Source organism: Canis lupus, chromosome 1 (genome assembly GCF_048164855.1).
Source record: "Canis lupus baileyi chromosome 1, mCanLup2.hap1, whole genome shotgun sequence".
In the NCBI taxonomy this organism is placed as follows: Eukaryota; Metazoa; Chordata; class Mammalia; order Carnivora; family Canidae; genus Canis; species Canis lupus.
Genome location: NC_132838.1, coordinates 24,236,425 through 24,308,188, shown reverse-complemented (window position 1 = coordinate 24,308,188; position 71,764 = coordinate 24,236,425). Strand labels below are relative to the sequence as shown.

At 46.3% G+C, this 71,764-nt stretch overlaps 1 long non-coding RNA gene and 2 pseudogenes across 1 annotated transcript; all 3 read left to right on the top strand.

Moving 5' to 3' along the window:
- Window positions 1-41,870: 41,870 nt before the first annotated feature.
- Window positions 41,871-44,863, top strand: LOC140631730 (uncharacterized). Its single transcript, XR_012029255.1, has 3 exons — window positions 41,871-42,159; window positions 43,070-43,155; window positions 44,123-44,863. It is a non-coding gene; the product is annotated as an uncharacterized lncRNA (long non-coding RNA).
- A 5,198-nt stretch (window positions 44,864-50,061) lies between these two features.
- LOC140613686 (protein NipSnap homolog 3A pseudogene) lies at window positions 50,062-52,855 on the top strand (annotated as a pseudogene).
- Window positions 52,856-55,556: 2,701 nt separating this feature from the next.
- On the top strand, window positions 55,557-55,890 carry LOC140613574 (large ribosomal subunit protein eL30 pseudogene; annotated as a pseudogene).
- Window positions 55,891-71,764: the final 15,874 nt, after the last annotated feature.

Here is a 71,764-nt window from a genome sequence, read left to right as displayed (position 1 = left end):
CACCAACCCAATGTAAGTGGCTCAAAAACCTGGGATGGCCACGATTGTCTCCACGGAAATGACCACATTCTGTTCACCGAATAACAGTTTTCTTATGAGATGTTTCCCACTGGGGGCAGGACTGGTAGCCTCCATTCCACAGGGTAGAGGAAGAGCCTTTCTTCTCTGGCTTGGCCAATTTACTCCTGTCTGTTGGGATAAGCAAAATGGATACCACAGCTTTATTGAACTGCTAACACTCAAAAGGCTCAGGTGAGAACCATCTCTTATCGTCATTACTTGGCACCGCCAGTATTCGTCATCAGAGGCTCCCGGGCTTGATGTATAACAAATGCAAAGGAGATTATTGGGATTATAAGACCTTAAATTCATTTATTGAGTCTTAGATTTAAACAATGTGTCATAGGATAAAAGCTCATGAAAATACCAATCATTTTACCTCAATTTCCGTGTATACCAGTCTGCACTTTACAGAAGCAGACACAACGGCAAAAGGCAGCATGCTGACTTGCCAAGGCCTGGATAGCCCAGAGGATGCCAGTACTCCTGACCTGAAGTTGGAGGAGGACCACTATGAATCGTCAACCTAATAAAATAATCTCGGAAGGAAACTCAGAACACTGTTTTATTTTTGCAGGAAGATTTTTTTCAGCGTCAAAAGGAAATCAGTACTCAGAAATTTTGCAAGTCATGCAGGAAAGATGCTCCTTTTGCTTTCACAGAAATTTTAAAAAGATACTATTGTTGTTTCTGAGCTTCAAATCGGACCTGTTGCTTGATTAAAGAGTAGGGCTGTCTTGTGTCTTTGTTCATGCTTTTCTCCATGTGTTACCACCCTTCCTCTCACTTTTTCAAAGTATTTCTATGCTTGCAGGGCCCCTGTTCCTTGCTCTATGGTTTATGACTCATGCCACCTGGGGCCAGCTAATCAGGAGAATATGAAATTGTGGCTAGGTATTTCCGGAGCAGAGGCACAGACCCAAGTAGGTAGTTAGCTGCCAGTGTGACCGGCAGTCCAAAACTTAATGGCTCAAAGCCTGATCTACCTGTCATTTCAGGTCCTGATCTGCTTGGCCATACCCAGCAGTCTCTGAACCATGGTGATCCTTCTAGAGAGGTGGGCTACCCTTGTCTTGGTTTGAGGATCCATCCAAATTGAATGCAAGGGAGCTTACAAAAACTGGCAGGTTTGTCACACTCCCAGGTACGATGGGTTGAATGATAACCTCAAAAGATTTGTCTACTTTTTTAATCCACAGACCCTAGGAAAGTGACCTTATTTGGAAAAAGGCTTTTTATTTTTTTATTATTTTATTATTATTTTATTTTATTTTATTTTATTTTATTTTATTTTATTTTATTTTATTTTATTTTTTGGCAAAAGGCTTTTTAATAGATATAACTAAGTTAAGGATCCTGAGACAGGATCATTCTAGATTATCCAGGTGGGCCCCAAACCTAATGCCAAGTGTCCTTTCGAGAGGGGACACACAGGGGAAAAGTGCAGAGAGGAGAAGTCCCTGTAAAGACACAGGCAGGGTTTGCAGCGATAGAACCACAGGCCTCGGATGCCTGCAGCTACTAAAAGCTGGAAGACACAAAGGACAGAAACTTTCCTAGAGCCTCAGAGACCTTGATTTTCAGAGTTCTAGAACTGTGAGACAATGCATTTATGTTGTTTTAAGCTGCTCAGTTTGCAGGATGTGTTACAGCGGTGGTCAGAAAATGATACGCCAGGCCCAGGGCCTTAGACTCAGGCTACGTTACAGGCCAACTGGGGACCAGGTGAAAGCAGGAATCAGGACTGAAGGAAGCCCACTTATAGGGGTGAGATCTTCAAAAGGGGACCAGGTGTAGAGGAGACACCTGAGCCAGGAGCTCATCTAGCCTGAAGACTGGTTCCAAACATTCCACTCATGGGAATGTAGTCAGGACGTGTGAGAACAGCAGGCTAAGTTATTTTTGATGAAAAGAATGTTTCCCAAACGATGGCTCGCTACCCATTGATTGTGAAATCAGTTAAGTGAGAGACAATTGTTGTTTGGATTTTTTTAAAGGATGGAATAATAAAGAACATTGGATGGCGTCCCATGTGGTCGGGGTAGGGGTTCGTGTCAACGAGGTGCTGTCGGGAAGCAGAGGAGGCTCCACTTCAATGACTTATTTATCGGCAAAGGCAAGGCAAAGGCAAAGCAGCAAACGAGGGTGCAGCGTCTGGGCCTGACAGCAGCCCAGACACTTTCTAGGACATTCCTGGGCTGCAGACAGAGGCAGGAAGCGGCTCCCGTACCATCGGGGGGAGCCAGGAGCCTCGGAGGCGGCCCGTGGCCGTGTCCCCAGGCCGTGGGAGGGGGCCAGACTGCAGATGCCACCCCCCCCACCTGCCACCCGTGGGCCCCGCCGGCTGGAGACGAGAGGGCCTCGGGGAGGGCCCGCATCTGCTGGAGAAGGACCAGCAGGTCTGGGAGGGCAGGAGCCGCTCCGAAGCCTCCTGCCCCTTGCTGCCCGCCTGTGCCGCCCAGTCCCGCCAGAAAGTATCTGCTGTGCCGCGTGTCGTGGGCAAAAGGGGAGGGAAACCGGGTCACGGGATCCTCGGGAAGCTGCGAGCTGGGGCTTTCCCGACGCTGGGCCCAGGGAGGCTGAGCAGGCCCGAGGCTGGCGGGGGGCTGCCCTGGGGGCCTGTGGAGGCCGGGCGCCCTGACCCCCATGGGTCTCACCTAGCGCTGCCTTCTGCCACCGCCAAGACCCTTCGTTGGGATACTTGGCTCGGCCTCCCCGTGATGTCCTAGACGGCTGAGGGCAGGTCCCCGTGATGTCCTACACGGCTGAGGGCAGGTCCCCGTGATGTCCTACACGGCTGAGGGCAGGTCCCCGTGATGTCCTAGATGGCTGAGGCAGGTCCCCGTGATGTCCTACACGGCTGAGGGCAGGTCCCCGTGATGTCCTACACGGCTGAGGGCAGGTCCCCGTGATGTCCTAGACGGCTGAGGGCAGGTCCCCGTGATGTCCTAGATGGCTGAGGGCAGGTCCCCGTGATGTCCTACACGGCTGAGGGCAGGTCCCCGTGATGTCCTAGATGGCTGAGGGCAGGTCCCCGTGATGTCCTACACGGCTGAGGGCAGGTCCCCGTGATGTCCTAGATGGCTGAGGGCAGGTCCCCGTGATGTCCTACACGGCTGAGGGCAGGTCCCCGTGATGTCCTACACGGCTGAGGGCAGGTCCCCGTGATGTCCTAGACGGCTGAGGGCAGGTCCCCGTGATGTCCTACACGGCTGAGGGCAGGTCCCCATGATGTCCTAGATGGCTGAGGGCAGGTCCCCGTGATGTCCTACACGGCTGAGGGCAGGTCCCCGTGATGTCCTACACGGCTGAGGGCGGGTCCCCGTGATGTCCTAGATGGCTGAGGGCAGGTCCCCGTGATGTCCTACACGGCTGAGGGCAGGTCCCCGTGATGTCCTACACGGCTGAGGGCAGGTCCCTGTGATGTCCTACACGGCTGAGGGCAGGTCCCCATGAGGGTCCCCATGATGTCCTAGACCACTGAGGGCAGGTCATGGTCTCCTGCAACCTCGGCAGTGCTCAGGGGAGCCCCAGGGCGCTCACCCCAGGTGGCTGGTGGGGTGGGGGCGGGCGTGTCTGGGGGAGACTGAATGGCCTCCTGCCCTTTGGGTCGCACCTGGTGCCCCCACCGTGTTTCACTCTGAGGAAACTGTCGCGAGTGGACTGTGGAAATCTGCTGCCTCCCAAGAAAAGTTCTGTCCGAGTGGGCAGGGAGGGGTAAGCGGGGGCCAGGCCTCCTCTAGAATGGCTGGGGGTCACCGGCAGTCACGGAGTCTGTCTGCGCCCCCCCCAGACTTCGGGGTGCCTCCCTGACCTCCACATCCTGACCCTCCCCTCCCCGGGCTCTGGCTTGACAATTACATCTCTGAAAATCTCAGTTCCCTGTGGACCCGCACGGCCGGGGACCGGAGCCTGACTCTGCCCCACGCACCGGCCTGGGTCAGGCTGGCCAGGCTGAGCAGGTGTGCGGCCTGCACCTGGAGCGTCCCCGGAGGCCACCGGGAGCCACGGGGCTGAGGGCAGGTCCCCGTGAAGGTCCCCCGTCCAGGGAGGCCGCGCCGGCCCTCAGCTTCCCCCTTCTCTCCGGCCCTTCCCAGCGCCTTCCCCTTGGCCTCACCGGCGGAGGCAGGTGGCAGCCCACACGCTGGCCTCCAGCACGAGTCGGGGGGCTGGCCTGCGCCCTACCCTCGGGCGGGGCTTCTGCAGGGCCACCCGGGGCACAGCTCCTCTAGCCTGCCTCCTGGGGACACTCCACGTGGAAGGGTCTCGCAGACCCAGCGGATCATGTGCAAACGTGTCCCCAGCTGCACGGTTTCCAAGGTCCTTTAGCATCTGTCCCTTCAAGTGCAAGTCGTCAGGAAAGGTGCTGCTGCGAGTCTGGGCCCTGAGGGTCCCCAGGGTCCCCACACGGGCGCTGGAGTCCCATCCCCTGGCCCCTGCGGCTTTCACCAAGTAGGCCCCCTCCTACTGGGCCAGGGTGGCCCCTGAGCAACCTAAGGGGATTTGGGTCCTTCTAGGAAGAGGGGACCAAAGGGCCACAGGGGCGGCGACAGCAGGAGGCTCGGGGACAGCCCGGGCACGCGGGGCGCAGGTCAGGGTCATCAGCCCCGGGCCCAGGGACCCAGAGGATGGCCGCTGTGCTGGGCGTGGTCGCAGAGGCCACCCTGCTGTCCCGCTCCAGGGCCCGGGGCGCGGCAGGGAGGCCTCGGGGTGGGCCCCGGCAGGTTGGGGGACGGGCTTCAGGTGCCCACCCCCACCCCCGGGGGGCCCAGCTGCACCCCAGTGCGGCCGCATTGGCCCTGCCCCTGCCCCCGGGCTCCTGGGACCAGGCCCCTAAAGCCAAGCCGGACACCAGACCCTCCCGGGGACCTTGTTCAGGCCTCCCTGCAACCGGGTGTCGTTCCCCGCGAGGGGCCGGGGCACCTGGGGCCGGGGGAGGCTGCTGGGCTGGGGGCTGGGGGCAAGGGGGGCAGGGTGTTGGGCTGGGCGGGGGACCGGGGGCTGGGTGGGGAGCTGGGGGGTGCAGGGGGCAGGGGTCTGGGCTGGAGGGTAGGGGGCGGGGGGGTGCTGAGGGCAGGGGGCAGGGGGCTGGAGGAGCCCGGGGAACCCCTGCCTCCTCTGTGCCCCCTGCGCCTCCTCCAAGGGCCCTCAGGGGCGAAGGTCACACGTTTCGAGGAGCAGGTGACAGATTCCACCTTCCAGGTCGAGGTGCACCTCTGGGCCTGGGCCTGCTGCCCGTGGAGGGGTGGCTGCGGGCACAGCGCACAGACCGCAGAGCCCAGGGAGCACAGTGCACTGGCCGGGGCTGGGTGAGAGAATGGGGGGCCTGCTTCCAAGGGACACTGCAGGGACAGCGGCTGACACCTGGGGACCAGGGTGACTGCAGCAGGACCCCAGGTCCAGTAACAATACCGGGGCGCGGGGAGGGGCAGGGGAGTGACATGAGGACTTTCTCCCAAGGAGCCTTGCTGGACAAGGCTTGACTTGAGGAGAGGAGGCTGTGGCCGCCCAGGGAGAGCCTGGCTGCGAGCGGAGGGCTGCGGGGGCAGCTGCAGTGCATGGAACCCTGTCGCCCCAAAACAGCTGTTGAGGATTAACCCCTGGTCTCTGTGAATGAGACCTGGTTTGCAAATAGCATCTTCTTAGATGGACCCTACAAGGTGAGGTGTGGTCCCACTTGATAAGAATAGGCCTTCAATTCAATACAACCGATGTCCTTAAAACAAGAGAGAAATTTGGACACAGACTCAGGGAAGAGGTAGCTACGGGCGTCACGTGCCCAGCAGCCAAGGAGCGCCAAGGGGTGTCAGAGATCTCCAGGACCTGGGGGGAGCCACAGAACATAATGTCTCTCCTGGTCTTCGGAGAGAATCAACTCACTTTAATGTCAGATTTCCAGCCTGGAAAAAAAAAAAAAAAAAAAAAAAAAAGATTTCCAGCCTGTAGGACTGTGAGAGAATGAATTTGTGTTGTTCGAAGCTACCCAGTTCGTGGTGACTTGTCACGATGTCCCTGGGAAACAAACGTAGTGACCAAGGCGGTCCCACATAGAACCACTGAAACTCTGGTCTGCTCCTTCTTATGTGCTTCTGCATGAGGCTTGTTTCAAAGATCGGTAAAGGGGTGAACTAAAAAGTGTGATAATAATCTTTGGATGTCAGGGCAGCATTTCTCAGCTGATGCGTGGGGCTGGGTGCAGTTTGTGTGTTGGTACCTATTGTAATCGCCAAGACGTGCTCACCAAGTGTGTATACGGCTGCAGGAATCACCAAGGTGGGAAGAGCTTGTGAGTGGGCTGCAGAGATCGGACACACCCTCTCTCTATCCTCTTTCTTTATCCTTTAGGGCATGGAATGGCAACCCCTCAAGCGCCCTCCCCAATTCCCTGACCTCTCTTCAACGCACAGCTTGAGAAACATTATGTGGCCGGGATACACTAGGGGCAAGGACGTAGATCGCTGCGTAGCTTATCTGGTACCATGTCTTATTAGGGAAATGCTACGTGATGTAAGAAACAAACCCTAAAATGTCAGTGTCTCACATAGTAAAAGTGCATTCCTCACTAATGTAATAATTTAATTTAGATGTTTCTGGGCAGCTGACTGATCTTTGTCACACATTGATTCAGGGACTCACGCTAGTTCCATCTTGTGGCGCATTCTCCATGGCTTTGGAGTGCTCTGCTCTAGTGTGTTGGGTAAGTAAAGGGTGTTTGTGAGAGTCCCATGTATTTCTCCAGAATGATGGTCTGTAAGTGAAAAATACCACTTTCTTCATCTTCTGGTGGAAAGGCAGCCACGTGACCCCACCTGAAAGCAGCTGGGGTTGTGCCTGGCTACGTGTCTATCTTCTTACTCCTATAGATGGTCACAAATTTTTGGTGCTCAGCTACCCATCCCTGTTGTGGTCCCTCACATAGTTCTCAGAAATTTCACACCGTGGATCTCAGCTCTCCTACTTTTTGCTTGACTTTTTGTAGAGTAAATCATACAATTGGTGGTTAGCTACAGTCAGAAAAAGGCACAAGTCTTTGAAGAAGGTCTGTGTTTAGTCCTGATTCCAACTTTTAATAATTATGTAAATCTTGGGCAATTTACCAAAATTCTCTGAGCCTTAATTTCTAGACTTGTAAAATAGGGATAAAAATATATCTTTATAAGTTTAATGACTGGAAATGACGTATATAAAGGACTTGGTATAAGCGCAAGTGCTTACTAAATGGTGGCTTTTATTTTAATTTCAATAAAATCATTGCCAATGGATTTTTGCAGTCGATAGGTTAATGTGAAACTCACAATGTTTCTAAGTTTGAGATTTTTTTCCTGTAACCTAAATTAGTTTCCACTTAGTCATAGAAGGTTGGAGTTCAAAGGCCCTGTAAGATCCTCAGATTTGATTTCTGGGGACTTTGGCTTAGTCAAGGCCACAGAGGTAATTAGTGGCAGAGATAAGATGAAACCTTCTTTTCATTTCTAGTTCCGTGTGTTCTCTAAGACTTCCTACTAAATTCACTGAAAATTGAACATACCAGACCTATAGTCTCCAAGTGGGAGCTTTTGAATGACCCATGGGTCTGTTTGGTTGGGCATAAGTCTGGGCTAACTGCCACTTACCTGAATTGCCATTTTTAGTATTGCCATGCAAGAATTACCTTCAAATACCGAATATGTCTGTTTCCAGAGAGGTTCCTTCTATCCAGTCTTTCGTTTGTGACTCCCAGTTCATTTTCTCTTGAAAAAGAGGACACAAAATATAGACTCTCTAAAATACCATATTTTAAACCTATATTTTTCTTCTTATTCCTCCCCTTCTAAGCCATTGGGCCTCCTTTCTTTCAATGGTTTTCTGGTGATTAACAACATACCACTCCCTGTATATTTCTGTATAGGGGGTGTTTTCCCATTCAGTAAATAGAACATTGTATGGTGAAGATACCAACCGACCCAGCGACACTGTTTTCAGAGAACCGAAGCTCTAATGAACGTCGCTAATACAGATACATGCCTCCAGCCCTGAGCGTCTGGCCATGGGTTAAATATTAACAGGGAGAACGAGGAGCTCTTGCTGGGCAGTGCAACACGGGAGCCCGCTGCAGCAGGACCCTTTCTGTTTTGTCTGAGGGGTAGTCTTGGGCAGCCCTGATAAAAAGATGCCTACATGATGAGGGTCCTTTCCCACCTCGCCAGACTTCATCAGATCAAAATCTCTAGGCTATGGGGAGGCACAAAGGACTCCTAGCAGTGAAGGTCTACGGTCCGGAATATCAGAGACTGACCCTGTCTCCAGCAGGATGAAGTCCTCTATACCACACTTCCAAAGGCTAGGTCAGGCCTAGGCCTTTGAATGAAGGATACACCATGAATGTTCCCTCTCCTACCTTTGTCTCGTCTCTGTTTTCGTGCATTCTCCCCTTTTAAATTCATTAATCGGGGTCTCTCCACCCTCAGCTTCACGAAGGGCCTTTTTCCTCCTGTTTTACCCTCAGAAGCAAAGGTGGGATCCTTGCTTCTTGTAAATTAAAATGCTTTATTCGTTGGCCAGATATTAATAGTGTGCTCCTTAGCTTAGCCGTAATAGTTTGGGAAGAGTGAGTTCTGGTCCCACTAAGTATTGTTCACCTACAGAACAAGCACCCTGGACCAAGAGGAGTCGTCTGAAAGACAACACAGTGTAATATCTTGTGAGGGAATAAGAGTCCTAGAACAACCATTATGGAGACTTTGACTTCCTCCCGTGCCCAGCTGGCTTTACAAGGGCCTCCCCATGTGTGTGACATACTTCAAATGTCTGGCGTATTCTTGTTGCTCTCCAGAAAACAAAGTGCTATTTCTAACTCTTCTCTTCTATTCAAATCCACTTAGGTCCTCAAATAGGGGGAATCACTATCCGGGCTGTTTCCACTTCATTCTCCTGCAGAAGGATAAAAAAGAAGTATAAGAATAATAACATGAATTTGTAATTTGATTGGAAAGGTGTGTTAGTTATGACTCTTACTGTTGCAAGTGACAGAAAGTCAACTGAGGCTGAGAAGAAACAAAGGACTAATTTGTATAAACATTGAGTTCAGGGGGAATACATTTAGCTCCAGGTATGGCTGGATCCAGAGGTATCAACCAATATTCTCTCTCTTCCCATAACTCAGCTCTGCTCACCTCATTTTGGCATTTTTCGCATGTTAGCATCATGGCTGCTGGCAGTCCCAGGGTGACACTGGTGTTACAACTCCCCAAATCTCTTGGACGGTAGTCCCAGAAATGATCCCATCTTAGGCTACCTTTAATTCCAGAACCACTCGCTGAGAAGGGGGATAATTTCACAGACTAGTCAAATCTGGGTCCAATGTCCACACTTGGGTGGTGGTGGCTATAGGGTTAGCCCCACCCCAACCACAGGGATGGAATTGAATCACCTTAGAATGGAAGAGAAGATGCTTCTCACAGGAAGGAGGAATGCCTTGCAGATGACAAATCTCACACTTCCCCTCTAGGAAGTACGGCATTCTAATGCATTCTAATGGGAAATAATTAAACAATACCAAACAGTTTGTAATTCAATACTCATCTGCCGAATCCATTAGGGCAGGGTGAAGGGACCTCCTAAAAAGAGGGAAATCAGAGAGTGTTTCACACAGAGATGTTCTTTGACCTGGATTTCAGTGAAAACTTTTAGACTCATAGTGGTTAATAAAGAAAGTAGAGATACAGGCAGGAAAACAGAATGGGGAAGTCTGGGACAGCAAGAATTCAGGTCAAGATGACAGCATGGCTCACCTAAACAAAGGATCGTCTAACACCTGGGCTCCTCACCTTTATAGTTTCTTTTTCAGCCAATTTACCTATGATACTTTACTTCCCTGTGTTCCTTTGGCTTTCCCTAGAGCCGAGTCAAAGCATTGACTCATTGCGTCTGGGGAATCGGAGATCCAACGCACCGGGGAGGTTTTCATGCCTAGAGATGAAGGCAGAGACAGGGCGAGTCTTCTCTGTCAGCGAAGCAGGGACATCCTGGGAGGAATGAAGGTCCCTTTCCCCCCAGACCTCTTCTTTACCTGATGGTGGGTGCCGGAAATTGCATCCGGGAGATAATTCAATGACTTGTATGACCATTCCTGGAGAGTGAGGCTTGTGACAAGTTCTCTCTGTGTTGCTTTGAATGAGATCAGAACCTTGGGAGGTCATATTGATAATAAGGTGAGTAAAGGACTGGAATTAAATAAATGCTAGAAACGAAGGGTAGGGTCCCAGGGGGTGGGAGAGTGAGTTCAGGAAGAGGAGGAAGGCTTAGTCAGAAACAAGCTACCCACTTTACAGACCTGTGGGCTGGTCCTGGTGGTGTGGGGAGGAGTGTTGGGTGCCTGATAAAGCCATAGCCTTCAGCTTGGTAATATGATAGAAACTCCTCCTCTGGCAACTCTTATTCTGGAAAGCAACGTAAACATGTGTTTGGAGGCACATCACATCCTGTAGGCTGTGAGCGAGTGGGTGAGGATGGGGGTGGGGGGGTGTGTTGTGATATCTCAAGAACCGTGCGACCTTTTGCTCTCAGTCATGTCGCGCTTGGAGAGGAGTGTCACAGTCTCACGGGTGTGCTCTCACTCTTGTCCACAGCACATGGCTCGTCAAGTGAATGGAGTAAGCAGACGTGCTGCGGTAGAAGGACAGTGTTGACTCTCTGGCCTACTTTGGGTAGATCATGAGAAGGGCTCCGCTCCTGGGGGGTTGCGGCTTACTCTGGGCTGCACCCCCATGTGTATTTTGGGAGCAACGGAGACTCGGAACCCAGCATGACACTTGCATGACAATTTATTTTTAAAGGAGTTATAAATATGTAATTCCTTCAGCGAGAAATCAAAGCTCTTCGAGTGTATTTTATAATCAGTTACTAGCATCCTCCTCCTTTCTGGAATAAGCTGGATTACATTTTAATGCAATTTGCATTGATGATTTAATTTTCATTTAATTATCGGCATTTTCTTTGCTGGCATGTAAAACACGCTCCTAGCAGTCGTCTGTTTCAAAGCCTTGCTGCGAGGTCTGTCACTGGTACCCAAGAGGGAGTGCTTTCCATTGAGGCTGACTCAGAGTTAATATCCCCATTCTCACCTCCTAAGACATTTATTTCCACTTGTCCCTGTTATTAGCCTTCCTTTCTAACATCATAGACAGAAACCCTGGTAGAGTAGGAGGGGAAAAAGGAGAAGGATGGGAGTAAGTCTATTCTGAACAGGTTTCTGCGGTCAAGAGTGTGGGTTTGAGAAACAGATTTGGGTGGTGGGTTCTATTCCAAGGTCAGTCACTTACTGCTCAAATCGGGCACATTTCCTTAAATTTTCTAAGTCAAAGTCTCCTTATTTGTAAAATGAAGATAACACTTCTTTCTTCCTGGGCCTGTTAGAAAGCTGAAAAGACACTGTAGAAAGTACCAGGCAGGTAGCAGTTCCTTAAGAAGTATGAGTTCCCGTCTTTACTTAAAGCAAGGGCAGAAATCTTCCAGCTTAGGAAAGAGGTAAAACATTTCTTTTATTTCGGGGAGCAGTGTACCAGTCAAGTCAGGCTAGATTATGCTTCGGTAACAAACAATCTCCAAATCTCAGCGACTTACAAAAGCAAAAGCTTACTTTTTGTTTATGCTGCAGTTTCATTGAAGGTGAGTTGCCTCTTTATTCTTTGCCGTGGGCTCCAGGAGGATGGAGCAGCCTCTCTCCGGGATGCTACCCATGGCAGCAGAGGGAAGAGGCTAATGATCTATGAGCTACCTCTTTGACTCAGAGATCACACAACATTTTGCCCGCATTTCATTGGCCAAACCAAGTAAAATGGCTAAGCTTGATGTTGATGCTAAAGTAGAATTCTTTATCCCTGTGTGGTTGGTGGACCTGACTCGTTGAAAACATACGCTAAAATTAATGTCTGAACCAGGATGTTGTATGAGAATCACCCAAACACACAACAGAGCGCTAGTGAATCAAAACCTTTTGGTAAGCCCCAAGAATATACATTTTTGCTACTTTCCATTGGTAATGCTGCTGTGCACTGTCTGATTAATAGCCATTGTGCTAAAAGGTTAAGTTTGACCTAAAAATCAAGAAAAGTCATACGCTAAATAGCTTTGGAGGGAAGTGTTAAAAAGAGATAATTCTTCCCCCCCTTTTTTTTACTAAGTCTTAGAAGTCTCTCTTTCTTCGTTGTTTTTCCTGTTATTCTTTTGTTGAATTGTTCCATGGCCTCTTTATTTATAATTTAAGAAGCAGGTGAATTCAATACTTTATATTTCTCCAAGGGAAATAAGGAACTAGGTTGCTTTTTATTTGTTTGCGGCCCTCCATTGATTTTTTCACTGGGTCAGTGGTTCACAATGGAAAATAGCATCACAACCTTTGGCTTAAATCTTTCAGGGATGCACAAATATGGATATTGAGGAAAAGTCAGACCTTGAAATTAGCCATCTGCTTGGGCACTATCTACCGTCTGCTGTACAGATAGTCTTCAGTTAACTTTTCTTTGTTTCCGTTGGTCAATCAAGAATATTGGATTTATGTTCCCAGCATACTCATTTTTCCTTTGGTGCAAAACAAGGCTGTGAAAGAAAACCGTTGGGAATAGGCGTATGGGGGAGGAGGGCACAGGAAAGCTAAAGGGCAGGGGGGCATGTCTAGACTGAGCACTCTCACTCCAAAGTGACTTTTAGATGGTGATGCGTCTTCAGTCTTTATTGATCACATCCTCTAGTTCCAGATGTTCTTTGAACTAAAAAGCGGGGCCTGAGCCAGCACCTGCTCACCTACCACTTGGGAAAGAGAACCAACCCATATGCTAGCTCTTGTAGATGTTTAGTGAAGGTGTGTTTCTAAGGGGCAACAGCTGTGTTCTTGGATCTGAAAACAGACCGAAATGCAAGGCTACAACCTCTCTCCTTGGGATTGTTGGAGTCCGCGTGGCTTCCTTCCAATCTGATGCCTGCTCTGGGGTTTGGGTTGCTCTGCCCATTTCAGAAAGTGAGAAGCCGAATTGCATAAAGTTCCCGCAAGTGTCCCAGTCTCCTCAGAAGTCAGTGCACGCCGGTTGCAGACCTGCGGTCTAGCGCTATTTTGTTCTTGGTTCTTGCTCTTCACAACCGTCTCTCTTCGTGTGTTCAGACGCCTAGGCGGTGCCTGGCAGGGCTGACCGGTGTCTTGGCAGAAGTTCTCTAGCTGTGGCGTCAGAAAGTCGCTCGGCAGCCCGTGCATGCTGCCAGGTGAAGGGCTGACAGCTGGCACCCCACCGGCTGCAATGCGCTGTGGCTTAACATTTCCGTCTTTGTTGAAATGCCTCTAGGAGGGGTCCCATCTCATTTTCTGCGGTGTGTGTGTGTATGCGTGTGTGCTTTCTGTGAAAATAGAATGTGAAGCTGTGCAAGTTATAATAACGCTCTACAAATGTTTGCTGATTTTTCCCCTGGGAGTGAGATATAAGTGGCCGGCTCCTCTTCTATAATATAGACGCGTCCCTGGGAAGTAGCTGCTCAAGGTCTACCCTTTAGCACGCTCTTCTGTGATCATGTGACTGAATTCTAGACCTTAAACTGTAATTGGAAACTGCACTGGTTCCCAGTCCAGAGGAGGACTCCAGCTACATGGAGGATAGCGAAGGTCATCACAAAACCAGCCACTGGGAAAGAAGCCCAAACACTCCTGACCACTGCATCTCGGAGTCAGGATCACCAAGGAACACACAGAGCATTGGCTGCCGGGAAAGGCTCACTGACCATGGGGACTGATGCTCATATTGAAGCTGATCTTGCCCTGTCTTTTTTCTTTGTGATTAAAGCGCTCCATCCAGTGCTTGCCTGGAGGTAAGTGGATGACAGCAGGAAAAAGGGAAGCTGGCTCGATGGCAGATGGTATATGCATCAAAGGGGTTGAAGCTTTTGAAAGAAGAAGGAGGCAAATAATTTGAAAGTAGCAATGTGGAGCAAGGAGGACATCTCCCTAATGCTCAGGCCTGTGGGACACAAGATACAGGAGGAAAAATAGCAACAGCTAGAGGGGGTGGCAGAGAAATAAGACTTAGATCAGGGCAATAATGAAAAGGTAATTAGAATGTGAGAATAGTTGTCCATCAAGTGTCATCCAGTTGCCTATATTTTTGTCAAGAGAGTAATTTGAATTTGGGGAGTTCCATCCTGGGTGATTTCCCTGTTAGGATGTACTCCCACCCCCCCATAAAACATGGAAGGACATTTGGAGGTTGGGGCAACTGGTAGTCCCCTAAGGAGCACAGACCCACTCTATCTAATTGTGCTTCTCAGGTTAGGTTTCTGTTGAAGAGTTTATTTGTAAAGAAAATTTGAGTGTATACAATAATTTCCTAAGTTTAAAATAGAAAAAATATAGATTTCATGTGCTTTCAGAGCCTGGTTTGAGAATCTAGCTGTACAATGAAAAGAAGGGGTGTGTGTGTGTGAGCTTAGCACACGGCGGATGCCAAGGAGTTGGAGTTGCTCTAAAGGAGGCCTGAGTTTGCAGCTAAGCTCTGATATTCGGTAGCAGTATGACTTTGTACAAAAAACTGACCTCTGTGATATTCGTTTTTCCTTATCTATAAAATGCGGATAATCCTATGTACCTCATAAGGTCGTTGTGACGATGCAACGAAACAATCCATACAAAGCACATGACATAGTGTCTGGCACATGGTGAACATACTCTTGTTACTATTTGGTTATGACTTTGAGAGGAATTGTGCATTGCAAACCTTGGGCCAAATGGACCTTGCCGCGTAGCTTTGGCCCCGGCAAGTATCTGTTTGTATTTAAGAAAAACAGACCTACGGTGTCTTTGCCATCAGCGAGTTGGTGCACTAACTGGGCATATTGATTAGAGGATGTGCCCAGAGCTCTGAGAAACCTTTGCAACCCTGTTTATAAATGGACACTGAGGCATGGAGTCGTAAAATGTTTTATGGGAAAACCCATGAAAACTTCGAGGCTTCTATGATACTGATGAGGAGTAATTTAAATCATTCATATTTTATTGGGAAACATCAGTGGCTATGAGTTAATCAATTTCAAATTGATTTTATTTGTGTAAAATTGGCATTTTAGAAAGTGGATTTACTGCTCACAGTTACCTCTTCCGAAGTGAGATTATCACCATATTCACAGGAAATGTGCTCTGACTGAATCTCTATCATCAATCAAATATTCCCAAATTGAACTCCTAATAATGTCTTATAAGATTAAGTAAAAAGGCCCAGAGGATGCTGGCTGCTTTCCAAGGCCTCAACCAAGGATGAGGAGGAGTGATTCTAGAGGACATTTGCCACTTCTTTTAGGCTGCCTAGAGTTTGAAACCCTGCTTGGATTGAAGGAAACCCCCACCTATGGGTGGTGGTTGGAGGCAGCATCCTTTCCAGGGGAAGGCGCAGGGCAGCAAGCTGAAAGGCCAGATGCTCTCCGGGTCTCCCCTAAAGCTAGAGTGGGTGTGTGACTGGGGTTCCGTCACTCAGACACCCCCACCCCAGACTTTGAATTGTGGCTGATGAAGCACAGAATGAGGCAGTGGAGAACCCATTCTGGCCCCGGAGTTAAGGGTGGGGACAGCTCCAGGTCTAAGAGCGGTGGTGACGCGGGGCGAGGTGGCTTCGGGGCTCTCCAGCTGTAGCAAAGCTGTCACTGTTAGCTGTAAGCTAGATGACCACACATCCCAGGTGGCCTGGGAAGCTCCTCACGCTCCCACCACCAAACACACTGCCCACTCACAGGTGGCCCGCTTCCTGAGCTGTCCTCCCCTTTATAACGCTCTGTCCAAACGCTCTCCTGGTGCAGAGCCTTCACGTCTGCGCTGGATTCAGGGAGAGCCCTCACCCCCCCTCGAAGCCATTGCTCCTCTGATTACACCCACTTGCTCCAGCACCGTCAACATTTTCCCTCTACTGGATCACTCCCGCCCTTTTTTGCTCCGCGTTCTGCTTTGACATGCGAGGGCTGGAACGATGGTGTGGGGTGTGTGTGCACATGCGTGTGTGCAGGCTAGAGCTGTCTATGAATCTCAGTATGTATTCTCCAAAGCCCTGAGCATACAACCCTTTAAAATCAGCAGGTATTTATTTGTAATCTGTACAATGCACGTATATCTAGTGAGCAATAATGAGGCTTTAAAGCAACATAGGTGCTTAACACAAGTCCTGGTTATCCGGAGAAGTTCTGATATGAAAGACTTGTTTGCTGTCTGCCTAACGAACGTTTGTCCCTGCCAGCGTAAGAACCAGTTTTGGGTTCAAAAATAGTTAAATCCTATTAGAATTACCTCTGTCTTTGAATTCGTTTGGGTGGGGGGGCGCGGATCATGCATGACATGCTAAGAATAAAGGACGTAACACAGGGAGACAGCTGGGCCTTGGTTGGCGAGGACTTGGCATTGGGAAAGTCTGGTTCCCCTGGAGAGGCAGAGCTTAGGGTGCTTTTGATCGAAGGGCTGTGGTCTGGTTAAAGCTGTCCTGCAAAGTAGGCAGGCATGAGCCTTGTTAGACTCCGCCATCGTCCTCCAAAATGGCTGCACCGCTTTACACCCCCACCAGCAAAGGAGAGGGTTGCACTCATTCCACCTCCTTCCCACCACTTGGATTGTCGTTCTACGACTTTAGTCATTCTGGTGGACGTGTAGCAGTATCTTACTGGGTTTTAATTTGCAACTTCCTGATGAGCTGTTATATTGAGCCCCTTCTCATGGCCTTATTGGTCATTTGTATGGCTTGTTTTGTAAAGTGCCTGTGGAAATCTTTTGTCTATTTTTTATGGGGTTGTTTGTCTTATTACTACTGATTTGGAGAGGTTCTTTATATTTTCTGGATACACATCCTTCACTACCTGTAAGTCAGGAGTACTCCTGAATGCAAATAACAGTAATTGGGGGTGCCTCGGTGGCTCAGTCAGTTAAGCGTCCAACTCTTGGTTTTAGCTCAGGGTCATAAGTTTAGGCCCCATGTCGGGCTCCAGCTGGGTGTAGAGCCTACTTAAAAAACAAAACAAACAAGACAGGACAAAATAAAATAACATGAAATAAAATAATAAAATATAGAATGTGACTAATGAGGACTCCAGCAATAGCAATATCAGTGATCTAATAAAACAAAAGGTCTAGAGCCAGGTCGTCCATGGCTGACTAAGCAGATCTGCCTCAGCATGCTGGGCCTTCGTGCCGGTGCTTGTAACATCATGGTTGCAAGCTGGCTGTCATTGCTTCAAGCACTATTCCTGCACTGGAAGGTAAGGAGCCGTGGGGGCATCCAGGGAGGCAATATGAAGTGATGATCCTTCTTCTGATGAAGATAGAAATTATTTCCCAGAAGTGCTCTCAAACTTCTTTTTATTTCTTATTTCTTTTATTCCTTTTATTTCTTAATGACCGGAATTAGGTATCCTACATACATACAACAGGAAGGCTTGGAAAATGAGCATGAGGCTATGGTATATTACCCTCGAGCCATGACTGGGTTAGCCCATCATGATTGTGCCCTGGAGCTGGGCGCACTGCATGAACACAGGTGCCCTTAGCTGGGAGAGAGGAATAGCTGCTGAGTGGGCACCTGCTGTGCCAATGCTAAAACACCCGAAGCTCTATGTTCCCCTCTGCTCTAGTGGGGGATCCTTTGGAAAATTCTGAGAGAACTTGGTAAACTTTTGGACAACATAGAAGTGTCAGAAAAAGAAATTAGAAAAACCACTCTTTTGATTTAAATGCATAAAACAGCAACAAAAACAATACAAACTCTCATTAAATATCTGAGCTCAGAGAAGCCCTACTGGCTTGAAGCGAGGAATCAAGTTGTTAGTTATGATCATATTTTATTGCTTCAATAGGAAGACTGGATTCATCGCTGCAGTGTCCAGGGGAACAAGGCCCGAGGTCTAACAGGAACACTGAGGGCAAGTGGGAGTTAGGGCTCCACGCCTTCCACCCTCCAGGCCTTCCACTGGGTCTCCTCAGGAAGTAGGGCCTGAGGCAAGGACATTTTAGTAAGTGTTTTTGGGAAGCGATCTCAGGAAGGAGTGAGGCCCTGGGGAGAGTGAAGTGCAGCAGGGGAAGGCAATGCCAAAGCCCAGTAAACATTGGCCATTTCTGTCGGGGGTGGCCCTTGGTTTGCCGGGAGCCTCTGAGCTCCGTGGAATACACAGCAGAATTGTTCTGTATGTGCCCTTGAGCCAGTTGCATTGGCATCACCTTGACTATGCTATTCGTGCAAAGTCATGGCCCCGTGCCCCCCAGGCTTCTGAATCAGAATGTCTGGTGAGCAGGGGGCTGGGAAGTGTATTAACACACCCATCAGGTGACCGTGCATGTTCACATTTGAGAACCAGAGGTCTGCTCTACAGAGAGAGCTTTTATCAATGGGCTTATATCCCCTAGTAATGGGATGATGAGGTGTTAACACCCTTCTACTCCCAGGTGGCTCAGGCACTAGCCCATTCCTCCCCACCTGTCCCAGAAGCCCATGGTGGAAAGCAAAAGGAGTTCAGAGCAGCTGAGGCAAGGCCCGTCCACGAACATTGGCAGGGGGCCGGTGTCCAGCCACAGCTGGAACAGAAGGGAGCCAAAGATTATGGCGCACGAGATACCTGATCCAGGAGAGAGGAATAAGAACAGGCCGGTGTAGGTAGTGATGGCTCTTTCAATACCCGGACTTCATGAAGGAGGCCAGGCAATCACTTTCTAAAGCATTAAGCTCTCTGTAAAGGGCCTTAAGCTCCTAGAAGGCAACATACCATGTAATTGCACAGGACTTCAGTGTACAGAAAACATTAACAAGACACCCGAGAAACAGTAGCTATTGGTGCTGCAGTACATCCTCCAGGCAGGTGGAGTGCTTCTATCTCTTGAAAGTGGCCTCAGTGGTATCTCTCTATTGGGATCAAGTCAAAGAAAAATGGATTTTTCAACTGATTGGGGAAGAGATTCTTCTAAACAGAAGAAATTCATCAGCCTTCCCTCAATTTCTTTGGGAATTTAAATCTGTGTACCTTTCTGTTTTCTTTCCCTTCACCCCAGGAGAACTTCTATTTCTTTACCAGCCACTGATTCCCTTTCAGTTTTCTCCTTTCTCCATGGACCCCAAAAATGTCACTGGTGGTCATGAGCTGATTTAGACTATTTGAAGAGAGGAGAGAAAATAGCTTCTCAAGACTAGAATTAATGTGGGCTGGTGGGGCGGATGATTAATTTGGGCATGGTGTGGAGATTCATCCTACAAGTAATCATCCTTACAAGTCCTTTGTAAGCGATGTTTGATTCAACACAAGAAACCTCAGATCTCTATTCAGAAATATCATTAAGGTGGAGAGGCAGTAAGGTGAGCTGGAAAGATCGAGAGAGAGAACATATTTGCAGGCTCTTTCTGCTGTGGATGGGAGGTACTTCAAAACTCAATTTAAAGAGCTACAGCCATTGCGATTTGGAATTTAAAAGTCCATACGTGTAGAGATTTCCCTGGGGAAAATGGTCAACTTTTCCCTTATTTTTACCAGTTTAGGGCTTCCATTCCAGTGCGCTTCTCCTAAATACTAGCTGTATCTGGTGATGACACTTAGTGCGTTCCTAATGATGGGGATGGAAAAAAATCCACTGCACATGTCATGGCAGGGGCTGATTTAGTGTCTGAGAAAGAGTGATAGTGATTTTCTAGCTTCCTTTGAAAGAACAGATAATAGGACTCCAGGAAGAAATAATTGTCCATTAGAGGAAAACTTTTAGATTCACTTTCCTCAACTGTACCTTTTATCGTGTTCCCACTCAGTTCTAGAATCTATATTTCTCATAGAATGGCCCAGACACCAGCCTAGGCCTCTGCCCTTAGGATCAAGCCAAAGTGATTCCCAAACTCTGCACATTACAGAGCCCCAACAATGCCCATAGCCTGTGAGCTGACGCACAGGATGGGACTGTCAAGTCAGATTCACACCAACCAGAGGTCTTACCCAGTATTCAGTTGTACTAATTTGTTTCCAGGATACAGGCAATCAATAGGTAAAAGAGCTCTGGGGCACCAGGAGTGGGTCCCCAGGTCCTTCCTTTCCTGGTTGGAGAAGTATCTCTGGCCCAGAATAGGTAAGGCCTCTAAATCAGATTGACTGGGATCCTCCCACAAAAATATTTCCATTTTTACCTGCAGAGAATGATACAGCTCAAGTGCCAATCTCCAGGGGCCAGGCTTCACACCCAGATTCTATTTGGTGTTGGTGGTCCTTAGCCAAGACATCCTGCTAAGGACACTTCAGAGACGAAAGCTCTGTTTGTCGTGAGTTTTGAACTTCCCTTTGGAAGGCTCTTGGATCTTTTACTGTTTCCCTTCTCTTGCTGGCCCCTGCAAAGTGGGCAACATCACCTAGAGTTGTAGTCAGAGATGAATGTCATCCCTTTTGTTCCTTTCCTTATGATGGAGGAAGTCAGTTTTCAAAATGGACCATTCATTCACAAATGAAATAAATGGGGCCTTGCAGGGGAAATGCTCAAAACAAGACAACAGGTGTGCAAAATGCAGGTTTCTGAAGTCACCCTTTGCAGCTTACTTTCAGGCTCCAAGGCTCCTTTACCTCTTCAGTCCTATCCTAGGAAACAGAGTTCAGCACCATCTAGACTCCAAGGCTGCCTTTCTCCCCAGCACCATCTGGCCTCCGTATTCATAGATCCACCCAATGGCCCATAGGACTAATAGTATGGGTAGGGGCCCCTTGATGCCTCAGAGTCAGGGAAGCAGGTCTCCCACCCTGCTGTCGTTTGTCTAGGGCTGGGTGGCCACTAGGAAGCTGTATATCTAAAGAACAGTCCCCTTTCCCTATTTATGGCAAACTGTTGAGACTGAAGCAGTGAACGACCTCAACATTCTAATGTTACACTCCCCGCATACAGGGGATCTCTTGGAACCTAAAAGAGGCCCAACCGTTTTATGCCAAAATAAACTTAGAAAACAAAATTATTAGCCAAACACCCAGAGCTACTGTGGAAGAGACTTTATTGGAGATCCAAACATTATAATCTTTGAGTAATAAAATTATTGTAAAAGAATTAAAAATGATATTCTCTATGTTGAATCATACCATTGTCATAACTCAAGACTCATTCTATAGTCTAGTCCCCTAGAGTGTGATTGATCAATCTATGATTTCACAGTTGTTCAATCTGACAGGTGTTTGGGCAGGCAAATGCTCTTTTTAAAAATACTCGTGAGAATATATTTTACCTTTCTCATTCCTTAGTTCTACACAAAAGTAAATTATAAAACTGGACTTGATCTCATCTCTGTTTTGTTCCAAGTGTGACTTAAAGTTTAGTTAAATCAAAAGTGCAACCCATAGACACCAGGCCCAGCGGTAATGATTAACAAATATCCTGGATACTTTGGAGAAGCTTCTTAAGTTTTAGCAATCACTTACTTCTCAGTGTGAATTAATGTATTTTATCCTTTCTTTATAGTGGTTTGAAGGAAGAAAGGCAGTAACTGAGGCCATTAACCTGACTGCTGCCTTCTTGATACTGTTATTACAAGCTATCATGATGCCTTTTATCTACAATTGCATCACAAATGTAAAATTGCATGAACCCCTCAAAATATTATTGATAGAGCTTTAAAACTTCTCTCATTCCCTTAGTAGGTTCAGAAAGCAGCTTTTCCCCTTTTGAATTCATGACAGAGGGCGATGAAGATGTGAATTCTGATTTTTCTCCAGCATCTCAACCTGGGAATAGGATTTCTAGCAAAACATTGATTTTATTTCAATCCCAGTGGATCAAAATATCTGGCAGGTCTCATAGATTTTGATAGGACATGATTTTTATGCCGAGAATTTCCTGAAACTATTTGAGGCTGGGTCTGCTCCGCAGCTTGGCCTCCCAGGGGTACATGCAAAGGGAAAACACCAATAGTGAGAGTCTCAGACACCCCAGAGCACAGGCCCCAAGATGCCCAGCCTATAAAAAGTATCAGGAGCCCTAACTCCTATTAGTGAAATTTCATCACAGTCTATTCAGTTCCCTGTGGGAAAGAAGGCAGGACCTCAGCCATCCGGAAGTGAGATGAGAATTCGGTTTTGAAAAACACAGATGGGGTAAAGGATTTCTGCAGAGTCCCTGGATGGTATCAGGGGTGCTGGGCCTGTTCAGAATTTGCAGTCAGGATCCAGTGCCATTCATTTCCTGGTCAACCACAACCAGGACTCAGCGCGTTAGGGAAGTCAGAGGTTCCATAGATTATGGACTGAGTGGGTGGGACTGGGATGAGCAAGGAACAGAGCTTCCTGTTGGCTGGTGTCCACGATGAATGCATGAGGTGTAAAGGCAGATTGGAGAAAAGGAGGTGCTAATGGGAAGGATATTGGTGCTTTTCTGAGCCTGTGCCAGGAAGCTTCTCTCCCTTGGTGCCTGAGGAGAAGCCACCATGGCCTCAGTAAATACTTGAATTCTATAAAAACTCTAATATAAACAGAAAAATTACTTGTACACCATCTTTTGTTTAATTTCTCGGCAAACGTAACATTCTGTTCTTAAACATCATTTTTACCAATTTTGTGAGACTCCAAAAGTTTTTGTTTCCAAACTCAAGGTTTGCCTCAAAAATGTTCACTAATTTTGAGCTTCTGAAAGTTTAGTTCCAAGAAAAAAAGTGAACATACTAAGGATCAAGAAAAAAAGGGATGGGGGCGAGGGGGGAGGACGAAGGGTGATGACAAAATAGGTGAAGGGGATTAAGAGGTACAAAATTCCAGTTATAAATAAGTCATGGGGATGAAAAGCACAGCATAAGGCAGTAATATTGTAGAAACTTTGTAAGGTGGTGGATGGAAACTACAGGTCTGGTGAGCACTTCGTAATGCGTGTAATTGTCAAGTCACTATGTGGTACACCTGAAACTCATATAATATTGTATGTCAGCTACAATTAAAAGTAAAACTCAACAAAATTTTAAAAGGGACATTAACATATTAAACATGGGTCCTGTTGTGAGGGTGTATTTTCACTCTCAATGACTCTCAAGAGGCAGTGTTTACAGGGAAAAAGAATTCCGGGCTATAGGTCCATTAGCTATGTCGTGCCTTCCTAAGTAGCTCTGTGATCATCTTATCTGAGTCTTCTTTATTTGCGAAATGATGGAACAGGACTGTAGGGTCATAAGAATCCCCCTTTTTATCTCGCATACTAAAAATCCAGAAAATTCCTTTTACTTTGGATTTAAAGTAACAACATAAATTTTGCAAAGGTATTATATTTAATTTAGTTTAGGCTTAAGAAAAAAAAAAAAAAAAAACTGGGCAGCCCGGGTGGCTCAGCGGTTTAGCGCCGCCTTCAGCCCAGGGCCTAATCCTGGAGACCTGGGATCGAGTCCCACGTCAGGCTCCCTGCATGGAGCCTGCTTCTCTCTCTGGCTGTGTCTCTGCCTCTCTCCCTCTCTCTCTCTCTGTGTCTCCCATGAATGAATAAATAAAATCTTAAAAAAAAAAAGAAAAAATCTTAGTCCTACTTAGTCCATCAATTTAATTTCAGTCGAACACAACTTCTTTTTTTTTTTTTTTTTTAAAGATTTATTTATTTATTCATGATAGACATAGAGAGAGAGAAAGAGGCAGAGACACAGGAGGAGGGAGAAGCAGGCTCCATGCACCGGGAGCCCGACGTGGGATTCGATCCTGGGTCTCCAGGATCGCGCCCTGGGCCAAAGGCAGGCGCCAAACCGCTGCGCCACCCAGGGATCCCTGAACACAACTTCTTATCTAGGATACGTCCTTCTGGTTTTGCAAACCTGTGACTTGGATACTATCTGATGACGTATGATGCTTTGCCAGGTTAATTGGGGTGGAACTGTGGAGTCATTAGGGCTTCCTTCAAGCATGCCAGACAGTCGAGGACCTGTTCTCTCTTCCAGACCTTTGTGTACCTTGATTGGCTCTCAAGTTAGGTATCAACTTCCAGAATTCACCTCCTGTGACACTGAAGGCTAGGACAGCCAGAGAGCTCTCCTTCTTTCCCATTTACCGACTTGACCTGTGATGACACTGGAATGGGGTCAGAGGAGATGCACCATATTGGAAGATAAATCAGCAAGTTAGCTTTGTGATACGTACCCATCCCGGAGGAGGAAACATCGCCCTATTTTCTTCCATGATACCATTAACGAATGACAAAAGGCCAGGCAGACTTTGTTAATGAGCGTGGTCCTTAGGATCCCTAGAGAAGAGAGACCCTGGCTGAAAGTTAGATCAGGTCCCTTGTCCTAATTGATAGATCAACTAGAAAAACTCCCTTCTCATGCCTGTGTCCAAGGGGGTATGCTTGTTTCCCCATCAAATAAATGAGGAAGTTTAGGAGAATTTCAACATTTTCCTAACTAGAACAACATTTTCCAAAGAGTATTACACTTGAAGGGTTGTAAGGTATTACAAGAAAAAAGGCTTCCATGGCTAAGTGGCAAATGGTGCATGAAACAATGTTAACAGCTTTTTTAAAATAAAAAAAAAATGTACAGCTAGTTTTTACTATGGAGATGTGCTTTTGATCCTCTAACAAGGGAATTAAAATGAAGCTTTCCTCAAATTAACTTGAAAATGATTGTTTTGTTTTGTTTTGTGGAGGAGCATCTCATGGCATTAGTGTTCACCAAACTTCTTTCAGCTTTATGAAGGCCATCATAAAAGAGTGCCCTAATTATTTTAGGAGAAGTGTTGGAATGTCCTTTAAAACCAGTACCCTTAGGGCCCCAGTGAAGATCTACATTTTTGGGGAAGCCACTCTGTATTTCGCTGTTTTCCAACAGGAACTCTCTACTCCTCTCAGTGGAGAGAACATTGTCTACGACCCACTGAAAAGAGAATTATCAAAGAAAGTGCTTCCAAATAATTGCTGCAAGTTTCCTTGACTTTCATTGGCTCCCTCGCTCCCATAGAATGATTCCCCCCTCCATTTTCTGAACTACTACCTAATGTCAAAGTCAGTACATGAAAATCTGAACATACGAATGATTAAAAATGAGAGAAAAACTATTTATACAACGGAAGAATGCTTCACTTTAAAATGATTCTTCCCAGAGTTTATATTAAAGAGAAAGAAAGGTGCAGACACAGGAAACCCAATGCTTTCACAATCTTCTCAAAGTTCTATAATATCTACTAGTTTTTTAGTAATCTTAACCTTTAAAAGTACTTTCTTGATGCCTCTATTTACCCTTCCTTTCATACTGAGACCTCGATTGCCTTCCCTCACTCCGCTGGACAAGAACGGGCTGACGTAGCGTGTCTAACCTTGACATGGCCTGCTCCCGGGGCTCCCTGGGTCGGGGAGGCCCTACCTACCAGCAGGGACCCTGGTTGGTGATAGACAAGCTCCCAATAGAATCTCCTTGTTCATTTTTCTAGACTTTCTTGCAGCTTGGAGCCTTGTGGAGATAATCATCCTCCATTGAAAATAAGTCTTTGGATAGCATTTTTTTTTTTTTTATCACGCATCTGAAAAATATGTTCTATTTTGCCAGCTGTTCAAGTTGCTGAGACTTTTCTTCCCTTGGTTGGGAAAAGGGTTTCTACTGGAGGTAGTTACCATGAATCAAGATGTACAGGAACTTGATTTTAAAGGTGTTTCCTGCCTTGTTAATCCAATCATTATGAGAGACAGAGGAACAGTTGGATTGTTGCTGGGTTGAAAAAGCATTCGCTTTCTTGTAAGGTTGATTTGCCAGTTCAGGCATAATTAGGCCACTTACATGCTTATCTTCATTAGTCAATGGACTGGGAAGTCTTTATCCTTATCATGAGTGATGTAGTTGAAAGAAAGTCTCAGCTCTAAATGGAGATGTTCTTTCAATGCAAGGTAGTTTCTACTGGGTTGCTGGACATTTGAATCTTTAAACCTAACCAACAACCTGGTTTATGAGCCCTCAAAAGACTGTCACCTCTAAAATATTTCTTCAATCCCTCATTAAAGAGGATTTCATATCCTTGACATCTCTTTTTTGGATGGTAGAGGTGTGAACAATGCCCTTTTGTAAATTTATAAATTCAGGGGAAGAATAATCGATTGAAACACAAAATCTGGACAATGAACGTTCTTTTCCAGAGTATCTTACGCTAGCTGTTTGAGAAAAGAGAATGTAGTATGTAGTACGGGGTTGGGAGGAGACCAAGAAGTCCATGCACCACCCACCCACTCTGCCAGTACTAGGCTTGATGGGAGACATAGATGATGAAAGATGGGTATGTTTGGCCGATTTCTCCTATGATGGTCATAATGACCTGTCCTGGGGGAGCAGCGGATTCCAATCCTGGCCCAGGCTCTTTTTCTTAAACCAACTCTGTGATCATGGGGATCAGTCAACTTTTCAGTTTTCTCATAGCAAAGTGAGGGATTTATTTCTGCCTTGCTTGGACGCACAAAATATTGGGGTGTATTCTATTAAGATAATGAGTTTGAAAATTACAGATTATGATGATTAATATGGGCAAGTGGCATGATTTGTTTTGTTTCCTTTTATATTCTGCTTGACTTATGTGGGAAAAACACAAATATTGGAATTGGACTGACCTGAATTTGAATTCTGGTTTTGCTAATCCTCATTTATAAAATAGAGATACTCTGTTTCTTGTTTCTTTTTCATGGGGTTATCTTGAAGACTTGACTAATTATTATTATTATTTTTTGTAGTTTCTTTTATATATATATATATATATATATATATATATATATATATATATATATATTTGGAGTTCGATTTGCCAACATAGCATAACACCCAGTGCTCATCCCATCAAGTGCCCTCCTCAGTGCCCGTCACCCAGTCCCCCTGTCCTGCCGCCCACCTCCCCTTCCACCACCCCTTGTTCATTTCCCAGATTAGGAGTCTCTCATGTCCTGTCTTCCTTTCTGATATTTTCCACTCATTTTCTCTCCTTTTCCCTTTATTCCCTTTCACTATTTCTTATATTCCCTGTATGAGTGAGACCATATAATAATTGTCCTTCTCCGATTGACTTACTTCACTTAACATAACACCCTCCAGTTCCATCCATGTTGAAGCAAATGGTGGGTATTCACCATTTCTAATGGCTGAAGAATATCCCACTGTACACATAGACCAAAGCTTCCTTATCCATCATCTGTCGATGGACACCGAGGCTCCTCCCACAGTTTGGCTATTGTGGACATTGCTGCTGTGAACATCGGGGTGCAGGTGTCCCGGCGTTTCCCTGCATCTGTATCTTTGGGGTAAATCCCCAGCAGTGCAATTGCTGGGTCGTAGGGCAGGTCTATTTTTACCTCTTTGAGGAACCTCCACACAGTTTTCCAGAGTGGCTGCACCAGTTCACATTCCCACCAACAGTGCAGGAGGGCTCCCCTTTCTCCACATCCTCTCCAACATTTGTTGTTTCCTGTCTTGTTAATTTTCCCCATTCTCACTGGGATGAGGTGGGATCTCATGGTGGTTTTGATTTTGGCTATCACTCCCTGATGGCCAGTGATGCGGGGCATTTTCTCATGTGCTTGTTGGCCATGGAAGACTTGACTAATTAATTCTACTACTTGTAACTGTATCATCCAGCATTGTGACAAGTAATCTTTTCCTCATATCTTTTCCCTCCTTGAGTGTTTCAGTGGCAGATGCAGCTTTCTCAACTCTTTCATAGGGCATTTATGACACTTCGGTTGTTGTTTTATAAGGAAATGTTGAATTGTGACATCTCCATATTCCCTGCTGTTCTGTTTCTTTGCTCTCTAACATACAATTACTTCATCACGTAATCTTTTTGAAGACATTTTAAGCAATAACCCAAGTTTAAGTTAAAATTTACTGCAGGTTAAAACCATAATGAGATCCCAACAGAATGTAAACCAAACAAACAAAATAAACAGAAAACAAGAAAAAAAAAAAAACAAGAAACACCCCCCCCACACACACACACACATTCACACAGTAAAATCCAACCAAACAAACAAAAAACACAAACAAATCTGGCAATACCAAGTTCTGGTAATGACGTAGAACAACTGGAATTCTTACACACTACTGGTGGGAATGTAAATTAGCACAATCATTTTGGCAATACGTAGGAAAGCGAAACATATGTCTACCTTATGGTCCATAAATATATACATATTTGCACCAAAAATGTATAAGGATGTTCTTGGCAGCTTTATTTACGATACCCAGAAATTGGTAACAGAATCAGTTGTGGTGTATTCATACAGGGGAGCACTATACAGAAATAAGGAGGCAGTGGGAAACTTCCATGGTGTTTTTTTTCTTTTCTTTTCTTTTTTTAAAAATAAATTTATTTTTTATTGGTGTTCAATTTACCAACATACAGAATAACACCCAGTGCTCATCCTGTCAAGTGCCCCCCTCAGTGCCCGTCACCCATTCACCCCCACCCCCCACCCTCCTCCCCTTCCACCACCTCTAGTTCATTTCCCAGAGTTAGGAGTCTTTATGTTCTGTCTCCCTTTCTGATATTTCCCACACCTTTCTTCTCCCTTCCCTTATATTCCCTTTCACTATTATTTATATTCCCCAAATGAATGAGAACATATAATGTTTGTCCTTCTCCAATTGGCTTACTTCACTCAGCATAATACCTTCCAGTTCCATCCACGTTGAAGCAAATGGTGGGTATTTGTCGTTTCTAATGGCTGAGGAATATTCCCTTGTATACATAAACCACATCTTCTTTATCCATTCATCTTTCGATGGACACCGAGGCTCCTTCCACAGTGTGGCTATTGTGGACATTGCTGCTAGAAACATCGAGGTGCAGGTGTCCCTGCGTTTCATTGCATCTGTATCTTTGGGGTAAATTGCAATTGTAAGTGCAATTGCTGGGTCGTAGGGCAGGTCTATTTTTACCTCTTTGAGGAACCTCCACACAGTTTTCCAGAGTGGCTGCACAAGTTCACATTCCCACCAACAGTGTAAGAGGGTTCCCTTTTCTCCGCATCCTCTCCAACATTTGTTGTTGCCTGCCTTGTTAATGTTCCCCATTCTCACTGGTGTGAGGTGGGATCTCATTGTGGTTTTGATTTGTATTTCCCTGATGGCCAGTGATGAGGAGCATTTTCTCAAGTGTTTGTTGGCTATGTCTATGTCTTCGTCTGTGAGATTTCTGTTCATGTCTTTTGCCCATTTCATGATTGGATTGTTTGTTTCTTTGGTGTTGAGTTTAATAAAGTTCTTTATAGATCTTGGAAACTAGCCCTTTATCTGATATGTCATTTGCAAATATACTCTCCCATTCTGTAGGTTGTCTTTTAGTTTTGTTGACTGTATCCTTTGCTGTGCAGAAGCTTCTTATCTTGATGAAGTCCCAATAGTTCAGTTTTGCTTTTGTTTCTTTTGCCTTCGTGGATGTATCTTCCAAGAAGTTACTGTGGCCAAGTTCAAAAAGGGTGTTGCCTGTGTTTTCCTCTAGGATTTTGATGGAATCTTGTCTCATATTTAGATCTTTCATCCATTTTGAGTTTATCTTTGTGTCTTTATGTATGTGTCTGTGTCTTTGTGAAAGAGAGTGGTCTGCTTCTGCATGTGAATGTCCAATTTTCCCAGCACCATCTATTGAAGAGACTGTCTTTCTTCAGTGGATAGTCTTTCCTCCTTTATCGAATATTAGTTGACCATAAAGTTCAGGGTCCACTTCTGGGTTCTCTATTCTGTTCCATTGATCTATGTGTCTGTTTTTGTGCCAGTACCACACTGTCTTGATGACCACAGCTTTGTAGTACACCCTGAAATCTGGCATTGTGAGGCCCCAGCTATGGTTTTCTTTTTTAAAATTCCCCTGGCTATTCAGGTCTTTTCTGATTCCACACAAATTTTAAAATAATTTGTTCTAACTTTCTGAAGAAAGTCCATGGTATTTTGATAGGGATTGCATTAAACGTGTAAATTGCCCTGGGTAACATTGACATTTTCACAATATTAATTCTGCCAATCCATGAGAATCGAATATTTTTCCATCTCTTTGTGTCTTCCTCAATTTCTTTCAGAAGTGTTCTATAGTTTTTAGGGTATAGATCCTTTACCTCTTTGGTTAGGTTTATTCCTAGGTATCTTATGCTTTGGGGTGCAATTGTAAATGGGATTGACTCCTTAATTTCTCTTTCTTCAGCCTCATTTTTAGTGTATAGAAATGCCACTGACTTCTGGGCATTGATTTTGTATCCTGCCATACTACCAAATTGCTGTATGAGTTCTAGCAATCTGGGGGTAGAGGCTTTTGGGTTTTCTATGTAGAGTATCATGTCATTGGCGAAGAGGGAGAGTTTGACTTCTTCTCTGCCAATTTGAATGCCTTTTATTTCTTTTTGTTGTCTGATTGCTGAGGCTAGGACTTCCAGTACTATGTTGAATAGCAGTGGTGAGAGTAGACATCCCTGTCTTGTTCCTGATCTTAGGGGAAAGGCTCCCAGTGCTTCTCCATTGAGAATGATATTTGCTGTGGGCTTTTCGTAGATGACTTTTAAGATGTTGAGGAATGTTCCCTCTATCCCTATGCTCTGAAGAGTTTTGATCAGGAATGGATGCTGTATTTTGTCAAATGCTTTCTCTGCATCTAATGAGAGGATCATATGGTTCTTGGTTTTTCTCTTGCTGATATGATGAATCACATTGTTTTACGAGTGTTGAACCAGCCTTGTGTCCCGGGGATAAATCCTACTTGGTCATGGTGAATAATTTTCTTAATGTATTGTTGGATCCTATTGGCTAGTATCTTGTTGAGAATTTTTGCATCCATGTTCATCAGGGATATTGGTCTGTAATTCTCTTTTTTGGTGGGGTCTTTGTCTGGTTTTGGAATTAAGGTGATGCTGGCCTCATAGAACGAATTTGGAAGTACTCCATCTCTTTCTGTCTTTCCAAACAGCTTTAGTAGGATAGGTATGGTTTCTTCTTTAAACGTTTGATAGAATTCCCCTGGGAAGCCATCTGGCCCTGGACTCTTGTGTCTTGGGAGGTTTTTGATGACTGCTTCAATTTCCTCCCTGGTTATTGGCCTGTTCAGGTTTTCTATTTCCTCCTGTTCCAGTTTTGGTAGTTTGTGGTTTTCCAGGAATGCGTCCATTTCTTCCAGATTGCCTAATTTATTGGCGTATAGCTGTTCATAATATGTTTTTAAAATCGTTTGTATTTCCTTGGTGTTGGTAGTGATCTCTCCTTTCTCATCATGATTTTATTAATTTGAATCTTCTCTCTCTTCTTTTTAATAAGGCTGGCTAATGGTTTATGTATCTTATTAATTCTTTCAAAGAACCAACTCCTGGTTCTGTTGATATGTTCCACAGTTCTTCTGGTCGCGATATCGTTGAGTTCTGCTTGAATCTTAACTAACTCTCTTCTTCTGCTGGGTGTAGGATCTATCTGATGTTTTTTCTCTAGCTCCTTTATGTGTAAGGTTAGCTTTTGTATTTGAGTTCTTTCCAGTTTTTGAATGGATTCTTGTATTGCGAGGTATTTCCCCCTTAGGACTGCTTTTGCTGCATCCCAAAGATTTTGAATGGTTGTATCTTCATTCTCATTAGTTTCCATGAATCTTTTTAATTCTTCCTTAATTTCCTGGCTGACCCTTTCATATTTTAGCAGGATGGTCCTTAACCTCCACGTGTTTGAGGTCCTTCCAAACTTCTTGTTGTGATTTAGTTCTAATTTCAAGGCATTCATGGTGTTGGTAAGATTTTACATCCTGATCTTAGACGCAGTTATATGGCAGTATTTATTTTATGAAAAATTATGAAACTGTATACTTAGGAATCTTTGCATATATTTTGCACTTCAGTAGAAAAGTTTACTAAATAAATATAAAAGTTATTTATTTATTTATTTATTTATTTATTTATTTATTTATTTATTTATTTATTTATATTTTTAGAGTGATAGAGTATGAGCAGAGAAGGGCAGAGGGAAGAAGGAATATTAATAAGGCTCCACACTCAGCATGAAGTCCAAGTCGGGGTTTGATCTCATGACCCTGAGATCACGATCTGACCTGAAATAATCAAGAGTCAGATGCTTAACCAAGTAAGCCACCCAGGTGCCCCAATATTAAAGGCATATTAAAGAATTTAATGCCAGGGGATCCCTGGATTGCTCAGTGGTTTAGCGCCTGCCTTTGGCCCAGGGTGTGATCCTGGAGTCCTGGGATCGGGTCCCACGTCGGGCTCCCTGCATGGAACCTGCTTCTCCCTCTGCCTGTGTCTCTGCCTCTCTCTCTCTCTCCCTCTCTCTCTGTCTCTCTCTGTCTCTCATGAATAAATAAATAAAATCTTAAGAAGAAAAGAATTTAATGCCAGATGGTTGGAAAATTTCTATGGTCCATAATTAAAAGACGCATCACAATTGCAGAAACCCTAGAATATAGAAAAAGTAAAAGTGCAACTTACAATTCAGTACTCATGTATTCAAGCATTTATATATTGTTTTTATTGAGGAATAATTTACAAACAAAACATGCATAGATATTAAGCATACAGTTCAATAAATTTTGATGCACATATACATTAAGGTAATTATAGCCCTATAAACAGAAGATTTCCATTACTACTTCAAGTTTCTTGTGCTTCTTTCCAGTCAATAGCTCATGTCCTATTCCCAGAGAGAGCAACTATTAATTATAGCACATTAGGTTAGTTGTGCTTATCTTTGAACCTGTTATAAATAGAACAAGGTAGTTTATATATTCTTGTGTTTGGCTTCTTTACTTAATATTATGTTTTTAATATTCATTAAAATTTTTTAATGTACCAGTAGTTAATTTTTATTTTATTAACATACCACTATTTCCTTTTCTATTTCCTTGGTTTTAGATAGTTTCCTGGGTTTTTCCCAGTTTGGAGTTATTTACGAATTAAATTGCAGTCAACATTTTAGCAGAAATTTTTCTTGAAATATGTGTACTGTCTATAAATATTTGTTTATCCCCAGGTCATAAAGATAGTTTCCTTTTAAAAACTTTGTTTTTTCTTTTATGTTTGTGTGTTTGATCTATATCAAATTAATTTTCACATAGAGTATGAGGTGGGGATCAAGGTTCTTCTGTTTTCATTATGGTTTATAAGTTCCAGCTCAATTTATTGAAAAACAAAATAAGTCAAAACTTTTCTTTCTCTATTTAATTACCTTGCCATTGGCTGTCGAAAATCATTGAAAATCAATCAGCCGTATATGTAGTGAACATCTATTAAGGACTTTTTATTCACTGATCTCTTTACTTACTTTTGTGTTCATAATTTACTGTTTTAATTACTGTACCTGTGAAATAAGTATTGAAATCATGTAGTGAGTATTTATTTATTTGTTCTTATCCTTAGATAATACCAATGCATTTATGGACCTCTTTACAATGGGAGATAAACTTCATCTAGTGTGCTAGATGGTAACTCGTGTCCTTTTTTGCTGAATTTCTACATTTTTAAAATACCTTCAACAGGAAGAGGTCAAATAAATACCTGTCATAGAGGGGATGGTTGCATGGAATTCATAGACTGAAGTGCTTGGGTTCCTTCTAACTATTGTACACAGGTGGGGTCAGGAATTTATTGGGGGCCCTGTCTTTCTTTCTAACATGTTAACATGACACTTCTCTTCATCAATGCATTTATATGTTTGTAGGAATCTCTGGAAAAATAATGTGAAAAACTATTTTCTCACAACTTATGTTTACCTACCATGGGAAGAATTGAATTGTTTTTAAAAAAAGAAATGTAGCTCATTAAGCAAAATAAGCCAGTCAGAGTAATGCAATTATATGATCTCACTCATATGTGGAATTTAAGAAACAAAAATAGAAGATCATAGGGGAAGAGAGGAAAAAATAAAACAAGACAAAATCAGAGAGGGAGATAAACCATGAGAGACTTTTATTTTATTTTTTATGTTTTTTTGGTATATTTTTATTGGAGTTCAACTAGCCAACATATAGTATAACACCCAGTGCTCATCCCGTCAAGGACCCCCCTCAGTGCCCGTCACCCAGTCACCCTAACCCCCTGCCCACCTCCCCTTCCATGACCCCTTGTTCGTTTCCCAGAGTTAGGAGTCTCTCATGTTCTGTCTCCCTCACTGATATTTCCCACTCCTTTTCTCTCCTTTCCCCTATGATCCCTTTCACTATTTTTTATTTTCCCGAAATGAGTGAAACCATAAGATGACTGTCCTTCTCCGATGGACTTACTTCACTCGGCATAATACCCTCCAGTTCCATCCACGTCAAAGCAAATGGTGGGTACTTGTTGTTTCTAAAGGCTGAGTAAAGTTCCATTGTATACATAAACCACATCTTCTTTATCCATCATCTGTCGATGGACACCGAGGCTCCTTCCACAGTGTGGCTATTGTGGACATTGCTGCTATAAACATCGGGGTGCAGGTGTCCCAGCGTTTCACTGCATCTGTATCTTTGGGGTAAATCCCCAGCAGTGCAGTTGCTGGGTCCTAGGGCCGCTCTATTTTTAACTCTTTGAGGAACCTCCACACAGTTTTCCAGAGTGGCTGCCCCAGTTCACATTCCCACCAACAGTGCAGGAGGGTTCCCCTTGCTCCACATCCTCTCCAACGTTTGTGGTTTCCTGCCTTGTTAATTTTCCCCATTCTCATTGGTGTGAGGTGGGATCTCATTGTGGTTTTGATTTGTATTTCCCTGATGGCCAGTGATGCAGAGCATTTTCTCATGTGCATGTTGGCCATGTCTATGTCTTCGTCTGTGAGATTTCTGTTCATGTCTTTTGCCCATTTCATGATTGGATTGTTTGTTTCTTTGCTGTTGAGTTTGATAAGTTCTTTATAGATCTTGGATACTAGCCCTTGATCTGATGTGTCATTTGCAAATACCTTCTCCCATTCTGTAAGAGACTTTTAATCATAGGAAACAAACTGAGGGTTGCTAGAGAGCAAGGGGTAACTGGGTGATGGGCATTAAGGAGGGCACATGATGGAGTGAGCACTGGGTGTTCTATAAGATGGAGGAGTCACTGACCTCTACCTCTGAAACCAATAATACATTACATGTTAACTAATTAAATTTAAACTAAAAAGTGTAGACTATTAAAAAATAAAAATAAAAACTATAGACTAAGGAAAAAGACCCACACCAAATTTTTCCTATTTTCAATTTAACATTAGATATTTTTGCATTGTTAGGTTTAGTGTGTGTGTGTGTGTGTGTGTGTGTGTGTGTGTGTCTGTGTAGGGAGTGTAGCTTTCAGAAGAAAGCTTTTCCTACCATCTTTGAGCATATGTTTTAACTTGAAAAAAAATTCTATTGGTTTTACAAAAAATTCAGGCCTGCATCTAACTAATCACGCAAAATGGTACAAAAGAGTTCTTCCCTAAAGTATACATGGATCATTCTGAAGTAGATGCTCAGAACCTGTTCATGTCATGTCGCTGAGTCATTAGTGGAATAACAAGTCAATCTATGCTGCAAATTTGTAATGTTGAATGATAAGTAACTTTTTTGCCCTTATTGTAAATTTGAGGCACTTCTGATCTGATTCTATTATATATGAGAGGAAATGAGAATTGTTATTCAATATCATTATGTGACAGAGGTGAAATTGCTAAAGTGTGGGCACTATGATGTTTTCCCTTCTTCAATTTTAGGGAAATCGTTTGTCTGCATGACTGCGCTCACCAGTGTAATGGGAAGAAGAGCAAATGGAGAAGCCAAGAGATTGGGCTGGTGATCACAGGGGCTAGAGATGAGGAGAGATGGCGGAGAGGAGTCAGGGGGGATGAAGTTCCTCAAGAGCATTTATGGGAGAGGAGAGAGATTCTGGGGGAGCAGAGGCCACAGTGGATGGGACACTGATAAATAGGAAATTGTAATATTTCACTTTTTTCTTTGTGTCATTTTATTTCCACTTTCAGAAATCTTCAGACTAGATCTGATCAAATTTGCCTTTCGTTACAGAGAATAGCAGGAGATGGTTCAGTTTTACATTTGTATGATTATTTATTCCACTTGATGCAAAATATTTCTGCCACTTGTCTTTCAAGCTTCCAGATTGGTTATTGAAAGGTTTCTTGAAATTACTCCTTGGTCTTGTTCAGATATTAGGCAGAAAGTTCTGTAACTTAGTGACAGGCTAAGACTGGGCATGCGGCCCAGATCTGGCCAGTTGGACACGAGAGAACTCTGTTGGTGGCATCTGGAAAAGATGTTTCCCTGGCAGAGGGAGAGGGTCACAAAGAGGTCTCTTTCTGTCCTGACTACCCTTTGTTCCAGTTTTTGGGTGTTGTTTTGATGGCTCATGACTATGAAGTGGCCTCCTAAAGGTGAAAGGTGAGCCTGGGGCTAGCAGAATGGAAGAAGGGAAAAATTTGGGTCCTTATGACACTGTTGAACCATTGAACTAGTTCTGCGTTGCCCACCTTTGGGGTACTTGGGGTCTTATAAGCCACTATATCTAACTGCTACGCTCCTCTATATCCCTAGCTTTTGTTAATCAACAATAAATATCCTGATGGGTAAGCCTCTGGCATTTAACTCTTTCCTTACGTGCAGCCAAAGGCATTGCTAACTGGCACACAACACATTGAAAGCATTTGCCAGTTGTAAGCATTTCTTCATAAGGTGCAACCAAACAAAACGGATGGTAGAGCAGATAAAAACTTGCAGTTGTCACCCCTAATGTCTGATTTCAAATGTCTGTATTTATCAGAACCATTTGGCCTCCTTGATCGCCTTTATCCTAAATCTCATAGTTGAACTCAAATTATAAATGTCCATTAAGAAAATTTGGCAATTTATCTGATTTTACCTATTGGTATGCAATCAGGGTTTTACCTGAAAACAAGCTAAAATCATTGGAAAACCATAGCCAAAGCCTAAGGGAAGGAGGGTAGTTGAATGTTGGCATTTGTGCAAATGTGCATGTGTTAATCACCGCATCCATCTGATCATTTAGATTTATTAAGCCCCTTCTATTTGGGATCCACTGTTCTGGGGGCTGGAGATATAAGGCTAAATTTGACACAGACTCTGACATGTGTAAGATTTGGTCAGTGGTGTCATGATTTGAGAACACGCTCTGGATGAAAACTGGGCTCTCACCCTTGAATCACATCTGTCTCATATGCTCTGTATACAAGGCATCAGCAGACCCCTTTCCCTCCACCGTGGCAACACTTCCCGGCCCCAAAACCTCCCCACGCTTCTCACTCCTGCCCTCCTTGCTCCAGCTCACGCCATCCACACCTTCCACCTCTCCGGCTCTCCAGGTTGCAGCTGCCTCTCTACATGGTAGCAAAGAGTAAGGAATTGTGTTTTTTTAACATAAAGGAGATAATGATGTTCCTTTTTTTTCAGCTCTCCAGCTTTACATCACTATTAAGATAAATCCAAAGCGCTATTCTTCTCACAGAAGACTTTATGATAGAGCACGATTATTCCTGTACATAGGAATACACACAGATGGTACCTCTTCCAACCATGCCAACTGCTTTGATCTGATGATGAGATGTGACCCAAGCCCACTTAAGTGCATCCTTGTGCAAAGAACATTAGAGAATGTTAGGGAAAACATTCACCCCAGTGAAAGACCCCTATTCTAGAGGCATATCTATCATAAAAGAATTCTGCATTATAATAGCAATAGGAATGCAACATATATGATTATATAAACCTGACTTTGTAAAAGTTCTAAGTTTTCCAGTTACCTGTTTAAGACAATCTAAAGTGAAAACATTGGTAGTGAAGTCATGCACAGGTTACCTCTAATAATTTGAGGCATACATAGAAGAGCATTCGAAAGGCCTAAGGAACCAAGAGACAAAGAGATAATGGATATTTACTGCAATAGATGGCCCATGTCATGCTCCAAAGAAAAAAAAATTAAATGTTACTTCTAGCATCTGTTAAAAACTTTTCTACATTCTTGGGGTGCCTGAGTGGCACAATTGGTTAGGTATCTGACTCTTGGTTTCAGCTTAGGTCTGATGTCAGGGTCATGGGCTCGAGCCCTGTGTCAGGCTTCACACTCAAGACTCAAGAGTCTGCTTGAGATTCTCTCTCTTCCTCTGCCTCTCCCCCCAACCCCACTCGCTCTAAAATAAAAACAATTCTTTTTTTTTAAATAGAGGGGATCCCTGGGTGGCTCAGCAGTTTAGCGCCTGCCTTTGGCCCAGGGTGCAATCCTGGGTCCCGGGATTGAGTCCCGCGTCGGGCTCCTGGCATGAAGTCTGCTTCTCCCTCTGCCCGTGTCTCTGCCTCTCTCTCTGTCTATGTCTATCATGAATAAATAAATAAAATCTTAAAAATAAAAAAAAATTAAAAAAAAATAGAGCATGAGTTCCCTCTCACCATTTCTACCCTGCCATCTCCTCATTCGCTCCCATCCAGGTGTTCTGGCCCCCATTCCAGTTTGTTGTACACATCACCTATGTTCCTTCTCCCTGCAGTAACCTCGTATGTACGTATCACTTCACTCAGGTCTCTGCTCTAAGGCATCCCGGGGAGGCCTGCTCCCAACTTCTCCTCTACCTCTTTATACCAATACAGTATTGAATATTCATTCATTTATGGTCTACCTTCCTTTTTAAGGAGTTTTTTATTTAAATTCAATTTAGTTAACATATATTATTAGTTTCAGGGGTAGAATTTATTGATTCATCAGTTGCTTATAACACCCAGTGATCATTACATTAAGTGCCCTCCTTAATGCCCAGCACCCTATTACGCCATCCCTCCCACCCACCTCCCCTCCAGCAACCCTCTGTTTCCTAGAGTTCAGAGTCTCTTATGGTTTGCCTTCCTCTTTGTTTTTATTTTATTTTTCTTTCCCTTCCCCTATGTTCATCTGTTTGTTTCTTAAATTTCCCATGTAAGTGAAATCATATGGTATTTGTCTTTCTTTTACTGACTTGTTTTGCTTAGCATAATGCCCTTTAGTTCCATCCATGTCATTGCAAATGGCAAGATTTTATTCCTTCTGGTGGCTGAGTAAAATGCCAGTGTGTGTGTGTGTGTGTGTGTGTGTGTGTACCCCACATCTTCTCTATCCATTCATCTATTGACCAGACATCTGGTCTACATTCTTCACTTTAACATCAGTTCCACAAGGGCAAGAGCTTTGCTGTTGTAATGAATCTGAATAAATGAATGAAACAATGAATGAATGAACACGCAAGCTGTGGGTGAGCTGCTCATTTCTTTCTCATCCTGATTCTGCGTGACTGGTGATGTCTTCTTTGCCAGTCTTGTTCACCCTCCGTGCCTCTATATTTGTATTTGCGAGATGAAGGGAAATGTCAGGCCAAGGGGTAGGGAGATTTTCAGTGGCAGGCCTGTTGGGTCCCTCCCCTCCACATCGCTTGGGCAGCTCGCTGCTTCGTTCATGTATCTGAGGAGCCTGTTGCCAGGCAGGGTGGGAAGCTGGACTGCAGGCAGGTGATGACTACTGCCGGCTTCTCTCCCTTTACCCCCGGGAAGAAAGGCTAGCTCGAGCCACGCGGCAAACAAACACAAAGTCAGCAATGCTCTCTTCTGGCTTTGCATCTTTTCTATGCCTTACCCCTCTACTCTCACTCCTCCTACCAGCAACTTAATGGAATCCTGATGCCCTGTTTTCTCATTCTAAGAAGGCGAGTTAGAAAAATTAACGTATTCACAAGTATTCAGCATAAAGTTATTTCTCTTCCAAGTGTCTGCATGGAGTTGTAGGAGGAGCAGTGTCCTTGGACCCTAGAACCATGGACATTTCTGTCTCACTCTGGTTCTTTTCTAGCTTTGTGAGCCTGGGCAGGTATCTCTACCTTTCTGAGCCTCAGAAAGGGGACATCTGCAACTCAGAAGGGGGACATCTGCAACATGGGGACCTATCACATGTTGTTGAGTGGGCAGTTCAACGGGGTGACATGCAGAAGGCACCTACCACAAGGACTTCACAGCAGAAAACTATGGTAGCAAGCAGGCAGTAGACGGTCAACGATACCTTGGCTCCCCGTGTCTTTCTATAATCCTTGCAATTCATTCTGTGTACATTTCTGTTCAAATGAATGGCCCATCTTGCCTCTGAGCTTGGAAATGGGAACTGCTGGAAATGAGGCTGAGACAAATGGAAAACAAGAGTGGGAACATTAATACCTCTACAACCGGGACCCATCTTAGCAAAGACTGCAGCCTGTACACTGTTTGCGGCCCCATTCGCTCAGGTTGGAGGAGCTTTGAACCCATGGCCGGGGTGCTTTCTTCCTCTACCTGCTGTGATTTCCCTCCAGGAGCAGGGTCTGATCCGGACTGCGTGTCCCTAACTGTAACCCCAGCCTGGCTCTGGTGGGGGTGGCTCCCTCCTCCTCTTCCTCACTGCTGACTCCCTTCCCTTGCTGGAGGGTCTGGGTGGAAGTGGGGAATCCAGCTCACCCACGATGATGACATACATCCGGCCTGTGAGAAATGGGGCAGGATGAGCCCACTGTCAGCCTGCCCTTCATGCCGCTCAGCTCTGTCTTACTTCTCATGTTTTGAGCTCCGTTGTGGGAATGTGGGGTGGGGCAGGAGGGGGCACTGCTCAGGGAAAGGTGGAGTCTTGCCAACCCTTCTCCTTGATTATGGGGTTTGTCAGCAATGGAAAACCCGTGTGGAAAGGCCAAGAATCTGTAGCTTCCTGTCCGTGGGTGGACAAAGGGGTTTTGTTTACCTGGGAGAACTAGTCCTAGGGCCTCTGGCAACAGAAGTTCCAGGGCACAGTTACTCTGAGACGTCTGATTCAAACTAGGGGCTGGGAAGGCCCTGGGTCTACCGGAGAAGGGGAGGCTGTCCCCTGGGGCAGGATGAAGGGTTGGGATTCTCCCCAAGGAGAGGAAGGAGAAAGGCCGAAAGCAGAGTCTTCTGTGTCCTGCTATGTCAGTCTCATTTCCACCTGAGAGACTTTGCATGTTCTCTCCTTGGAATGTTCCCCCTCCTAAATCTCCACGGCTTCTTCCTCACTTCATTCAGCGCTTGTCCAAAGGACACGTTATCTGGGAGGCCATCCCGGAGCCCCTCTCTCTACTTATGTTGAAATATTATCTCCAAGTGTTCTACTTGGCATATTCAACAAGTCTATGAGACGCTAAGTTAGTGTGTGACAAATTAAAAAAAAATGAATATTTTACCAGGAGTTCCCCAGCTGCTAAATGTATCTTGTTGGTGATCGATTTCTAGGATATACAACAGCTACCGGGGTTCAGAATGAATCATAATAGGGGCACCTGGGCAGCTCAGTCAGTTGAGCATCTGACTCTCGATTTTTGTCTCAGGTCATGATCTTGGGGTTGTGAGATCAAGCCTCACATCAGGCTCTGCACTTGGTGTGGAGTCTGCTTAGGATTCTCTTTCTCTCTCTCCCTCTGCCCCCTTCCCCCGTAAAAACAACAACAACAAAAACCCCACAAGAATAAACTGTAATAACCAAGCAACCCATTGGCCAAAGTTTCATTTGGCCAAAAGGAATAATACTCAGATGAGGCCCGACAAGAGTGGCCTCTTGTCGTGAACTGATGCTATTTATTTCAGATGTTTGAGGATTTCCTCTCACATCCTCCATATCTGTGGGGTTACATACAGCCTGCTGTTTTGTAAAGCGATTAATCTAGTGTGAAAGGAATCGCAGTTATGATTTCTCTTCTACTTTGAAACCTCCTTCTCCAAGCAAAATGATGAAGATCACCATTAGTGGGACAGGATTCACTTTTTAAACTACAGGCACATGGCAAGCTCAGGTGGAGTGGAAACCTTTTGCTTTAACCACCCATGTATGTTTCAAGGAACTTAAAAAAGAAATTCTGTAGATATATTAATTGTTGTGTCTGTTTGCCTTATCAGGCTTAGGCGATTTCTAACTAATTGAATTGGGAGATTGTTCCACTTTGGTGGAGAGAAAAAGCAGGCAAACCGGCCACGTCTAGCTCTTTCATGGATCCCATTTATGAAGCTGTGATTGGCTTAACCACAGAGCCAAGCACGTCCGGACTCATTCAATTGCCATCAAAATACTTCCTGAGCACCTACCACGTGCCAAGCTTCTCTTGGGGATTTAGCAGTGGCGAAAGAGAAAAACACGTCTGCCTTCATGGAGCTTTTGTTCTTGTGGGGGAGACAGGCGATGCCAAAATAAAGTATACGGTATGTCAGAAAACAACACGTACTGTGGTTAGAAAAAAATTAAAAAAGGCAGAACAGGGAGATGGAGGATGCCGTGGAAAATGGGGTTGTCGGGGTCGTTCTTGGATGACATTTGCACAAAGATTAAGGGAGGTCAGAGGGCTAGCTAGTGGAGGGGCCTGCGGAGCAGAGAGAACGGCCGGGGGGGGCCCGAAGCATGTTTGAAGAACGGCAAGGAAATCGCTGTGTCTGGACCACAGTGAGCTAGGGAGGGAGTCGGAAAGGAAAGGGGGATCCTGTCTCCCAGGGCCTGTGCCCTTTGGAAGGACCTTTGTGCTTTGTTCAGAGTGAAAGCCGAGGTCCGGGTTTCACTGAGGAGTGACAAGACGTGCCCACAGTGCGAAAGGATTCCTGAACCGGGTTCTTTGACAGCCTACGTTATGTTAGTCACAACATCCGAATCCAAAAAGAGGGGCTTGGAGATCAAGTCATCCTCAGGTGTAGCTGGGAACCTGATGCGAGTCCCTATGCATGTTGCTAAGGGCCACCACCCTTTAAAGCCTCGGGGTTTCACCTTGGGAATGCTAAAGACCAACTGCCTCCAGGCCGATGCTAAAGGAGCAGTAGAGGTAAGAGCCCAGGAACAATTTTGGCTTCACCAGGTCAAGATTCTTCACCCCCACTTTTGCATCTCTGCTTGAAGGAAGAGGGTGAGCCTCAGCCTAGGACCTTCACACCAATGCCCTGCTGGTAAATTCCTGGTCACGGCAAACCTCGCCTAGAGAATCTTCTGCTAAGATTTCCTGAGTCATTTTTCTCTCCTAAACTTCTGGTGTTGCCGCAGTTGTTCATTTCATGGTTCACGATCTGCTATTTCTGTAAAACCAGGGGCACTTTGTTTAACAGGAATTTTTTTTTTTTCTATTTTAAGATTTGAGAAGCAGCCTGGGAGATGTTTGGAAGCAAAATGTGGATGTTGGAATCACTGGGGTTTTTGATTTGTCACGAAGAAAAAAGGTAATGAGTCCTGGCCAGACCTTTCGGACAAGTGGGATGGGGCAGGATGACCTATTTTGGGTGTCCTCAGTGAGACGGAGGAAGAAGGGATCTATCTGAAAACTTCAGGAAATGGGAATGTGCTGGGGCAGATTCATCATATGACACCAGCTCACCCATCTCCTGTGTCCGCCCCGGAGGGCCCGGGGGGCACTCCCTTCACCAAGTTTGGGCACGATGCATTTGTGGGGGGAGGCCCAACCTCCATGGAAAGCTCCGTGGTGGCTCTTGTTTCTGCACCGGGAGTGACAGTGGGGACTGCTATCATCACCCGGGCTCCCTGACTTAAGTGGGGCTGATGGAACCTGGGAGCAGGAGGTGGTATTTAACTGTCAAAGACAAGGTGGGTGGGTATGGCTCCTGAAAGGGTTAGTAGAGCCAAAGCAGAAATCAGAATAGCATGGCCACCAGGACATGGCATCGGCGGGGTGATCTGGATATTCCTCGAAAACTGAAACAGATGGGCAGGCTACTAAAGGCTTACCTGATTTGCATGGATGGAAAAGCTCTGGGTGGGGTGAGGACTGATAGAAGGTCGTGGGCCCTAAGACAATATCTGGACTTGAGCTAGTTCTTAGACCCAGAGGCCCTTGAAGGGCGGAGAAGTCCCATTGAGGAAATCTGCTGCAAAGCCAACAGTTTACACTGCCAGCCTTCCTCCTAACCTTCTCTCAAGAGCTCATCAGGGGGATCGCACGCGTGGGGAGAAGGATGGACCCAGACTTTTGGAAAGTAGTGAACACTGGAGACCCAAAGCACCACGATGGTCCACCAATCAGGTGATCAATGGAGTTTGTCCCTGGGGGTCCCCCCCTGACCCACTCTGTGGTTATTTCTGCAAATCTAAAGACCGTAGTTGTAGAAAAATATATCACCAAGTAGCAGCACCTCATATTGGTTAGATGCTAAAAGCATCTCTTTTTTTCAGGTTCCTAAATGCTGATTTTACCCAGTGCTCGGAGGGAGCACCGCCAATACCTAGAGGCCGCTCCCAGATGGCTGTGTCTCGGGGCCGTGTCTGCAGGGGGCGACCACTCTGGCCGCCTAGCTGGTGGCTCACAAAGCCGAGCACGCTGCAGAGCTGAGCATGACACGTGCGCCGCAGCAGACCGGGAAGGACGGGGAGGAGGGAACGGGTCCCAGTTTTGCCATGACTTGCGCGTGCGTTGCCGGGCAAGTTGCTGTGTCCTTCTGAGCCTTGGTTTTCTCAACCTCCAGAAGAAACTTTGGGCTGGAAGCCGGGGATTCTCAACCTTGGCTGCATGTTGGAGTCGCTCCGGGGACCTCAACATTGCTCATAACCTCGGCTCTCCACTAGAGATTTTGATTTAATTGTTTCGGGTTGGGGGCGTCTGTTGTTTTTGACACATCCTTGGGCAGTTCAAATGCGCATCCAGAAGCCTCCTACCTGCTCCGAGCGGCCGAGCCTCCCCACGATGTTCCTCATCCCGGATAGAAAGAGGCTCTGACACATTTGAAGTCAAAGCTCCGAAGGGCGGGATCCCTGGGTGGATCAGCAGATTAGCACCTGCCTTTGGCCCAGGGTGTGACCCTGGAGTCCCGGGATCGAGTCCCGTGTTGGGCCCAGCATGGAGCCTGCTTCTCCCTCTGCCTGGGTCTCTGCCTCTCTCTCTCTCTCTCTCTCTCTGTGTCTATCATGAACAAATAAATAAATAAATAAGATAAGATAAAATAAAATAAAAATAAAAATAAAAAAAGCTCCGAAGGGCCTTTGGAGGAACAAAACCTGCAAACCCCTACTCCCCAAATTAAAATCTGCAACGTTCCCGCGTTGAGGGAGACGTCTGACTGGCCAGGCTACGGAGATGTCGGTCTGGGGACTAACTCGACTATTTGTCCCAGCCGTTTCGATGACATTTTGGAGGGCTGATCAACGACGCGTCCACTGCGTCTGCCTGTGTCCTAGACACAGGCCCACGTCTGTCCTTGTGTTTAATACGGGCCTCGCCGTCCCACCGCAGCTGTGCGGATCCGCCTCCTCGGGGCGCTCTCGCCTCCGTGTCGTGTTCTTATCTTCGGCTCCGGTAGCCTTTGCAAAGGGTTGCTCCTATCCCGCGAGCGGGATATTTGTTGTGGTTTGTGAGCCTGAAGCAACCACAAGCTCCCCCAGTGCCCTCCAAGATGCCACGGCGTCTTCTCCCTGCCCTTTGCAAAGGGTTGCTCCTATCCCGCGAGCGGGATATTTGTTGTGGTTTGTGAGCCTGAAGCAACCACAAGCTCCCCCAGTGCCCTCCAAGATGCACAGCGTCTTCTCCCTGCCCCCCCCGCCCCCGTTTCCTTACCTTTTAAAGGCTCAGCCCCGAAGTGTCTTCTGGGTGAAATGTTCTATAATTTTGCATCTCACAGGAAGCTCCTTATTCATTTTGACTTTACTTTCGTATGGGGCGTCGGATGAGAAAGTGGCCCAGGCTCATTATTTTGCATGTGGCCGTCGGTCTCCCCAGCACCGTTTATTGAAGACCCTGCCTTGTCCCCATCGTGTGTCCGGAACTGCTCCACGCTAATGCAATTCTGCTGAAACCTGGCTCGTCCACCCAGAATGCAAAGCTGAGCTACTTTAAAAAAAAAATTTATTTATTTATTCATGAGAGAGAGGCAGAGACCCAGGCAGAGGGAGAAGCAGGCTCCACTCAGGGAGCCCGATGCAGGACTCGATCCCAGGACCCCGGGGTCACGCCCTGGGCCGAAGGCAGATGCTCAACGGCTGAGCCCCCCAGGCGCCCCCTGAGCTCCTTTTCTAAAGCCAACTGGACTCCAAGCTGCTGCAAACCGATCGTGCTCATGGATAGCCGAGGCGGGTCCCTGAGGAACATCTCCCCAACTTGGTCAACCTTAAAACAATGGTGGCCTTTTCCCCGGCAGGTCAGGGACAGGGAAACCCGGCTTTGAAGACCTTGGAGCAGGGACGGCTAGATGGCACTGTTGCCCCAGATTTCCAAGGAGCCTCCCTCTGCAGACGCTGCTGGAGGAGCTGAGCCATTAATGTCCACGGTACCGGCCTCGACCAGCGGAGGATGTGTCATCCCCCAGCAGCCCCGGGGCCCGGAGGTGGCTCAGACGCTCCGCTGCCGCCCGGTCCTCCCCCGGACGAAAATGTCTTGTGCGCGTGGCCCGTCCCCCCCGCAGCTTGGTCCCACACCAAGGCACCGTAAGAGGGTTAGTGGGATCCGTCCCAGTCGTGGGTTCGGACGCCGCTCTCTCAGCCGTATGACCGTGTTTCGCAGGGCTTCGCCCGGGAGCAGAGGGCGGTGGCTGCGGGGCTGCGGGCGGACCGGGCGCCGCCGGGCCGGGGTGACTTCACGTCCCCACCGTGTCGCAGGGGCCACCACCAGCTGCACACGTGCGGGTCGCGCTCCAAATCCCTGCGGTGCTTGCGGGGCTGGTGAACGGGGCCCAGGGTCGTGGGGGCAGGTGGTGGGGGGGCTCCTTGGCCTCCGGGAGCCCCCGGGGTCTGTCCCTCCATCGCGAGGCCCACGTGTCCCCGGGGCACTGCGCTCTGCTTCCTGCACCCCCAGGTGTGCGGCCCTCGTCACCAGCCGCCCCACTGCGCCCGGGGCCCACTCCTCTCTGATGACAGAGCCTCAGGGGACAGGGCCCCGCTCCCGCTCTGGCTGAGCCCTCAGGACCTTTGTCTCCACACACGCTGGGCCCTGTCTGGCCGGCGGTGGCCAGTGGCCAGGTGGCCAGGTGGTGGCCCGTCCGGGAGGCAGTGGCCTCGCCCCCCACCCCGGCCTATCCTGCCCTCCGGGTATCACGAAGTCGCCTACACCTGGGAGAGCGTCCCCAGGCCAACCCCTCTGGTGCGCGGTTCACAGACAGTCCTCTTCAGTCGGCACCAGCGGGGCCCAGCGGGCGGGCTGCGGGGGGCTCAGGGTCGGGGTGCGGCCCGGGGAGCAGAGCCTCTCCCCTCCTGGCAGGGAAAGCCAGGCCCTGGACCAGAGCCCCGCCCCCAGGGCTCGGGGACAGCTGGAGAGGAGCCACCGTGGGGTCCCCACGGAGTCCTGCTGCCTCCCGAGGCTCCGGGCCTTGCCATCTGCTGAGGCCTCCCGAGCGGGGCCCTAATTAGGCCGCATCCGGCCGCCCCCCCAACCCTGTGCCCCCGACCCCAGGCAGGACTCCGCTCCCCCAGCTGCGAGTCCCTGGGGCTCTGAGCAGCTGCTTGGCTCGTTATTGGACCGCAGGGTCCCCAGGTGGCCGCCACACTCTGGAAGTGGGTGGGGGGGGCGAGGGGCACCAAGGCACTGGGGTCTGAGGGTGGCAGAGGGAGGACGCAGCCCGCAGAGTGTGAGCCGTCGTGCAGAGGCCCGGGCGGGCCGAGGAGCCGGGTCCCTAACCTGCAGCGGGGGAGTAGCTCCCTGCTCCCACCGGGGGCCCAGCCCGAGGGAACCCCCTGTGCCCCCCAGGGTGCCCCATGCTCCTGCCCTGTGCTTCCCACCCAGCGACGGGCGACACCCCCTGCCCTGGAGAACAGGGCCTCAGAGCCCTCCTGCTGGGGACAGCGTCCAAGTCACGCCTGCAGGCGGGTCCGTGTCGGCAGGTGTCCAGCTCCCTGGGGCCCCCAAACCGTGGCAGGTGTCAGGCGCCCGCCCCTTCTCAGCACGTTCCAGGCCTGGTCTGCGGGTCGGCGGTGACAGGAGGCCAACGGGAGGAGCCCTGGGCAAAAGCCACGGGAAGCTGCACGGAAGGTGGGATCCTCCTCGAGGGGTCGTGCTGGCGAAGGGCGCTTGCTCCGGCCCATGTGCGCCGCCAGCGTGGACCCCGCTTCCCAGGAACCCGAGTGGAGCCACGGGGACACTGAGTCCCGTGGGCTCCCCCCTTGTGGAGCAGGACTGTTTGAAGCAGTGGGATTGTGGGGGGTCGGGGGGCGTCCCTGGGTCAGAAGGCCGTGGGGTTTGGCTTCGGGCCTGTTGCAGCCGTCCAAGGGCCGCGGGCTCGGGGCTGGGCCGGGTTCCCCGGGGAGGCCAGGACAGCGCTGCCTTTTCCCCTAAGGTCTCTGGGGGCATCAGAAGTTAGGGGTTTGCGTTCTGCGTTGGGGTCAGCCGGGCTCAGAGGGGACGGCTTCCTCCGTCCTCTCTCCAAGGCCGTCGGCTCAGGGGTGGCCAAGTGGGGGGCAGCCCTTCCCAGACTCCGGCCCCACAACCCAGGCTTCAGAAGGGGGGCCGTGCAGAGGGCACGAGGGCATGGGAGCCGCGGGGAGAACAAGACGGGGGTAGGCGGGGAGCTCAGCCCAGGGCGGGACCCCAGGGTCCCGGGATCAAATCCTGCATCAGGGTCCCCACAGGGAGCCTGCTTCTCCCTCTGCCTGGGTCTCTGCCTCTCTCTCTGTGTCTATGTCTTTCATGAATAAATAAATAAAATCTCAAAAAAAAAAAACAAAAAAACCTGCCAAGTCCTTAATTGGAGCCTGCGGCTCCTGTGGGGGCTTGGGGGCCTGGAGCGCTGATCTCTGCGGTGGGCGCCCCGCCGGTGCCCGGGAGATGGATCCCGGCTTGGCCCCTCTGGTGTGGGCAGCCCCGGGGTGCGGCACCGCTCCTAGCTCCGAAGGGAGCACTGCCTCCCTGACCTGACCCCGCTCTGGCCCTGCCCCCTGGAACTGCAAGGACACGGCCCGTCCCCTCTGCAGATGACAGCCGGGGGGGGGTGGTGGTATCACAGTCCCCAAGTCCTCCGTCACCCGGGAGCAGGGCTGGCGAGGAGTCCCTCCCGTCCCCAGGGCCTCAGCACGGCCGCCAAGGACCCCGCAAGGATGGCAGGAACCCTTGCCACGCAGCCGGGACAACAGCTTCATCCAGGAGCTTTTTTTTTTTTTTTTTTTTTTAAGATTTTATTTATTTATTCATGAGAGAGAGACAGAGAGAGGCAGAGACCCAGGCCGAGGGAGAAGCAGGCTCCCTGCGGGGACCAGGTGCGGGACTCGATCCCGGGACACCCGGGGCACGGCCTGGGCTGAGGGCAGGTGCTCCACCCCTGAGCCCCCAGGGCCCCCACCCAGGAGTTCTGGCACAGCTGGGGGAGGGGGAGGCCACGTGAGGGAGCAGCCACAGCCCCCGAGGGCAGGGGTGTCCCCGGGCCCAGAGCCACGGGAGACCCCGGATGGCCGGGCACTGAGGGGCGCTGCCTGCTGCGGGACCCCGCGCTCCCGGGGAGCTCCCCAGGGCCCTGGTGCAGGAAGCGGGCGAGGCCGAGCCTGTGAATGAGGAGGAGTGTTTGCCTGAAGTCGGGTCCCCAGGGGATCTGGGTTGGGGGGGTTTCTTTCTCTTTCTTTCTTTCTTTTCTTTTTTTCTTCCTTCCTTCTTTCCTTCCTTGTTTCTTTCTTTTTCTTTCTTTTCTGTCTTTCTTTCTTTATTACTTCCTTCCTTTTTTCTTTTTTCTTTTTTCTTTCTTTCTTTCTTTCTTTCTTTCTTTCTTTCTTTTCTGTCTTCTTTCTTTGTTTCTTCCTTTTTTCTTTCTTTCTCTTTTTTCTCTTTCTTTCTTTCCTTTTTTCTGTTTTCCTTTTTCTCTTTCTTTCTTTCTTTCTTTCTTTCTTTCTTTCTCTTTCTTTTTCTTTCTTTTTTCTGTCTTCTTTATTTCTTCCTTTTTTTCTTTCTCTTTTTTCTCTTTCTTTCTTTCTTTCCTTTTTTCTATTTTCCTTTTTTCTGTTTTCCTTCCTTCTTTCTTTCTTTCCTTCTTTCCTTCTTTCTTTCTTTCTTTCTTTCTTTCTTTCTTTCTTTCTTTCTTTCTTTCCTTCTTTCTTCCTTCCTTCCTTCCTTCCTTCCTTCCTTCCTTCCTTCCTTCCTTCCTTCCTTCCTTCCTTCCTTCCTTTCTCTCTCTCTCTCTCTCTCTCTCTCTCTCTCCTTTCCCAGCAGACTGCCCCTTTGCTCTGGTGATTGTGCTCTTCTTATTTTCCTTGGGAAATTGCCCTCCTGCATGCATGTGGCTGAGCCGTCAGTGCCATGACCCCAGCAGCCCCTTTCCCAGAGGGGGGCACATCAGACAAACGTGGCGACTTGGGCAGAGTTGCTGAGGGACACATGGTCGCTGGAACTGACTCCGATGATGGCCTTTCCCTACAGAGGCAGTGTTCGGGTTCTCCGCTGACATCCCTGCAGCTGCTCTGATTCTGGGGTTTTCCAAGACCCTGCTGTTCACCCTCCTCTTTTTACTATTATTGCAAGCACTTCCCAGAATCCCTCCCATGAAGTCCTTTCTTGCTCAGGTTACCTAAGGTCTATTTCAATTACATACAACCAAAAAACGATGTGCAGTCTTTACCTGTATTTCTTAAAAGTGAGAGGAAACCACCTGGCTTGGTGGGAATCTATCAAATATTGACTCTAAAGCCAGCACATCAGTTATCCCTCTATGTTTGTGTCTTCACAATATTGGAAGCACAGTGAATTACTGCCAACCTGGCAAGTAAGCTCCCCTTGGTGTGCTGAAGGGACCTATTCTGATTGCTATGGAGTTTCAAAATCTGTGATGCAAATGAGCGTATGGGAATCAGGTCTGGAAAAACCACTTTTATGTGATGACTGTGATTTGGTCATATCAAAATGGGCACATCAAAATATAAAAATAGCTTTTTCATCTCCTAGAAATGTGAACCATGAACATCTCTAAGCCTCATCCTATTCTTGGGTTTGACCTTACTGCACCTCTAAAATTCACTCAGAAATGGAAGATGAAGATGAACATCAGGAAGTCAGTGTGGTTATAATTATATTAGTGGCACTTTAGAAAAATTTCTATTTTTTAGAAAAATTTCTTTAAATTGCTTTACACAAATGTCAAAATATCTTCAAAGCAGTTGCATCAAAATATCATGTATCTGATTTCTATATGTACATTTGAGTCATAAAAATGTGCCAAAAATATGGGTTTTTCTGCAAGAAGAGGATCCCTTCCATCATCACGCACTACTTTTCAGATGGACAGAATTGAGTTTATCAAGAGCATTTATGTTCAGTAATTCAACTAGTTAAGAAAACTCTTCTTCATGTAACTCATTCAGTCCATGTTTACCCACATTGTCCACAGCGAGAGTTTGACAGTAACTTCTTGAAATCTCAACCCAGGAAAATATTAGCTTCCCTCATAGCTTCTCAGCACAGAAACAAGGTTAGTTTGGTAAAGCTTGTTTCATAAAAATCATGGTGGCACAAGTAATTATTTCAATCATTCTCATTTAAATATTAAAAGATATCAACATTTTAAAAAATTGGCCAGGTCCTAGTTTCTAATAGGGAAACCGTAGGAGGAGGGACCCTTGAAAGACCGCTGACTGGCTGCCCTTCTCAACACTTGAAGCTGCCAGCATGATAGTCTCCTGATGGGTCTGGCCACATAGCCATTCACCCTCAGATGTGTCCGCCTTTGCTATGGAGGGCGGGGGGCAGACAGTATGATGGAATACTCCGTGAGTTTCATACTTACGGCCTTAAACTTTTAAAGATAAATGAGTTTCCAGAAAATGTTACAAAAATCATTCATCTTTGAACAGCTGACTCTGCATTGGTTGGTTTCAGGAGTGCAAAATTTGGAGGCAGAGTAAATGAAGTGTTTCATGTTTGGAAGTGTGATGGTTTTGCTCATGAAACTGAAGTTCAGAAAGGCTTGATCAAAAATAAGGAATGCCCAGAACAATTTCTCATCCCAAATTTGGCTCTCCTTGCTAACCAAGAGTTTGAGATTACTTACGTGGTACCATTGTCCAAAACAGAAAAGCCTCCAAAGGAGTCCATGAACTGGTTATTTTCCAGATGAAACCTGATGGGCCAGCTCCGCGGGGTGACACATTAAGAGGGAAGTCACTGCCCTTTAGATTGAAGACACATAAAACCAACTGGTGTTCTCTGCCCAGAATATGGAGCAACCAGCAGAGCTCGTGTTCTTTGGTGCAATGAGTGTGGATAGTCGTGTAGCTGGGAGACATCAGTTTCATGAGAACCTCAGACTCATGGTGGCTGTTTGGGAAAATGTCAACTACGAAGTGTTACAGCAGAAGAAGCTTTGGATTCCTATGTCACCTCACCGCTGAAATAGTCTGCTACTGAAATATGAAGCATTTCATTAACTGCTCTAAAATGTGTCTGTTAAGGGGCTTTGATTCTCCCAAGAGATTCTCACTTTTATTTCGAGGAGGTGGTAGGTTAATTAGCTACGTCCCTTGCATTTTTGGAAGCCACCTCTGTCTTTTGTCAGCACCGCTTCAGGAGATAGTTCTGTTCATTTCCCCTATGACATTTGCGTATCTGTTAGAAATTGTTATCACTACTGCATGATCTTGATTTTTCTTTTGTTTCAGAATATCTCTTCTTCTCTATTTTGACAACCCTTTGCCTTATAACATTTTATTATATTCAAATGATGATGTCACATTTCCATGCTTGTGACAATATTTTAACCTTATTTGCACACAATGTCTATCTTTTCATCATGTCTGTTTTTCTGGTATTTTTAAACAATTTCTTTGCCCAGTTAAGTTTATTTTGTGATACCAAATGAGACTCACAAAAATTTAGATCAAATATATTTCTTTACTTTGGAAAAGTACAGTATCACCTGTGCCATCTGTACTAGTTATGGTTTTCACATTAATTATTAGTCGTTCTAACTTGGAAAATAATGTAATTAGGTCTTGGTATTAAAAAACTTTAGAAGACGTATTGGTTCATATGCTGAAGTGTGTTCATTTATAATTAATTTCCCTATTTTACTTCATTTTATTTTATTTTTTTTTAAGTTTATGTATTTAGAGAAAGAGAGAGAGAGGGAGAAAGTGGGGAGAAGGGTTGGCAGGAAGGGGAGGGGGAAAGGGAGAGAGGGAATCTCAAGCAGGCTCCCTGCTGAGCCAGATGTGGGGCTCCATCCTATGACCTTGACACCATGACCTGACCTGAAATCAAGAGTCAGATTCTCAACCAACTGAGCTACTGAGGTGTTTCAACTTCATTTTCCTTTTCTTTTGTTTTTTTTTTCAACTTCATTTAAATCACAACTTAACAAAGATACTTGGACATCTCTTTGTTTTAAGGAGATCTTTATGGCTATGAAAATACTTGCAATAATAAAACTATATATCTGTAAAGAAATATTAGTGGTCTGGATATTTTAACTTTCACCTTTCTGTAATCCACCCATTTCTTTTTTTTTAATGGAGCATGTTCCTGTTCTCCAAAACATGGCTGCTTGTACCCCACACTTGCCTCTGTGAAATGGGTTGCCGTTTGCCTGAATGCATCTGAGCGGCCAGATGTTTTCCTGCCTCCTCACTTCCCTCATGTTTCAATTTCCTACTAACCGTATTTGTTCCAGCCTTCCCAGTTTGAAGATCACATTCCTTGATAGAGAAAGCAATATAGGAGGTAAATTGCCCTGGTTTCTCTGTTAGCTTTCACCATAACATCATTTGCCTGCAACAGGCCCTTCGTTCCTTCTACTCTGACCCCAGTCCAAAGCCCCCTTACACCCATTTTAAGCCTCAGGCCAATTTGGCCTCTGTTTCTCTGGGACCATTAGGACTGGCTAATCTTCTTTGGTTTATAAATGCTTCTTTTCTTATTTCAGGAATTACTTTTTAAAATCTGGGATCATTAGAGAGCTGTCTGCATGGTTTGTTGTTGTTGTTTGTTTGCTTTTGGTTTGCTTTTTAAAGGATGCTTCCCCTTTTAATTCGTGAGCGATGTCATTTGTTGTTATGGACCGGATGCATGTGTTTCCTTAAAATTCATATGCTGAAATCTAATTCCCAAATTTGGAGATGCAGCCTTTGGGAGGTGATTTGGGACCAAATCACCTGGGTGGTTAGCTCACTCACTCTCTCTGTGCCACCCGAGGATGCAAGGAGAAGCTGGCAATCTGCAGCTCAGAAGGGGGATTTCCCCGAAAGCCCACCCAGACCATGCTGGTGCCCTGACCTCTGACTTCCAGCCTCTGGAACTGTGAGGAGTAGGTTTCTGTTGTTTACAAGCCACCTAGTCCCTGACTTGTTGTTACAGCAGCCCAGATGCATGAAGACATTTGTTATTGTTCAGGTAGGAGTCTTTCCTGTGAAACCTCTTTCTTCTTTTAGCCACTCTATCTTTGCAAGGGTCATACCTACCTTTTCTCTGAACTTTTGCAAATTATTTTCCCCTAAAATCTAGCTTTCATGTCTCATTATGGCCAGTGCTTCTGTTGGGGAGCAAGAATGTCCTGTCCCTTTCATGATCCTTCTAGCCAGACTGAGAATCAAAATGACATGAGACAGATTAATAGGAGAAAATAAAATTTAATAGTGTTCATACAGGGAATCCACACAGACATGGAAATCCCAAAGGCAGGCAAAATAAGGTGTATGTGTCATTCTGGACTAAGGAGAAGGGATAAGGGTCTGGAACTTCTTTTGAAGGAAAGAATGTAGTTCATGGGAAGATAAAAAATAAATGTTTTGTAGACAAATATTTTCTGGGCCCCTTGGAAACAATGGGACATAGAGGACTTTAACCAAACAGGCCTTGTTAGGTTCTTCTCTGTCTACCGTACCTAGTTTATATCATAGTATGGTTGTCTATGGTGTAATTCTCTTCCTGTAAATTATCTTTAGGCAAATGAGGAAGAAGTAAAGAGCTCTTCCTCAATCTGCTGGGTTTGGCTGCTTTTTAACTCAAAACAATCTCCATGCTAGCTACAGTGGCCTATCTTGGGGTCACTCGGACCTCTTGGACTCCACCACTTTCTTCATTCTTTGGGTGTTAATAGTTCCACAATGATGATAGTCACTTTATATGACTATTTATTTGACTACACTAGGCTTTTGGGGCCTAAGGGTTAGGTTAGAAGCCTTCAAGTAGTAGCTGAAAGATGACGGGCCTCTGAATTTAGCAGATTTGGGTTCAAATCTCCATAGACCTGCTGATGATCTTAAATAGTCCCCTTGACCTGTCTGACTCCTAGGGTCAATCATATCGCTTTGCAGGGATGCTTTTAAAATCATTAAGAATGTCAAATTAGCTCAATAAATGGTACCCATTATTATTGCCTGAATAATGTTTTTGATCTTTAGGGATACTTTCCTGCTCCAGCATATGTGCCTGAGCTTTCTTTCCTTTCTCGCTTGGAGAAAAAAGCCTCATTAAAAGGCTGCTCTTGGGATCCCTGGGTGGCGCAGAGGTTTAGCGCCTGCCTTTGGCCCAGGGCGCGATCCTGGAGACCCTGGATCGAATCCCACGTCGGGCTCCCGGTGCATGGAGCCTGCTTCTCCCTCTGCCTGTGTCTCTGCCTCTCTCTCTCTCTGTGTGTGACTATCATAAATAAATAAAAATTAAAAAAAAATTTTAAAAGGCTGCTCTTGGTTGGGGCTGTTCCACACCTAAGGCAGGAAGATGCGGGCTACAAAGAAGACGAAAAAGTTGCTGGAGTCTAACAATTATAAGCTCCAATTCATTATGAGGAGCGGGGTACAATCAGACTTTGAAAATGGTCAGACATGGCAAAGCGAAATTGGTCATCCTGGCCAACAACTGCCCAGCCTGGAGGGAATCAGAAATAGAGTACTCCGCCACAGTGGCCAAAACTGGTGTCCATCACTACAGTGGCAATAATATTGAACTGAGCACAGCATGTGGGAAACACTGGAGAGTATGTACACTGGCTGTCATTGGTCCAGGTGATTCTGATATCATGAGAAGCCCGCCAGAACAGACGGGTGAAAAGTAAATCACGCAAAATTTTTCTTTAAGAAAACTGGCCAGAGCTTGTGAAAAAAAAAAATGTGTGCACAAGTTGGGAGTGTGGATAAGTCAATCTACAAGAGGTAACAGTAGGGTTGAAATATAGACACATTGGTGGCAAAGAGCTACTAGCTGAGCACACAGGTTCTGAAAGCTAAAGTGAATGCCTTAAAATCTTTCTGGGCCACGTATTAGTTTTGTGATCTTCAGCCAAGGGCTGGAATGTGCTGCATTCCCATTTCTTTACCTACAAAACAGCCCTAACTCATTGATTTGTTCTAAAGATTTGAACAAGTAAATACATGTAATTGCTTAGACTATCACTTGGCACATAGTGCTTAATAATGTTAGTTTAGCCCTTATGATTATCACTGAGCACGTCATTATATGAAGACAGAGGCCCCAGCATTCCCATGCCAACCAGAGTATCTGAGATAACACTGAGAAACTCTCTCAGATAAACTGGGCTAAGGAGATGAGCAAAAGAAAGTCACTGAATAATGTTCATGAGAAAGCTTCAGTTGAGAAGTCCTTCCATCGGGAAACACGTAGACGCATCTGGAGGGAATGGATTCGAGTCATGATGCTGTAAGGGATGAGCTTATAAGGGCAGCTGAACATTTACCATCAGTTTTGGGGTACATCTTGCTGAATCACTGAGCCCCCATCTGAGCAGGCTAGCCAAGTGTCCCCTGCCCTTTTAGGGGACTGGAGGTGTACACCATTCTCTGACAAGATGGATTGTCAGTGAACCCGTGGGTAGGCAGCTACACACCTTATAAATCCTCCTCCCCTTCGTTTTTTGGCCATCAGTCAAACCAACTTTTAAAAAGATGTGTGCTCAAAGGCTAAGTTGTAGGATCAAAGTCTGGGATAGTGGCAAAAAGGAGAAAGCACTGGAGACAAGGTCAGTGCCCTTCAGGACTATTCCTTAGACTCTAAGAGAACAAAACCCTGCTCAGAGCTAAAATAAACATGTTTCCAAATGGGAGAAACTCTCCTCAGGGAATGAGGTGGTTTGCCAGACAGAAAGAGACAGATAAACATTTATCCCTCCTCCTTCAATCTCATAGTTGGCATAGCCTGATAACCTCGTGTCCTTTCCTTTCAAAACATAATCATTTATGCCCCCCAGTGAATACCAAGGCCCTGCCACATATGATCTTTCCAACGTTTCCCTTTCAGCACGGTGGACTGAGCCAGATTCCCCAAATCTGCAACGGTGCCCGCTCAACAGGGCAGCCTCTGGTTAAAGGGAGCAGACTGGCCCTAAACTATCAGACTGAATCTTGTTTCCACCATTTCCCACCTGATTACACTTCGGCCAAGGGTGTGTCCTTTTAAAACTGGGCAGGGTCATAGGAACACCTAATCCCAAAAGTGTTTATAAGGATTAAGTGAGTTAATACAGTGCCTGGCACAGAGTAAGCACCCAACCGGTTAGCTTTATCCTTTGAAAACTATTAAGGAACTGGTGGCTATAAAATGAGAAACTTTTCTTTGAATTCCTGTCACTACCTTCCATAAAATATTCTTGTTTATCAAAAGTAAAATTCAAGGTGGATTTTTAGGAGACTCTAGTCTGTTTAAATCCAAGCTCTATATAAGGCTGAATTCATTCAAAAGTCTACTGACTCCTTAGGGTTGATTCAAAACACCATTTTCTCTAGGGAGTCTCTCCAGCCACTTGTATACCGAGTCCCACTCCTGGTTGCCCGTTGCACATGCAGCCCAAACTTCACATATTCCAAGTTGGCTGACATCACATTTTGCATTTCCTTCTCTTGTTTCATCTGAGTAAATCTTTTGTTCTGAAGCATATTCCCAGATAATTGAAGACAGTATATGCTCAGCATTTTAAATAATATAGTGAGTGAATTTATTTTTCTTTTGAAATCCAGGTCTGGCATACAAAGGGCAAACTGGGTGGATTCATTTTAAAATAATCATCCAGGGGCACCTGGGTGGCTCAGTCGGTTAAGAGTCCAACCCTTGATTCCTGCTCAGGTCATGATCTCAGGGTCGTGAGATCGAGCCCTGAGTTGGGCTCTGGGTGGAGCATGGAGCCTGCTTAAGATTCTTTCTCCCCCTCTCCCCCTGCCCTTTCCTCTGAAAATAAATAAATAAATAGATCGATATCATCATTAAAAAAGAGGTCAGAAAAAGAAAAAAAAAAAAAGAGGTCAGATTGTGTTGAAGGTCTGGCTCCCCTTATTTTGCTCTGTGACACAATGTAAGTTCTCTAAACTCTCTGAACCTTGATTTGTTCCTCTCAATAATCCTATTATTGAGAGGAACTAAATGGCATAAAGCACACGCTCAAGTTCCTGGACTAAAGTGGGTTCTGGACAAATGTTGGCTCGTAACCAGTGTCAGTGGACCCTCTCCTATTGGTCAATCAGACAACCTTGAGTTCTACCCACCTCCTTGTGTCCTAATCACTTGACAGCCCAAATGAGTGATCAGTGTCCAAGAGATTTTTGTATCAGTCTTAGATTTTGGCTGGACTCCCAAGACCTCTTTTATGGCCATTCTCAACTCTAAGCAGTTCTTGAGGTGTATAGTGATAAATACTATCTGAGTCCTGAGGAAGAGTGCAAATTCCAGGACCCCAGCCTGGATGATCCCGATTCCTTAATGCCAAGAGGGGCTCAGGAATCTGCATTTTCAGCATGCGGTGAGTGATGGCACCAGGTGATTCCCATGCAAATGCTGAAGGAAATACACTTTGAGAAATTGCTAGTGTAGTTTCTAAGTCCTAGAAATAAACTCCTCATCTGTGCTATCCAAAAAGGCAGGGGTGCATACGTAGACTTTAGGGCCCCTGTCAGCTCCCTGAAATTGAAGGCAAGTCGCGTGTAAATACATTTGTTTGGGGAGATGTTTGACTTTAGCTTTCATTTTATATACGTTCATAAACACTCTGACCCACAGCTCCATCTCACCAAAAACAAAAGAAAACAAAACAAAACACTTAAGAGCCAGATGTCCATGTTCCAGGCATCTTCCATCTAGCCCTCAGGGTCTGCCTATCTCCAGAATAGCCCCACTGGATGCAGCTGTGCCAACAGTTAGCCCATCCCCTCGAGGAGTGATCTCATACCAGAACCTATTGCTTTTTATGGCCAACAGGTGGTTCTTCCTTGGTAGGCACAGTTGCACGCCATGCACAGGAGCAGAGCATGCAGATGTGGCCTATCTTCAATGGCTCTCCAATTGGTTTACACTCCTACTGAGCACAAGTCTTAGTGAAACCCTGTGATGGCCCCCGTGTGGGCCTTACTGGGTGCCCAACGAAGGCAGCACATCAGGCCTTCTTTACGTTGAAAACTTGTCTGCCGAGGTCCCCGTTAGGAGTTCAATTTTCACAGGTTGCTCGTGGGGTGTCTCTATGGGAGTCCAAATCATCTACACTGGGGAAGGTCTGAGTCTCTGTGTCAACCTGGCTATTCTCTCTGGGGAACCTGGCCACACTGAAGCTCCCCTGGGCACTGAGCCTAACCCAAGGTAAGGCTTCCTTTTCTCCTTACCTGAGAACACAGTCCAAACAAGTCAGTTCCTGGGGCGGGGGGCAGGGGGCGGTGGGGGAGGAGGGAGAGCTTGCTCTCTGCTGTACCCATTGTCTCTTTAATTCCATTTTCTCTACCCTAAGCTTGTGGGGTAAGACCTACCTGGATCAGTATTCATTTAGGCACCTTGTCTCCTAAGTTCTTCTCTTAATAGAGAAACATCAAATATCATCTCTTTACTACTACCATTGCCACCAATGCCTGATTTGCCATTTATGAGAATCTTGCTTCCCCTCTAATGGCCTTTGACATTATCCTGGGCTTTGGAACAACTATAAATGGCTCAGGTTATTTTCTGGTGATGCTTGCACGTGTTTTTCCTCTGAGCATTCTCTGTCTCAATCCTCAGAGCTGATTACCTCTGGATTTCATGTTGTGTGGTCCTGGAGGGGGAGCAGGATGCAGAGCAGGGCAGTGAGATACTGGTGTGGCCAGGCAGCTCAATCTGATGTCCCTTGTGAGCCACCCAACCCGCCACTTCTTTGGTCCCTTTTCTGTCCTTTACTTCTATGACGAAAGCTTTCCTGAAGAAATCCAACACTGATTCCTGTGCTGCTGGTGAACATGTCACTGTGGGTCTGGAAATGGTGAAGTGCCTTTTGTATTCACTTGCATGCTTCCAGATCGCTCTGTTCTCCTTCCTAGTAGCTTATTCCGTATGAAGAGCTTAGCAGAGCTGGGCTCTGGAAGAGAGCAGGCAAATATGGTGATATAAAATGCTAACAACAGCAGATGGCAGGAAAATTTCCTTTAAATTCAGATGAGCAGTTGCTTCTTCTGGTGGGTTTTATTATTAAGTTTATTTCCATCGTTTGGCTAGATAGGGTCTATATCCTTGTGCTTGCTTATCATGTGCTCAAATCATCTTGCTTTTAATATCTGAAACAAGGAGCTGTTCATTATACCAATTATAAATATATCCATATGGTCCCATGTGTAATTGTCAACTCAGTCACACAGATGCAGCTTTCATGTTTGGAAGGAGTGAATGTTCACCTTATCCTAGAGAAAATGGTAGGCTTCTGAGCTTTTAGGCTCCTATGAACCATTTTCCTGAGGATACAGTGAGCCTTTCTGAAGGCCAAAAATTATTGATCCTTTAATTGATTTCAAATATGTTATCTTTATCTTAGGCCCAGAGGTCCTGACTGTAATCTCTGCCTTACAACTATTGACACATAGTGTTCTTGTATTAAGCTATCTCTGCTCCCCCTGCGAATTTGTGATTTTTCATTTCCAACATCTATTAGGAAGAAACAAATTTCATCAAGTTCTTTGGAAATTGAATTAAAATGATTCTTTTACCCTGTGGCCTCCCCGCCGACGTAGACTTCTTCACTGTCACGGTTATCAGCAACATCTCCTTTATCTCCCTGGCCTTCCTGCTTTGTGGTTACTACCATCGATATTAATTAATTTCATATGTAGCCCAAATGGCATCAGATTATATATTTTTGACTATTTCCAGGTCAGGAATCCTAGAATTCCAAGGACACAAAGGGACATCTGGAGGTCATACAACCCAATCCTCTGCTTTTCCAAAGACATGTTCAAATTATATGGAAGGAATTTATTTTCAAGCAACTAATGGATATCAACAGGGCATTAAAAGGAAATGTCTCCTCTTTTCTCACAGGGTCTCTAGGTAGGAGTAAGGGACCTTCAGAGCTAGGGGAATACCATCACAGGCAATTTTGTGAACCCAGTGATAATCCTCCTATTGAGGAGAGATGTGCAGTGAACCTGATTATTTCTCAAAGAACTGTCATTTTCCCAAGAGCTGGCATTTTCAGCCTCTTGAAGAACACTAACCACTGTTATCACAGCTCTAACTTGAGCAATCAATCAGGGATTTGAAACATTAAACTCGAATACATAATTCTGAAGGGGATAATTTTAGCAAAATTCACCCCGAATTGGAACTGCTTCAGTCAGCCCTTCTCCGACGAGAGGGTCACTGCTTGCTCTTTTTGGCACTGACAATTCCCTCTCCACACTCTCCCCATCCTCCTTTCCAGCCAGAGGAGATGAGGTGCTGGGCTATGGATTTATGAGAAGAATCCCCAGAAACCTTGGAAAAGAGACAAATACAGTCCACTCAGGAGAATTCCCAGGAGGAAGAAGTGACTCTCTCTTATTTCATTGCTATGCAAGCTGCAATTTCCAGGGCAAGAATCGCACAAGTAGAAAAGGTGATCTGGAACTTACCTCTGACCCTATCAGATATCATAAGTGATACAACTTCTGCTTTGGAAGCCCAACAAACCAACTTCAATTTAAATTCATTAGCTAAAGTTTCTCATAGCTAATCATATAACCCTTATTTTTTCTTAACGAGTCAAGGGGACATTTATGCTAGAGCAAACACTTTCACTTTTTTTTTTTTTTTTTTTTTTTGCACCTAAATAGAAGCCTATAATTAGTCTAGAAAAGAAAGCACCATTTGGATTTCAAGAAGAGACCATTTGGAATTTGGGACATGTTTTCATTGCCTGGATTTGATAATCTAGGTCCCTGTCTTCGGGGTCTATTACAAGAACTAAAACCCATTTTTGTTTCTGTTCCTGGTAATTGCCTGTGTTGCAGGTGGCTGATGCATCCTGTCCAGAGTTATAAATGCCACCGTGCAGCCGTTATCTTGTCAGATGTTAAGCTACTTGTCCTGCAACAAAAGGAACAGCAGCCGCAAACCCTATTCCCACTATGGACTAGTTCTCATAGTCTGTTCAACCTCTTAATGAGCAAAAGCTCAGCAATGGTGGCCACCTGAATATCCTAGATGAATGTACTGCAGTCCAGCTTTGTCTGTCCTTGGACAAAAGGGGTAACTGAGGGAGGAAAGTGACCCTGAGAGCCAGGAGCTCACCTGGCCTTGTCAGTGGGGACAGTAGTGTTGTGAGGTGCTTCCTGTCAGTTAGAGCGAGGCTTTGGTGTCCCCCTTTTGACAATAGACAATTTCAAAGAACACCAACACCAGGCAAGACCACTTAGAAAAGACACAAATAAGATCATTCTGTATCACATCAGAACACAGACAAAATCATAAACATTGTCTCTACCACAAAATGATCTGACTTCACCCCATCCTGGATCACAGAAGCCTGATTTGTCTTTACTGGTACCCGACCCAACCTCACTGCATCTTTCTAGGGAAGAATGATAGTTACCCAATCATAGAATTACCCCACTTCCTGACAGCATCCAAAGTAGAATAGACCACATTTTCCTGTAAAACCAGCAAATCACCTATGAGAAGCCCAAATTTCATACACCCCTTCAACGCCCTCTTACTGAACTACTCTACCACTCTCCATTGGGTGAATTCTCTTTTGTTGCAACAACTCTGTACCCCAACTTGGTTCAGTTGCAGATGTGTTCCAGGTGGTCTTTAGGTAAAGGGCATCGACATCATCTTGCACTATTTCATGTCTCAGTAAGCATCATCCTCATTTCATCCATTACCCTCAGTGTACAGGGACCATGAAGTCACACTCACCATCTCCCTCTCAACCCCATACTGCATCGGCCATAGATCCTGATGACTTTACCTTGTAATAGAGCTCACAACCCTCTCCTACTCTATACCGTCAAAGCAACCTCTGTGTCAGGGTCACAGTCATCTCTCACTGTGCAGACCCCAACAGTCTCTAAACTGCAGTCTTCCTGCTGCTCCCTTGACTCTCTCCAATCCATATCTCACACTGCAGCCAGAGTAATCCTTTCTAATTGGAAAACGTACAGAGACATCCTCGTGTTGAAAGTACTGTAATGCTTCCTAAAGCCTCAGTTACTTGAAATGGCCAAGAGGACCATGAGAAGTCTGACCAGTTCTTGCCTCTTTAGTCTCATCTCCTGTCATTCCCCACTTTTCAGATCCAGCCACATTGGTCTTCTCTCATTTCTTGGAACACCATATGCTTCCTGCTACCACAGGGTCTTTGTACATGCCATCCCTCAGGAAGTTCACTCCCTTCCTCACCTTTCAGTTCTCATGTTAGCTGTGTCTCGGGCTGGCCTCCTTTGGCCACCAGAAGTCAGCTCATCTTATTTGTACCTCATAGCACAGTCGTCTTTCCGTGGTAGCACTTATCATAGTTGTGGGTTTTTAAACTAAATTAAATTAAATTAAATTAAATTAAATTAAATTAAATTATTTTTTATTTATTTTATTTTATTTATTTTATTTTATTTTTATTTTATTTATTTTCATAGTTGTGGTTTTATTTGCATTGGTGTGATGCTTAGGTGAATACCTGTCTCCTCCATAAGACTCCTTACACTTGGTAAGTGCTTAATAAAAAATTTGTGCAATGAGTGACAAGTTCATTGTCACTATCACCACTGCCACTGGTGAGCTGCCTCATTTTGAACCTGTCATTTAACCTTATTAAGTTTCTTAGTCTGGTTGAGCTACTATAACAACATTCCACAGACTAGGGGGTTTAAACAACAGATACTTAGTTTCTCACCGTTGTGGAGACTGAGAGTCTAAGATCAAGATGCTGTCAAAGCTGGTTTCTGGTGAGGGCTCTCCTCCTGGCTTGCAGACAGCCACCTTCTTGCTGTGTCCTTACACGGTGTTTGTGCACGTGGGGGAGAGGAGGAGATCTCTGGTATCTCTACTTATAAGGACATCCATCTGTTTGGATTAGAGCTCTCTTCTTATGACCTTATTTAACTTTAATTACCTGTCTTAAAGATATCTCTAAATACAGTCACACTGGGTGTTAGGGCTTCAATAGATGCATCTTGGGGGAGCACACAATTCAGTCCATAACTTTAATTCTAGATTTCTCTCTAAAAACTCTTCCTCTACACTGTTTTCTGTGTAGAGACGAATAGTTTCTCTAGGAGATGTTGCGAAGGTAAAACAGGGCTATATATGTGAAAATCTCCTAAGACATACAAAGTCCTAGCCTGTGGAGGGTGGTAGGAGTCTACTCTTTGGTCAAGAAAGATTGTGGCTTATGTCTTCTCCCTGTAGAAAAAGTTTATAAATAAGAAAGCCTATATTGGGGCGGGGATGGGGATTGTTTTATCTTAACATCAGAAACATAATTGGTAAATTTGTGATGTTGAGCTTTATTCAGCTGGGTTCTTGGACATCATGGGTCCTCACACCTGGATGGCTTCCGTAGGCCAGTTGATGGGGTGGAGGCTGGGCCATAAGTCTTCTGTAGTCTCTTCCAACTTCAATCCTTGTACTGTGCTATGTGTTGCCTCTGTCTTGTGAGGAACGGGCCTGGAGTTAATTTTCCCTGTCTCTGCATATTAGAGGTCAGCAAGCTTTTGAAAAGGGCCACATAGGAAATAAATATTTTAGGCTTTGCAGGCTATGTGGTCTCTTCCACTATGACCCAACTCTGTGTTCAGTTGTAGCAGGAAAGCAGCCTTAGACACCATGTAAATGAATGAGTAGGGCAGGGTAAATAAAACTCTATTTATGGATCCTGAAATTCAAATGTTATATGATGTTCATGTGTCGTGAAATATTATCCTTCTTTTGAATTTTTTCTCCATCCGGTAAAGCATGTAAAAACTCTTCCTCTCTGGTAAGCCTACCAAAACAGGCAGTGGGCTGCTTTGTCGATGGGCTGCTTTGTCGACCCGCGCTCTATATCATTAACTCGGAATCTGAGATGCCATTAGGTTCTTGGCTGTCCTCAGACCACCAAGGCACACTGATTTTCAGGCCTGGTTGGAAAACTCTACTCTTCCCTAATTTGACTCACTGGCTAGACAGAGCGTTTACTTTATTGTTTCCATAAGTTTCATTTTACTGCTGGCTGTGAAAAAAATTACTTAACCATTTGCCAGGTTATAACAGCTGACGCTAAGTCTCTTATGCCAAACCTGGCCTTTTCCACACTCCCCCCCACTCCCCCAGCTTCTGGCCAGCTCGATCCCGCCGTATTCTCCAGGCCCCTTGGCTGCTGCCAATGCCAAGCCCCCAACCTGTAAACCAGCCACTTCCAATAAGTATTTCCAATCTCTAGATTTTAAAAATACCCCGCTGCCATATTTAGATTCAATTATAAAGCACAGACATGCATAGAGAAGAAGAGAAAGGGAAAAAGTGACTGATGTTCCACCAGCAGCTCTTAGGCTACTTGGCAAGAATGCTCCATCTGATTTAAGTAAGAACTGTGGGTAAACGACACCATCACATTTTCCCAAATATCCTGAAAGTAGAATGTGCAGGGGCTTCTTCAGATGCCCAACCAGACATAATTCTTCCATGCATGTTTTTAGTGTTGGCGTATTATTTGGTGATCAAGAGATGTGTGGGAAGTTAAGCTTCGCGTTTCCTCTGGGCCACCAAATGCTTACTCTGCACTCAAGCCTTCCTCTCCTTAATAGATAGGAGACTGTTGCGAGGATGTCATGGGTGCCCAGCAGCGATCACCTGTGGCCCGTGATGTATGTGTTGCCATGGGAAAAAAATGTAGGATTGCTTCTGGCTGGCCACATTCTGACTATAGAGCTTGGCCTTGCAATTGTAGTCTTGAGGCTATTCTGAGAAAAACTGCCGAGCTCATTATCGATCAATATTTGTTGCTAACGTCCCATGTTCCGTGTTGTGCAGGACACCCGGTTAGATGGCTGCATGCCTACATCCTGATTTTAAAGGTGCCAGGTTGTGTTGCAGATGTGCGTGTATGTGTGTGTGCATGCTCTCACACCTGTCTCAGGTATTATGTTTATTACAATCAGCCGGGGAGCTTAGCAGTTCTTTTCCAGGCACATTTCCATGATTCATTCATTCGTCCCATTTCAGCATTAATTCTATCTTACACACTGTATGCATTCTTTCAACAGATATTTTGATCATGCATCAAGTGTGAGGAGAATATTGGAGATTGAGGATAAAAAAAAATAAAAAGATGTACAGATGAAGGCCCTTTAAAAAAATGCCATCTGCATTTAGTCATGAGGGAGTCAGGCTTTTTTTTTTTTTTAAGATGTCAGTTCAGTGTGAAAAATAGCAGAGCAGAGGTATGAAAAGGGATTGAAGTTTGGAGACAAGGCAGGTTATGGAAAACTGGAGTGTGGAAGATGAGTGGTCCACCAGGGAGAGAAAATGGGAAGGAATATTCCAGGCAGGGCAGACAGGACAAGCCCCCTACTCTCCTACCGGGGCCCAATCATGTCTTCACTTCACCCATAACCTGCTTGCCTCCATCGGCTGCTCCTCTTCCTTCCCAATCCTTTCCTAGCTAGGCTGGCATACGGTGAACTTGAGCGAGTAACTAGGGGAGATTAGCTGTTGGAGCCTAGGGAAGGGCTTGAGGGCCGAGTGCTTTCAGCTCTTGGTCGCAGGAAGGTTTCTGGGCAGAGAAGCACATATTGCAGAATGACGGGAGGAATGGCTATTGCAGTCCGGCCGTGATCATGCAACACGAATTGGAGGGAAGAGGCTGGACTTGGGATGTCACCTCGGAGACTTTGGTGGGGATGGACCTTCTGCCTCCCACAGCACAGCACAGGCCACACCCTTGAGTGACGGATGGGCCCAGAGATGGGCCTTCTGGGACCTGGTGGAAGAGGTGCATGTGCATACCCCGCTGTAGCTCCAGGAGTGACAGAGAACCAGGCAGAGCCTTGGAGGGAAATTTTAACTTGCAGCTCGCTCAGCCCTCCTGGGAAGAGCCTGGAATTGTTTAGCAATCAGGGAAATTTGGCCAACGTGGCAGATGGGCAGGAGCAACACTTGTGCTTGGCCCGAGGTTGACAATGAGGTAGGCTGCCCTCATGCTGAGCGGAGATGGGAAAGCAGAAACCCGCGGGAAGGATGCAGTGAAAGCTGCCAAGGGGCACGTCAGGCAGGACGAACTAACTGAGTTCCAGAAGCCTGAGCCAGGAGGAAGTGATAAGTAGATACAAGGATCCCTGCAGAACCCTGGCAGGTAGAAGAGTGTTGTCAGGAAATACCCTCTTCTCACCATAGAGCGAAATTTGTTACTTGCCAGGCCCAGATATTTCCAAAGGTCCTTCCCTTGAAGGTAGAAGCAAGATTAAGTTGTCAAGGGATGGCAACTGTGCAACGCTGCCGTTGAACAAATAAACACGTTGTAGAATTGTTTTTAGATCCCTGGGAGACAGTGTGAGGAGGTGGGGGCAGCGGACCTGGCTCCAGCCCAGCTCGTCCCCCCGCATTGCCTTGATTTGGGTGCAAGCCATGGAATTTGCCACACCTGTTTCCTAATGTATGAAAGAGGGAGGAGGGGTGCCCAACTAAACCGTTTCCAACATTTCTTTCATATCTCAGTTCAGAACATTATGGTTGCATGTGTGTGTTTTAAAGAAATTATTAAATTTAAAATGATGGGGGAAATCCAAATCCCTGTTAGTAGGGGAAAAAATTAGCACAACTCATTTGGAGAGCAATTTGGCAATCTATGTCAAGAGGCTTGAAAATGTTCAAAGCTACGCTAAAAATTGTTCTGAAATTCAGAAAGGAAAAAAAAAAAGTTCACCGTGCTAATATTTTTTAATAGTGAAAAGTTATCCAGGATTGAGGGGAATGTTTAGTTGATAGTCTCTACAATGGATCATTTTTATTCATTAAAAAATGATTATCGAGCATATAAAATGACAATATTAAGTCATTTAAATAGTAAACAGGGAAATTACCGAACTAAGTAGGGAAATGTTTATATTATAATATTAAATTTAAAACAACCAGAATCGCAAGTTATATAAAGACTATAATCTCGATTACGTAAAAAGGCGTAAACATATTGGGATAAAATATTCATTTTAAATGTTCTGGAATTACTGATTTCACTCCTTTCTCTTTGTTCTCTTCTAATATTCTTTTTTTTCTTCTAATATTCTATAATAAGCTTGCATTACTTTGATTATAGTAAAGACTGAAATAACTCAAGTTTATGATTATTAGTTGGTAGTATTATATATTAAGCTGTCAGAGGAAAAAAAAAATGGAAATAACCACTATCATGGAACTTCAGTCGTTATACAGCGGGAGATGATGTACCGCGGAGCTCAGCGGAGGGTGTGTTCGTGCCCAGGTCCCTGGACTCACAGTCAAAGCTCGACATCGGACTGTGGTCCTTAGATTCTCTGGCTGTAGGGCCTCTGAGTTCCATCTTCGAGTCCCAGGAGCGTTACTTGTGACGTAGCGATTCGATTGACGTATCAGGTACTCACTGATATTTGTGAAAAACAGCCATGGTACAGAATTAAAGAAAATGTGATTCCTGCTAATGAAAGATTCTTACATCAATGGGCATCTGCCCTGAGGCTTTAAGCTTGAGCCGTAACTGGGGTCAGTCTGTTGAGGACGCCACAGACCGTAGGGACTGACTAACGTGTCATGCAGACGTGGCCCGGCAACATCGCATGGTGGAAGGCCACAGCCTCAGCCACGGGGGTCTGTGTTCAAATCCTGCCCTTGTGTCTTACTGCCTGTGAGGCCTTGAGCAGGTGACTCAGTCCTTCTGCGCTTCATTTAACTTGACTTTAAAGTAGAGGTGACAGGAGCACCTGGGTGGGAAGCGTCTGCCTTTGGCTCAGGCCACGATCCCGGGGTCCTGGGGTCGAGCCCCACGTTGAGCTCCGTGCTCGGTGGAGAGCCTGCTTCTCCCTCTCCCTCTGCCTGCCACTCCCTTCATTGTGCTCTCTGTCTGATAAATAAATAAAATCTTTTAAAAAATGGCTAGGATGCTAGCTGCCTCTCACGAGTGCTCTGATATTGAGGCTTCTATTTTTTTTTAATATTTATTTATTTATTTATTTATTTATTTGTTTACTTATTTATTTATTTATTTGTAACATAAATTTTGAGCAGCTAACATACAGCGCAGTATTGGTTTCAGGAGTAGAATTCAGTGGTTTGTCATTTACCTACAGCACCCAGTGCTCATCCTAATAGGGCCCTTCTCAATGCCCATCGCCCATCTGGCCGATCCCCCACCCACCTCCCTCCATCAATCCTCAGTTTTTCTGTATCATTAAGAGTCTTTTATGGTGGGTGCCTGGGTGGCTCAGCTGGTTAAGTATCTGCCTTGAGCTCAGATCATGATCCCAGAGTTCTGGGGTTGAGCCCCACATTGAGCCCCAAATCGGACTCCCTGCTCCCTGGGGAGTCGGCTTCTCTGTCTCCCTCTGCTCCTCCCTCCTGCTTGTGCGCTCTCTCTCTAATAAAGAAAATATTTAAAAAAAATTAAGAATCTCTTATGGCTTGTTTTCCTCAGAGACAACATTTATAAAGTAGGTGACAAAGCTGTGATCCATGTCTTCAAAAAAATAAATAATTAAACGCCCAGTACGTGCCACACATGGTGACATTCGTGTTCTTGTGTCTAGAATAAATGATATTATTATTGCTATTATTGATATGAATAATGTAATTGTTGGAAAGGAGTCCTCCACACTTCCTGTGGGCCGTGTGTCCATGTTTCTGTTACTGCGGTGATTTCCAGCCCATGGGCACATCGGAGGATGACATCAGCCGTTATGATGGAGCTGATGGGGACGTTCCTCTCTGATGCCCTGTCCCACGTCCCCCCCTTGCTGCCGCCTCGAATCTCACCAAGGGGAGAACAGTTGTTGTGTTGATGGAGGGTGGCGGGGCCAGGAGGGCCAGATACTGCAAAGGCCCCTGGGGAACAGGCCCCTCCCAAACCCCATTAGCCAGGGGCTGTCACCCCGCCCAGAAGGGGCGAGATGGAGGAGGGGGAAGGCCAAACGCAGACTCCTTCCAGAGGGTTCCTTAGAGACCTCTGGAAGGGAGTGATTATGGCGAATGTCTCAGTAGCCACAGGGGACATGACGGGGAAGAGGAGGTTGGGGGAGGGAGAGCCTAGTTGATTAGGGATCAGACGCCAGCAGCCCCTTGGGGTGAAGGCGTTGGGACAGGAGCTGCCATCCCAGCCCTGGCCTTTCTTGGCAGACGCGGGCGCCCAGCTGGGGCTGCTCTAGCGGGGGCTTCGCCTCAGGTGGGGAAGTCTACGAGGTTGAAGGCTTCCTTCTCCCGATTTCCAAGCAGGATTCCCCCCTTGGCTTCCTTCGCCACCGCCTCCCGCCCCCTGGCCCCGGCGCTGCCCCCGCCTGCAACGACCACCCCGGCCCCTCGGCCTGTGCTCCCCTCTGAGCCCAGATGCGCAGGTGCCTCCCTCCAGGCCTCGGAGCCCTGCTCTGGCCGCTGCTCCTGCCTGGGCCCGGGGAGCCCGGGGAGCCCGGGGGGGCCATGGGGAGCCCGGAGCCGGAGGTGGGGGTGGGCCCCGAGGCTCTGCACCCGGGCTCTGCACCCGGGCCCAACCAAGGGCACCACGGCCCCGTGGGCATGGGCAGCTCTGCTCTCCTGCACGGCCACCCGCGGGCCCCAGGAGGGGACTGGCTCGCGTGGCCCCCTTCTCCTTCTCCCAGAGCTTTCCTGCATGACTCCGCTCCCTGGGGCCTACCCCACGTCCCTCTGCTAGCCACGCTGTTCTGGATCCCTCGGCACCTGTCCCCCTCCTCCGGGGCCCCCACACCTGCTCCCCCGTGATGTGGGGGGTCCGGCTGCAGTGAGTCTGGCAAGCATGGAAAGCCCTCGGCTGTGGCCCAGCCTGCCCGCAGCACACGGCCCCGGTCCCCGCACAGGTGGCAGCGGGCGGACGGGCCTAGCTGCTGCTCCCGGCCTGTCACAGCACTTGCTGCGGCGACGCCTCCTGCCCAGGGGCCGGCTGGCCGCTCCGGCAGCCTGAGGCCAGCTCGGGGCCCTCCCCGGAGATGAGCTGCTCACGCATCGTTGGCTGCAGCATCCGCGTGCTGCCATCATTCCCATAATTTCAAGATGCAGGTTGTCAATTCGAGTCAGGGGTGACCTGCGAGGACACGCCGTCCAGTGTCCTGCCGGAAGGACAGCCCTCAGCCTACAGAAAGCTGCGGTAAAATGCTGAGCCTGCAGAGGCGGAAGCGCAGGAGGACTGTGAAGTTGGGGTGCGGCGTCTGCCATGCTGGCCGAGAGCCCCGGGCCTGACGGAGTGGGGCCGTCTGGGCCTGCCCCGGGGATGTATGACCTTTCATGAGACCGTCCAAAGCACAGGCTGCAAATTGCCTCCTCAAGGGTTGTCTCCCACCTGCCAGGTTTGGCTGGTATAGAATTCATTAATTTTTTATATGATTGAATATTTAAAAACCAGGAAAGTTTAAAACACATCAGATTTTTTTATTTTTTATTTATTTTTATTTATTTATTTATTTTTGCTTCTCTTTAAGAAGTAGAAGATTTGGAAACAGCAGACTTGCAATTACTTGGAAGCAATGAGCTGGAGGAGTTTTCTT